The sequence below is a fragment of the Triticum aestivum genome, chromosome 4A, assembly GCF_018294505.1.
Source record: "Triticum aestivum cultivar Chinese Spring chromosome 4A, IWGSC CS RefSeq v2.1, whole genome shotgun sequence".
NCBI classification, from domain to species: domain Eukaryota; kingdom Viridiplantae; phylum Streptophyta; class Magnoliopsida; order Poales; family Poaceae; genus Triticum; species Triticum aestivum.
In genome coordinates, this window is record NC_057803.1 from 96,410,484 (window position 1) to 96,482,572 (window position 72,089).

The 72,089-nt window shown below is 43.3% G+C and overlaps 1 pseudogene across 1 annotated transcript; it reads right to left on the reverse strand.

The window, feature by feature from the left end:
• Positions 1 to 20,776: 20,776 nt before the first annotated feature.
• Positions 20,777 to 34,455, reverse strand: LOC123085375 (alpha-dioxygenase 1-like; annotated as a pseudogene). Its single transcript, XR_006439708.1, has 11 exons — positions 34,361 to 34,455; positions 26,388 to 26,479; positions 25,269 to 25,529; positions 24,481 to 24,630; positions 23,879 to 24,012; positions 23,495 to 23,708; positions 23,183 to 23,328; positions 22,787 to 23,013; positions 22,220 to 22,422; positions 21,486 to 21,729; positions 20,777 to 21,198 (listed from the first exon to the last, which is right to left on the reverse strand). The product of XR_006439708.1 is annotated as an alpha-dioxygenase 1-like (transcript).
• Between the last annotated feature and the right edge of the window lie 37,634 nt (positions 34,456 to 72,089).

Here is a 72,089-nt window from a genome sequence, read left to right on the forward strand (position 1 = left end):
ATCGAACTAAATAACTTGTTCGATGTTTCGTCAATATGCAACTCGTTGCATATTGATCTCCACTTAATTTGTAGAATTGATTGTGCACTTTGCCATGCCATGCCTCATTAAACCGGACATGCATCATACTTGTTTGCGCATCGTGCCATGGTTATGTGATGTTTGTTCACGTACGTTTGTCTTCTTCATGGACTCGTTCTTCTTCCTTGCGGGATCTCAGGCAAGATGACCATACCCTCGAAATCACTTCTATCTTTGCTTGCTAGATGCTTGCTCTTTTGCTATGCCTATGCTGCGATACCTACCACTTGCTTATCATGCCTCCCATATTGCCATGTCAAACATCTAACCCACCTTGTCCTAGCAAACCGTTGTTTGGCTATGTTACCGCTTTGCTCAGCCCCTCTTATAGCGTTGATAGTTGCAGGTGAAGATGAGGTTTGTTCCCTGTTGGAACATGGATATGTTGTTCCTTGTTGGAACATGATTATTGTTGGGATATCACAATATATATTATTTAATTAATGCATATATGTACTTGGTAAAGGGTGGAAGACTCGGCCTTATACCTGGTGTTTTGTTCCACTCTTGCCGCCCTAGTTTCCGTCATACCGGTGTTATGTTCCTTGATTTTGCGTTCCTTACGCGGTTGGGTTATAATGGGAACCCCTTGACAGTTTGCCTTGAATAAAACTCCTCCAGCAAGGCCCAACCTTGGTTTTACCATTTTCCACCTAGCCTTTTCTTTCCCTTGGGTCGGCCATCCCGAGGGTCATCATTATTTTAACGCCCCCCGGGGCCAGTGCTCCTCTAAGTGTTGGTCCGAACCGAGTAGACTGCGGGGCCACCTCGGGGCAACTTGAGGGTTGGTTTTACTCGTATGATGTCTCATCTGAGTGTGCCCTAAGAACGAGATATGTGCAGCTCCTATCGGGATTTTTCGGCACATTCGGGCGGCTTTGCTGGTTTAGTTTTACCATTGTCGAAAAGTCTTGTAACCAGGATTCCGAGTCTGATCGGGTCTTCCTGGGAGAAGGAATATCCTTCATTGACCATGAGAGCTTGTGATGGGCTAAGTTGGGACACCCCTGCAGGGTTTTGAACTTTCGAAAGCCATGCCCGCGGTTATGGGCAGATGGGAATTTGTTAATGTCCAGTTGTAGAAAACTTGACAGTTATCTTAATTAAAATGCATCAACCGCGTGTGTAGCCGTGATGGTCTCTTTCCGGTGGAGTCCGGGAAGTGAACACGGTTTTGGAGTTATGCTTGATGTAGGTTGTTCTAGGATCACTTCTTGATCATAGTTTCTCGAACGTGCTTTGCCTTCTCTTCTCACTCTCTTTTGCGTAAGTTAGCCACCATATATGCTAGTGCTTGCTGCAGCTCCACCTCGTACCTTTTACCTACCCATAAGCTCAAATAGTCTTGATCGCGAGGGTGTGAGATTGTTGAGTCCCCGTGACTCACAGATTACTTCAAAACCAGCTTGCAGGTGCCGATGATATCGTGCCGGTGACACAACCGAGCTCAAGGAGGAGCTCAATGAAGATCGTGTTCGTTATATTGTTCCGTTTCCAGTTGATCAGTAGTGGAGCCTAGTTGGGACGATCGGGGATCTGTAGCATTAGGGGTAGTCTTCTTTTATTTTGGTTTCGTAGTCAGACCTTGTTTGTATCTGGATGATGTAATGATTTATTCATGTATTGTGTGAAGTGGCGATTGTAAGCCAACTATGTATTCCTTTCCTTTTTCATTATATGGGTTGTGTGAAGATTACCTCTCTTGCGACAATGCTTACAATGCGGTTATGCCTCTAAGCCGTGCTTCGACACGTGGGAGATATAGCCGCATCGTGGGCGTTACACCTTGGCCGTACATATGCGCGAGTATGCGTTCGAGACCCTGCCCTATGTACGTACGTGACCGTATTTACTTTCTTGCACCCTGGCTGTACGTACGTGTACAGGGTACATGCGGGCCTCTACTATGACACATGTGCGCCTATACTACGACATGTGCCCTTCCTTACACGGCGATGGTTTATCGCTGCAGCCTGCAGACAGACCGATCGTATGTACGTACACGTTCGCAACCAGAATGACAACGCTACACACGCTTCGACCAGGTGGGTCCCGACTGTCAGACACTTCCTTGCGTGCGAAGATGTAGCTGGTGGGTCCTAGTAGTCAGGGGGAATATTTTTTTCATGAAATACGATGGCCCATCCGATGGGTCCCTGCTGTCAGGTGGAGGAATCATTATTTTGCATGTAATAAGGAGGCACTTCCTTGCTGTGGCCGTGGACCCAGCTGTCAGCCTCTCCACGTACAGTACTCTTCTGATGGAAGTCATTACTTGACCACATTGACCATGCCGCGCCGAGAGCACCAAGGCGATGGACGACGACGAGGCCTAGGAAGGGGACGACACGGAGCCGGGGAAGACACGGCAGTGGATGCCCACACGGAGAGGAGTACGAGGGTTCACTGGTTCGGCTGCGGTGTGAGGTTGTCGCCGCCACAGGGCTTGGCCAGCGGTGGGAATAGTAGGGGGCGGTGAGGCCTCCACGGCAGCACATCCGGCCACGGGAGGCAGGAGCACATGTCACGACCGACGCTGCATTGGGTGGCTGGAGCAAGAAGACCAGAGGTTGAAGAAGCACTACGGCTGTTGGATGGACATCGTACAGTCAGCGAAGCTAGAATCATTCATATTGACTAAGTTGACAAAGCCCTCTGTCCCCGTCAACTTAGTAGGCCCACAAGTCAACCTCCCACTATGGTGGGTCCCAGCTAGCAGGGGGAGTATTCATTTTTTGCACGTAATAAGGAGGCACTTCCTTGCATGCGAAGATATAGCTGGTGGGTCCGAGCTGTTAGCGGGAGTATTCATTCTTTTTGGCGTAATAAGGAGGTACTTGCTTGCGTGCGGCCATGGACCATGTGGGTCCCAACTGTCAGCCTCTCCATGTACATCCCTCTTCCGATGTTGTCGTTTATTGACAATGTTGACCACGCCGTGCCGAGAACACCAGCGCGATGGACGACGGTGAGACCCAGTAAGGGAATGACCCGGAGGCGGCGAATCCACACCAATGGAGGGATGTGGGTGAGTAGAGGGATGGCCTGGCCAGCGGTGGGAGTAGTAGGGGGCGGTGAGGCCTGCGCGGCGGCACAGCCGGCCACGGGAGACGGGAGCAGGCGGTCCCGCCGGCGTTGGATTTGGCGGCTGGAGCAAGAAGATCAGAGATTGAAGAAACACGATGGCCGTTGGACAACGGTTACGTCTGCTAGAATCGTTTGTTGAGGTATATAATAAGTAATAAAATCTTCCATATGCGTCAACTTAATAGGCCCACAAGTCAGACCATTCCCTATTTTTTTAAATAATTTATATATATAGCTCATTGCAACTTCTTGTGCAATTTATTGCAGTCCATTTTTTTGTTGGCCAGGGCCAGGGTTAAAACTTTAAATGAAATTTCGCATATTTCTATGGGTTCCAAACTATTTTTAATACAGAAATGTCGAGCCAGATTTAAATTACTTTGAAGATATATTTAAATTAGGTTAAAGCCCAGGGAAATTGGAATATGAAAATGTGAAAACATTCAGAAATTATAAAGTAATTGCCAATTTGTCATCTGTTTTTATATTTACAGCCCATTTCATATTACTTTCAAGATTTGCAGGCGTCTGTGATGCCCTCGATTCAATCGTACACTAATCATACACGCAAATGTGTACGATCAAGATCAAGGACTCACGGTAAGATATCATAACACAACTCTAGATACAAATTAAAATAACACAAGCTTTATATTACAAGCCAGGGGCCTCGAGGGCTCGAATACATAAGCTCGAATACACAAGAGTCAGCGGAAGCAACATTATCTGAGTACAGACATAAGTTAGACAAGTTTGCCTTAAGAAGGCTAGCACAAAAGCAGCATCCATTGAAAAGGCAAGGCCTCCTGCCTGGGAGCCTCCTAACTACTCTAGGTCGTCAGCGGCAGTCATGTAGTAGTAGGCACCCTCGGGGTAGTAGTAATCATCAGTGGTGTCGTCTGGCTCCTGGGATCCGTCATCTGGTCGCAACAATCGGGTATGGGGGAAAAGAGGTAGCAAAGCAACCGTGAGTACTCATCCAAAGTACTCGCAAGACTTACATCAAATCTAAACTAAGTATGCATCTGTATCAAACGAAAGGGTTGTATCTGTGACTAAACTGCAGAATGCCAGAAGAGAAGGGGAAAGGCTAGCCTATCGAAGATTAGCATCTTCAAGCATCTTGCAGCATATAGAAGAGTACAGATCAACATAATGTAAAGTAGTAGTAGTGTTATCAACCTCGGCCAGAGATCCTTTCTTGACTCCCTGCGAGAAAGCAATCCCAGAGCCATACTATCCAGTTATCACCTCAAGTATCCAGTTCTAGTTGTATCGATCGGGATACAACTCCAAGTGTCCGTTACCGTAGGACAGGCTACCGGTAGATGTTTTCTTCCCTGCAGGGGTGCACCAACTTACCCACCACGCTCGATTAACTCCGGCCGGACACACTTTCCCGGGTCATGCCCGACCTCGGCCAAACGATACGCCGCAACCCGACCTAGGCTTAATAGAGAGGTCAGCACGTCGGACTAAACCTATGCCCCCAGGGGTCTTGGGCCATTGCCCCGGGAACTCCTGCATGCTGCGTGGGCGGCTTGTGAGCAGACCTAGCTATCTCCTTCAAAAAGGCAGGTGCTTACCAGTCCAACCCGGCGCGCGCCGCTCAGTCGCAGAAAACCAAAAAGGTTCGACTGATGCATGCGACGCAGAATGCCCATACTATGCCCACGTGATGGTTAGTGCTATCAGGCCAGAGGCCCCTCGGATCAAATATCCAAACCGTTAGTGTTTGATAGTGTGGTCACGAGTAGAGACTCGCGAAAGATGTGACCCCGTTGCCCCGTCTCGAGTACGTGCGGCAAGGGCTAAGAATGCACGGCCACGCCTCGTGTTCAACTCTTGGGTACCCTCTAGGTCAACCCGTCTCCACATCACTCGCGGGTACCCCTTAGGGTCGACCCGCCTTTCCAAGTAACAGTTGTAAAGTCCAAGTATCCGTGTGTCCAAACACCAAGGGGAATCTCCGAGGAACCACCCTCGGTGGATTCCACTTGATGTAATCATCAAGGTGAACATAGGAGGAACCACCCTCGAGGTTCACACTTGAGGGGTTGCACGACAGAGTCGTATCGGAAGTGGTTAAGGAGGAAATCACCCTTGATGACCACGACCAAATAGCTACACTACAGGATTAACACCAGGAGTGCTGATGAGATGTCACCCTCAGCACTCGATAGTAACTTTGCAGAGTCGTACAACTAAGGGGGGTGATGTGCGGCATCGGGGCCTAGACGTCGATCACGTTGATTGAGTCATCGAACATAAAGCAGGGCAACTGGGACAAGGTGGGGGTCACTGATGGATATCTAACCAACCTACACTAAGCAGTTTAGAATAAGCAGGTAAGGTATGAAAGCTGGTAACAAAAATAGGCTAAGCATCAGAGTAGGATCATACAGAAAGCAGTAGCACTTGTAATGCAAGCATGAGAGGGAAAGAAATGGGCGATACCGGAATGCTCAATGGGGGGTTTGCTTGCCTGGAAGCTGATACGTCTCCAACGTATCTATAATTTTTGATTGCTCCATGCTATATTATCTACTGTTTTGGACATTATTGGGCTTTATTATCCACTTTTATATTATTTTTGGGACTAGCCTATTAACCGGAGGCCCAGCCCAGAATTGTTGTTTTTTGCCTGTTTTAGGGTTTCGAAGAAAAGGAATATCAAACGGAGTCCAAACGGAATGAAACCTTCGGGAACGTGATTTTCTCATCGAATACAACTCAGGAGACTTGGACCCTATGTCAAGCCACGTAACATGAGGCCACTAGGTAGGGGGGCGCCTACCCCCCCCCCCCCCCGGCACGCCCTCCACCCTTGTGGGCCCCCTGTTGCTCCACCGACGTACTTCTTCCTCCTATATATACCCACGTACCCCCAAACGATCAGATACGGAGCCAAAACCCTAATTCCACCGCCGTAACTTTCTGTATCCACGAGATCCCATCTTGGGGCCTGTTCCGGAGCTCCGCCGGAGGGGGCATCGATCACGGAGGCCTTCTACATCAACACCATAGCCCCTCCGATGAAGTGTGAGTAGTTTACTTCAGACCTACGGGTCCATAGTTAGTAGCTAGATGGCTTCTTCTCTCCTTTTGGATCTCAATACAATGTTCTCCCCCTCTCTTGTGGAGATCTATTCGATGTAATCTTCTTTTTGCGGTGTGTTTGTTGAGATCGATGAATTGTGGGTTTATGATCAAGTCTATCTATGAATAATATTTGAACCTTCTCTAAATTCTTTTATGTATGATTGGTTAGCTTTGCAAGTCTCTTCGAATTATCAGTTTGGTTTGGCCTACTAGATTGATCTTTCTTGCAATGGGAGAAGTGCTTAGCTTTGGGTTCAATCTTGCGGTGTCCTTTCCTAGTGACAGTAAGGGCAGCAAGGCACATATTGTATTGTTGCCATCGAGGATAATAAGATGGGGTTTTCTTCATATTGCATGAGTCTATCCCTCTACATCATGTCATCTTGCTTAAGGCGTTACTCTGTTTTTAACTTAATACTCTAGATGCATGCTGGATAGCGGTCGATGAGTGGATTAATAGTAGTAGATGCAGGCAGGAGTCGGTCTACTTGTCTCGGACGTAATGCCTATATACATGATCATACCTAGATATTCTCATAACTATGCTCAATTCTGTCAATTTCTCAACAGTAATTTGTTCACCCACCGTAGAATACTTATGCTCTCGAGAGAAGCCACTAATGAAACCTATGGCCCCCGGGTCTATCTTTATCATATCAATCTCCTACTACTTAGTTATTTACTTTGCCTTTATTTTACTTTGCATCTTTATCACAAAAATACCAAAAATATTATCTTATCATATCTATCAGATCTCACTCTCGTAAGTGGCCCTATAGGGATTGACAACCCCTATTTGCGTTGGTTGCGAGGATTTATTTGTTTTGTGCAGGTGCGAGGGACTCGCGCGTAGCCTCCTACTGGATTGATACCTTGGTTCTCAAAAACTGAGGGAAATACTTACGCTACTTTGCTGCATCATCACTTCCTCTTCGAGGAAAACCAACGCAGTGCTAAAAGAGGTAGCAGAAGCTCTGTTGAAAGGAAGAAGTGTCGTCGTCGACGTAGTCGATCACAAGGGCATCAACATCGGTCTCGGGGTCTACCTAAGAGAAGAGGGGGAAGAAACAATAAATATAAAGCAAACAAAGCATCACAAAGCATAACATGGCAATATGTTGTGCCAGGTGTGACCTAACATAAGGCTACACGAATTAGGTGAAGGGGGAATTCAACCGGGAATGTTTTCCCGATTCCGGACCTGTGTCAGACAGATGACCAGAGGGGGAATGTTCCATGTTCAGATAGTTAGAGGCATCTGACAGGAAAACGGACCGCGTATTTGGATTCGTTGGATTTTTCTGAGCAACTTTCATGTAGAAAACATTTTCATCCGAGTTACGGTTTATTATCTATGAATTTATAAAGATTTAAACATTTTCTCGAATTATTTTTATTAACAGAAATTCATTATGACATCAGCATGATGTCAGATTGAGGTCAGCAGTCAAACCCAGCTGGTTCAGGTCAAACCTGACCAATGGGACCCACATGTCATTCATAGTGGGTTAACACAAACTAAATTAATCTAAATTGGAGTTAATTGGGGAATGGGCCCCACATGTCAGTGACTATTTAGTCTAACTAATTAAGTTATTTTATAAAAACTTATTAAGACTAATTAACAAAAGGGGGGACCCACTTGTCAGGGTCAACTGTGCACAATCAGCACAGTTGACCCGGTCAACTGGTCAACAGGGCTCGCGGGACCCAGTTGCTAGTGACCCAGACGCAGCCACGTGGGCGCCGGCGCTGGAATAGCTCCACCGAGGCTTTTCACAACGGCCGAACACCGGCGAGCCTCGGTTTCGCGCTACAACGGGTCTCCGGACCCGTGGCTAGGCGCGTTCGACGCGGCTTGACGTCGCACGCACGATGGCGGTACCAGTTGGACTCGGGGATGGCCGGAACGTCACTGACGACGAGTACAGACGACGGCGGCTTTCGGGCGGTCGACGAGGTGGAGCTACGGGCGTCGGCTCCTGGCGTTGTTGGGCTCGACCAAACGAGCGGAGCGAGCTGCGCCCTCCTGTGGTGGCGGTGAGGCCGGAGGAGGCCCGTAGCGACGGTGACGAGCGGTGAGGGCGGAGGTCGGAATCGTACAAGGTTGGGGGCAACGCTACAGGGCAAGAAGGGGGTGCGTGCTTGCGAACCTTCGAGTCCTAGGAGCGCCAGGAGGTCGCCGCAGGGCTCGGGCATGCGTGACAAGGGCCATGGCCACGACCACGAGCTCGTCGGCGGCGAACAAAGCCCGGGTGCGGCAGCAGCTAGCTACGGCGCCTGAAGAGGCTAATAGGAGGGGAGTAGGAGACCGAGGAGCTCACCTAGCGGCACCCACGGTGGCCCTTGGAAGGTTAGGTGTAGCAAGAGCGTCAGAGAGGAGGAAGGTCGTCGGCGACCGAGGTGGAAGGGGGCGGCTCGATCCATGGCCTACGGTGCTCCTCGAGCTCGATGGCGAGGCGTAGTCGAGGTAGAGGTCGACGGCGCGTCTTGTGGATGTGCTGGCGAGGCGCGGGGTGGGCGGTGGCCGCGGCTACGACACAGCCATGGTGACGACGGCGCTCGGTTGAGGTGGGGAACAAGGGGGAGAGTAAGGAGGGATCTGGTGGGAGAGGGAGAGGCGGAGCGGGCGACAGTGGAGAGCGGGGGAGAGGACCGAGGCGTCCGGAGCCTTATCCCCTCGTCAGGCGTCGCCGTCGAGGCGGTTGACGGCGACGGGCGCGCGCTGTCCCGCCCGGTCGAAGTAATAGGAAGCGACCGGGGGAGGGGGAGTGGGCTGGCTGGGCCGGCCTGTTAGGCCAAGGCCCACTGGGGGAACATGGGAGGTTTTTTTACTTTTTCTTTTATGACTTTTTTGTTTTCTAATTTCTTTTTCAAAACAAAATAGTTTAATAAAATATACGACTTGTAATTAATTTAGGTTAATAAATTTAAGCCACTACCACATTAGGTTTTAGCTCTTGAATAAAATAGTTAGAATTTTTATAAAAAAGGATTTAATTAATTGTTTAAACCACTATTTTAAATAGTTTAGGCCACTTAAACACTTTGCAAAAATGTTGTTTCACCACCAATATTAGTTATGGATTATTTGGCACATGATGAACATTTTAGTTTTCATGTTTGAGCAATTTTGAATTTCACTCGGAATTTGAAATTGAAATCAACTGGAATTTTAAAGAGATAGGGGACAATGATGATCAAACACTTGTTTATCAAAGTGATTAACTTAACCCCAGGGGTTACTGTAGCATCATTACACCGGGGTGTTACAGCGTCTTAAAAGAGTTGCAGCCCATCAGGGCATAGAAAAATAAGTAGGCTTGGATTGGGTATTCTTTAGAAATAATAAACTGGGCTTATTTCACAAAGAAAAAAATAGCTGGGCTGGTCATGTGGTGAACATAAAATATAAGCCTGGGCTAGAAAGGCCACAACCTAGTTGAAACCCTACTCCGTCTCAACAATAACAAAAAAATACCGCTCGAGCAGCTACGTCCGAGGTGTCAGCCAATCTTGTGTTGTTCTCTTGTCTATTGACTATATACACTGACAATGTCGTGGGTCCCAGATGTCAGAAAATCACTAAGAGGAAGCATTTTCTTTTTCCATACGCTGACAATGGAGTATATATAACAAAAAATTGGAACTTCCTTATGTCTGGCCATGGACATGGTGGTCCCCTACTGTCATCCTCTCCATGTACGGTGCTCTGCCGATTCCTCTTGTTTGTTGACCATGTTGACAACGCGAGAGGGCGGCACCACGGCGAACGCACCAAAGTGCGCGGAGGACGACAGCGAGGCCTCAGATGTCGGCGTTAATGATTTAGGAGACGGTAGGGTGGCAATGCATGCGCTGAGGCGCAACCAGCCGTGGGAGGCAGAAGCAGGCGGCCCCACCGGCGCTGGTTTGGTTTTGGCGGCTAGAGGAAGACAGGACTGAAGAAACACGACATACTGTAAAAGCAGCAGGAGTACTCAACAACCTTAACTGAAACCAACAGGGGCACTTAAAAACCATAGCTGAAAGCAGTATGAGTACTTATACAGGTTCAACCATACAAAGCATGCCTCGAACAGTGCTACTTTGCCTACAGTTAACCAAGGGTGACACCGCCAAGCCCAAGGACAAGGCTGATACGTCTCCAACGTATCTATAATTTTTGATTGCTCCATGCTATATTATCTTCTGTTTTGGATGTTTATGGGCTTTATTATACACTTTTATATTATTTTTTGGACTAACCTATTAACCCAGAGCCGAGTGCCAGTTTCTGTTTTTTTTGCCTATTTTAGGGTTTCGAAGAAAAGGAAAATCAAACAGAGTCCAATTGACCTGAAACTTCACGGAACTCATTTTTGGAAGGAAAGAAGCCCAGAAGACTAGGAGTGCACGTCGGGGGACCTGCGAGGAGGCCACAAGGCAGGGGGGCGCGCCCTCCACCCTCGTGGGCCCCTCGTGGCCCCCCTGACGTACTTCTTCCGCCTATATATCTCCATATACCCTAAAAACATCGGGGATCACAATAGATCGGGAGTTCCGCCGCCAGAAGCCTCCATAGCCACCGAAAGCCAATCTAGACCCGTTCCAGCACCCTGCCAGAAGGGGCAATCCTTCTCCGGTGGCCATCTTCATCATCCCGGTGCTCTCCATGACGAGGAGGGAGTAGTTCTCCCTCGGGGCTGAGGGTATGTACCAGTAGCTATGTGTTTGATCTCTCTCTCTCTCTCGTGTTCTTGAGGTGATACGATCTTGATGTATCGTGAGCTTTGCTATTATAGTTGGATCTTATGATGTTTTCTCCCTCCTCTACTCTCTTGTAATGGATTGAGTTTCCCCTTTGAAGTAATCTTATCGGATTGAGTCTTTAAAAGATTTGAGAACACTTGATGTATGTCTTGCCGTGCGTATCTGTGGTGACAATGGGATACCACGTGATTCACTTGATGTATGTTTTGGTGACCAACTTGCGGGTTTCGCCCATGAACCTATGCATAGGGGTTGGCACATGTTTTCGTCTGATTCTCCGGTAGGAACTTTGGGGCACTCTTTGAGGTCCTTTGTGTTGGTTGAATAGATGAATCTGAGATTGTGTGATGCATATCGTATAATCATACCCACGGATACTTGAGGTGACATTGGAGTATCTAGGTGACATTAGGGTTTTGGTTGATTTGTGTCTTAAGGTGTTATTCTAGTACGAACTCTAGGGCTGTTTGTGACACTTATAGGAATAGCCCAACGGATTGATTGGAAAGAATAACTTTGAGGTGGTTTCGTACCCTACCATAATCTCTTCGTTTGCTCTCCGCTATTAGTGACTTTGGCGTGACTCTTTGTTGCATGTTGAGGGATAGTTATATGATCCAATTACGTTATTATTGTTGAGAGGACTTACACTAGTGAAAGTATGAACCCTAGGCCTTGTTTCCTAGCATTGCAATACTGTTTATGCTCACTTTTACCATTAGTTACCTTGCTGTTTTTATATTTTCAGATTACAAAAACCATTATCTACTATCCATATACCACTTGTATCACCATCTCTTCGCCGAACTAGTGCACCTATACAATTTACCTTTGTATTGGGTGTGTTGGGGACACAAGAGACTCTTTGTTATTTGGTTGCAGGGTTGCTTGAGAAAGACCATCTTCATCCTACGCCTCCTACGTATGTATAAACCTTAGGTCATCCACTTGAGGGAAATTTTCTACTGTCCTACAAACCTCTGCACTTGGAGGCCCAACGACGTCTACAAGAAGAAGGTTGTGTAGTAGACATAAAGCACTTTTCTGGCGCCGTTGCCGGGGAGGTTAGCGCTTGAAGGTATATCTTTAGATCTTGCAATCGAATCTTTTAGTTTCTTGTTTTATCACTAGTTTAGTTTATAAAAGAAAACTACAAAAATATGGAATTGAGTTTGTCTCATACGCTTCATCTTTTTAATATCTTTCGTGAGTGTGATGGAAAGGATAATTGTGCTCAAGTGCTAGAAGAAGAAATCTATAAAATGTTTGGCACTAAATATTTGAATAATGAGCATGATTGCAATGTTGTTAGTATGAATCCCTTGAATATCTATGATGCTAATGATATGCAAAGCCACAAGCTTGGGAAGCTATGTTTGATGAAGATGATATTTTTTGTCCCCCAAGTTTTGATGAACCAATTTATTATGATGAAAGCATGCCTCCTATCTATGATGATTATTGTGATGACATGTATGCTTTAAAGAATAATAATAACAATGAAACTTGTCATCTTGATTTCAATTTTCAATCCCATGATAGTTACTTTGTTGAGTTTGCTCCCACTACTATTATTGAGAAGAATTTTGCTTGTGTGGAGAGTAATAAAATTTCTATGCTTGTAGATCATGAAAAGAATGCTTTATGTGATAGTTATATTGTTGAATTCATTCATGATGCTACTGAAAATTATTATGAGGGAGGAATATATGCTTGTAGGAATCGCAATAATATCGAGTTTCCTCTTTATGTGCTTATAGTTTTGAAGTTATGCTTGTTTTACCTTCCTATGCTAGTTGATTATTGTTCCCATAAGTTGTTTGCTCACAAAATCCCCATTCATAGGAAGTGGTTTATACTTAAATTTGCTAGTCATCTTCTTCATGATGCTCTCTTTATGTTACAATTCTTATCTTTTATGTGAGCATCGTTGAAATCATCATGCCTGGCTAGGGGCGTTAAACGATAGCGCTTGTTGGGAGGCAACCCAATTTTATTTTTGTTCCTTGCTTTTTGTTCATTTTTAGTAATAAATAATTCATCTATACTCTGTTTAGATGTGGTTTTATGCTTTTAATTAGTGTTTGTGCCAATTAGAACCTTTGAGAAGACTTGGGGAAAGTCCTGTTGATCATGCTGTAAAAAACAGAAACTTTAGCGCTCACGAGAATTGCTGCCATTTTTATTTGGAAAGTGATATTTAGTTAATTCTTTTTGCAGATGATTAATAGATAAATTCCTCAGGTCCAGAAATTTATTTTAGAATTTTATGGGTTCCATAAGTATACGTTTGATTCAGATTACTACAGACTGTTCTGTTTTTGACAGATTCTGTTTTCATTGTGTTGTTTACTTATTTTGATGAATCTATGGCTAGTAAAAGAGTTTATAAACCATAGAGAAGTTGGAATACAGTAGGTTTAACACCAATATAAATAAAGAATGATTTCATTACAGTACCTTGAAGTGGTGATTTATTTTCTTATACTAACGGAGCTTACGAGTTTTCTGTTAAGTTTTGTGTTGTGAAGTTTTCAAGTTTTGGGTAAGGATTTGATGGACTATGGAATAAGGAGTGGCAAGAGCCTAAGCTTGGGGATGCCCAAGGCATCCCAAGGAAATATTCAAGGTCAGCCAAGAGCCTAAGCTTGGGGATGCCCCGGAAGGCATCCCCTCTTTCGTCTTCGTTCATCGGTAACTTTACTTGGAGCTATATTTTTATTCACCACATGATATGTGTTTTGCTTGGAGCGTCAATTTATTTTGTTAGGATTTGCTTGCTTTTATTTATAACAATGTTTTGCATCTTTTATTTCAATAAAAGTGGCATTGATAGCCTTTACTATGCCTATGTTACAAGTATACATGTTGCTGTTTGAAAACAGAAAGTTTACCGCTGTTGCAATAATTCCCTAAAAAAGTCAGAATGTGATAAAATGTTGAAACCTTTTGCATATTAAGCTCTGATAAATTTACTATAGTGGGAATTTTCTTTCATAATTTTTGTAGTTAGGAAAGTATGGATGTTGTAGCATTCTTTACAGACTATCCTGTTTAGGCCGATTGCTGTTATGTTTGCATTGTTTGCATATGTTTGCTTCTTTAATGATTCTATTTGAGGATATGACTATTAAATATGCAGTTGCATTTAGTATGCAATGTTGAATAATAATTTTAGTGATTTGCTACAGTAGAGTATGATAAGGTTTTGGCAATGGTTTATACTAACTTATCTCACGAGTCCTTGTTGAGTTTTGTGTGGATGAAGCTTTTGAGATTTAGGGAGATCATGATATGAGAGGAATTAAGGAGACACAAAATCTCAAGATTGGGGATGCCCAAGGCATCCCAAGATAATATTTCAAGAAGTCTCAAGCATCTAAGCTTGGGGATGCCCCGGTTGGCATCCCACCTTTCTTCTTCAACAACTATCGGTTAGTTTCGGTTGATCCTAAGTTTTTGTTTCTTCACATGATGTTTGCCATTCTTAGAATGTCATAAAATACCAAGATCTGAAATTATTAAATGTTAGAGAGTCTTCACATAGTTGCATAATTATTCGACTACTCATTGATCTCCACTTATATCTTTCGGAGTAGTTTGTTGCTTGCTCTGGTACTTCACTTATATCTTTTAGAGCATGGTGGTAGTTTTATTTTGAAGAAATAGATGAACTCTCATGCTTCACTTATATTATTTTGAGAGTCTTAAATAGCATGGTAATTTTCTTAAATAATCCTAATATGCTAGGTATTCAAGATTAGTAAAACTTTCTTATGAGTGTGTTGAATACTAAGAGAAGTTTGATGCTTGATGATTGTTTTGAGATATGGAGGTAATAATATCAAAGTCGTGCTAGTTGAGTAGTTGTGAATTTGAGAAATGCTTGTTTTGAAGTTTGCAAGTCCCGTAGCATGCACGTATGGTAAACGTTATGTAACAAATTTGAAACATGAGGTGTTATTTGATTGTCCTCCTTATGAGTGGCGGTCGGGGACGAGCGATGGTCTTTTCCTACCAATCTATCCCCCTAGGAGCATGCGCGTAGTGCCGAGGTTTTTGATGACTTGTAGATTTTTGCAATAAGTATGTGAGTTCTTTATGACTAATGTTGAGTCCATGGATTATACGCACTCTCACCCTTCCATCCTTGCTAGCCTCTTCGGTACCGTGCATTGCCCTTTCTCACATTGAGAGTTGGTGCAAACTTCGCCGGTGCATCCAAATCCCGTGATATGATACGATCTTTCACACATAAACCTCCTTATATCTTCCTTAAAACAGCCACCATACCTACCTATTATGGCATTTCCATAGCCATTCCGAGATATATTGCCATGCAACTTTCCATCATTCCGTTCATCATGACACATTCATCATTGTCATATCGCTTAGCATGGTCATGTAGTTGACATAGTATTTGTGGCAAATCCACCGTTCATAATTCTTTCATACATGTCACTCTTGGTTCATTGCATATCCCGGTACACCGCCAGAGGCATTCATATAGAGTCATACTTTGTTCTAGTATCGAGTTGTAATCATTGAGTTGTAAATAAATAGAAGTGTGACGATCATCATTTTCTAGAGCATTGTCCCAAGTGAGGAATAAAAAAAGAGAAAGGCCATAAAAAAAGAGAAGGCCCAAAAAAAGAAAAGAAAAAGGCCATAAAAAAGAGAAGGCCCCCCAAAAAAAGAGAAAAAGAGAGAAGGGACAATGTGACTATCCTTTTACCACACTTGTGCTTCAAAGTAGCACAATGATCTTCATAGTAGCGAGTCTCTTGTTTTGTCACTTTCATATACTAGTGGGAATTTTTCATTATAGAACTTGGCTTGTATATTCCAACAATGGGCCTCCTCAAGTGCCCTAGGTCTTCGTGAGCAAGCAAGTTGGATGCACACCCACTAGTTTCTTTTGTTGAGCTTTCATACATTTATAGCTCTAGTGCATTCGTTGCATGGCAATCGCTACTCCTTGCATTAACATCAATCGGTTGGCATCTCCATAGCCCATTGATTAGCCTCGTTGATGTGATACTTTCTCCTTTTTTTGTCTTCTCCACATAACCCCCCTCATTATATTTTATTCCACCCATAGTGCTATATCCATGGCTCACGCTCATGTATTGCGTGAAAGTTTATAGGTTTGAGATTACTAAAGTATGAAACAATTGCTTGGCTTGTCATCGGGGTTGTGCATGATGAGAGCATTCTTGTGTGACAAAAATGGAGCATGACTAAACTATATGATTTTGTAGGGATAAACTTTCTTTGGCAATGTTATTTTGAGAAGACATGATTGCTTAGTTAGTATGCTTGAAGTATTATTATTTTTATGTCAATATGAACTTTTGTCTTGAATCTTTTGGATCTGAATATTCATGCCACAATTAAGAAGAATTACATTGAAATTATACCAAGTAGCACTCCGCATCAAAAATTCTGTTTTTATCATTTACCTACTCGAGGACGAGCAGGAATTAAGCTTGGGGATGCTGATACGTCTCCAACGTATCTATAATTTTTGATTGCTCCATGCTATATTATCTTCTGTTTTGGATGTTTATGGGCTTTATTATACACTTTTATATTATTTTTGGGACTAACCTATTAACCCAGGGCCCAGTGCCATTTTCTGTTTTTTTTGCCTATTTTAGGGTTTCAAAGAAAAAGAAAATCAAACGGAGTCCAATTGACCTGAAACTTCACGGAACTCATTTTTGGAAGGAAAGAAGCCCAGAAGACTTGGAGTGCACGTCGGGGGACCTACGAGGAGGCCACGAGGCAGGGGCGCGCGCCCACCCCCTGGGCACGCCCTCCACCCTCGTGGGCCCCTCGTGGCCCCCCTGACATACTTCTTCCGCCTATATATCTCCATATACCCTAAAAACATCGGGGAGCACAATAGATCGGGAGTTCCGCCGCCAGAAGCCTCCGTAGCCACCGAAAGCCAATCTAGACCCGTTCCGGCACCCTGCCGGAGGTGGCAATCCTTCTCCGGTGGCCATCTTCATCATCCCGGTGCTCTCCATGATGAGGAGGGAGTAGTTCTCCCTCGAGGCTGAGGGTATGTACCAGTAGCTATGTGTTTGATCTCTCTCTCTCTCTCTCGTGTTCTTGAGGTGATACGATCTTGATGTATCACGAGCTTTGCTATTATAGTTGGATCTTATGATGTTTTCTCCCCCCTCTACTTTCTTGTAATGGATTGAGCTTCCCCTTTGAAGTAATCTTACTGGATTGAGTCTTTAAAAGATTTGAGAACACTTGATGTATGTCTTCCCGTGTGTATCTATGGTGACAATGGGATACCACGTGATTCACTTGATGTATGTTCTGGTGATAAACTTGCGGGTTCCGCCCATGAACCTATGCATAGGAGTTGGCACATGTTTTCGTCGTGATTCTCTGGTAGGAATTTTGGGGCACTCTTTGAGGTCCTTTGTGTTGGTTGAATAGATGAATCTGAGATTGTGTGATGCATATCGTATAATCATACCCACGGATACTTGAGGTGACATTGGAGTATCGAGGTGACATTAGGGTTTTGGTTGATTTGTGTCTTAAGGTGTTATTCTAGTACGAACTATAGGGCTGTTTGTGACACTTATAGGAATAGCCCAATGGATTGATTGGGAAGAATAACTTTGAGGTGGTTTCGTACCCTACCATAATATCTTCGTTTGCTCTCCGCTATTAGTGACTTTGGAGTGACTCTTTGTTGCATGTTGAGGGATAGTTATATGATCCAATTATGTTATTATTGTTGAGAGGACTTACACTAGTGAAAGTATGAACCCCGGGCCTTGTTTCCTAGCATTGCAATACCGTTTACGCTCACTTTTACCATTAGTTACCTTGCTGTTTTTATATTTTCAGATTACAAAAACCATTATCTACTATCCATATACCACTTGTATCACCATCTCTTCGCTGAACTAGTGCACCTATACAATTTACCATTGTATTTGGTGTGTTGGGGACACAAGAGACTCTTTGTTATTTGGTTGCAGGGTTGCTTGAGAGAGACCATCTTCGTCCTACGCCTCCTATGGATTGATAAACCTTAGGTCATCCACTTGAGGGAAATTTGCTACTGTCCTACAAACCTCTGCACTTGGAGGCCCAACAACGTCTACAAGAAGAAGGTTGTGTAGTAGACATCATAGTAGAGAGAAGGCCCAGTCGCCACCCCGCGCATCCACAACCTTCTGAAAGTGGCTTCATCTCGCAATGTGCTCAATAAACATGATATTCTCTTTAGAGCCATGGAAAAGCAGGAACATAATCTTCTGTCCTATTCTCCAAGATGGACGGGCCTTCATTATTTGAGACCACCCATGAATAAGTACTTTTTCACCTCCAAGGGGAATGCAGTAGGTCGACATAAACATCATGTTGTGACCAAGCGCAAGTCTGACCCGACCATGGTCAGGCATCTATATAGGAACAATAGAACTGGGCAGTTTTTGTTTCAAGAAGATCACGACTGTAAAACTGTGTATAAGCAAGAGTTTATGAACAACATATATAACAGAAAACAGCCCGTACCATAAATTTCTCGACACAGTTGGACCTATTCAACGAGTGCAGCAGTGGCACACATATCCCACGTGCCCTTTCACCATTGAAACGCCCCACAAGGACCTCAAGACGATCAATAAAGTGTAGGAGCTTGTGGATGTTGTCCCAGTCAACTTCAGTGCCATCAGTAACAACCAAGTTCTTATAGAATAACAAACGAGTAGCCTGCTTAACTCTGAAAAAACCTACACGTGCCACCAATTATAAGAAAATATTAGTTAGAAGTAGCATCTTCGTAAGAGATTCGTTGCTACTTCTAAAGTTAAATTGTGATAAGTTAGACAGAATAGGTGGATTAAGAAGTAATCGAGGCAACAAGCAAGAACCAGATACAAGACTAACATGGATGAACAATTGGAACGACATCGGGGTGGAAAATCACAGTGAAGATGAGACCAGGTTCTGCTTTCCATCAACATTCGTGCGCCAACTTTCAGTCCGTAACACTTGAGAAAGTTTATCCAAGTTTAGCCATAAAAAAGCAGCGATCTTCTTGGTTCATGAACCCAACTCGGAACTTATATCCATGGCTTGTCTTCACTGTGACCATTAAAATGGCGTATTCAGTTATGGCAAGGCCGAACATCTTGAGTACATGTGTTCTAGCAGAGTAAGGAATGCACTGCAGGAAAAATAATATGAGAACACAATGTATTCCCTATCCAAATCTAGAAATAATTTCCTCGTTCATGTCACTGTTGACCATGGTACTAGTACCTTTTATCCAAATATAGCAATCCAAATTTCCAAATTAGTCGACAGCATGTTCAAAAAAACCCACCCGGATAGAAAAGAGGATTCTACGAATGTACTGTGTGTGTTTTAAAATCCTGTGTTAGGATGAGAAGGAACAAGTGTGGCATCTCGCCGAGGGCGCAGAAACCTGTAGGGTCCTCGCACTTCGGGCACTGCAAATGAAACACACTAGATTCAGTAGGAAGAAAAATGCATCAACTGCGACGGCTGCCATCCTAGGATTACCCGCGACCAAGGGACTTGGATTTATTGGGGATGGATGAATAATTCGTACCTGGTTCTCCATGAGAAAACCCTATGCAATCGCCAAGAGGGGGTTTTCTCTGAACAAGCAGATGAGGGAGAAGAAGATTCATACCCAGTGAAATATTGCCGCTTCGTCCATCCAACTTACAGCTAAAGCTGGAAAGGTGGTTTTTTTGTGATTTGACGGCTCATTGGGCATTACTGCGGCACTACGACTGGGGTGTGTTTACCGTGCAGTTGTGCACTCTAATTTGGTGCATATGGCACGTGCACCCCTTTGCCGGATGCCCCACATATCAGCGAAAGGAAGTAGAAAGACAAGAGTAACTAGTTACACATAAATATATTTTTGACGGAGAGATACTCCCTCTGTAAAGAAATATAAAAATCTTTTATATCACAACTTTTTATATAAGAAAAATCAAAGGGAATATATATAACATATATAATTATAAAAAACAGAGTTTTTTTAACATAGTATAGACGAGTTGGTGATGATGGTGTGCTTGCCATCCTCCAATATAGGTCGTCCAATTTATATCTGAAGGATAGGAAGGAAACTATGTCAATTTTGCAAACGGTACCCACACACCTCTCCACATTTGCAAATAAGGCCTTCCCTCGTTCATCCTTTTCTCTCACAAGATAAAATACTCATACAAATGCATCTTAATGTTACGTGCAACGCACATACATTATGGGGGTTTAGCTAATAATATAATACTCAGACAGGCTTACAGTTCTGGACTTTGGGCCACATGCCGGTGGGCCGACATGTTTGGGGGCCCATGTGTTCTACCTCAGCGCTTTTCATATTGCAAGCAATCGACACGACGCTGGTTTTAGATGCTGTCGCAAAGCGAATACACAAAATTGAGTAAAGCACGACAGCTGTTAGAATGAAATCGAACGACAATTCCTAATCAGCAATCAGAATTGCAATTCTATCAATGATATAGTCCATGAAACGGGGCAAAATTGGCCAAAATTGCGACTGGAGATTTATTTTATTATTTTACAGAAAAAGATGGTGATCAAGCCCAATATTTCTTTAATTGGTATACGTAGATGTACACGTATACACTGTAACCAAAACCAAAAGAAAGAAAAGAAAGATGTAATCAAAGAGAAGATTGAAGGAATATGTTTTATGGTCTCCTCCTACTTATTTCCCAGCCATACTTAATTACAATGAACAAATAATTATGTACAATAATGAAATGTAAACAAATAAGCATACCACTTGTGTCATGCAATAATGAATCCTATTACATATATTACACTGACATATTTAAGTATATTTATTTCACTGAACAAACACCATAATTTTGTAAACAACTAATACTTCATAGAACTTGACGAATTGCATGCAGTACATATGACATGGCCCTTTTATTTTTGCACTAGTAGTCTGCATCCCACACAGAGAAAGCACTAGAGGACTTCATCCACTTGGCAGTAATTTCAGGGTAGTGCCGGTTGATCACATCTCGTAGGCCTTCAGTTGTTTTGACCCATTGCATCCCCTTCTTGGTGTATGTTTTCTCATTGAAATTGCTTGTAATAAATCGATCTGCTTCGAGCCTCCTGTTTATAGAGATGTGTTAAATTAATATTCATATCTTAACTGAGTAGTTATCATATCAAATTAGTACTTCCTCATTTGACTACTTCTTTTCTCTCACCAGTAAAGCACCCATAATGGTCACATCGTTATGTTTTCTTGCCTTTTTGAACTTCGGTTTGGGTAAATTTTGAATCAGTGAAAATTAGCTTAAGCCACATTCTTAGTTGTTTCCTAATACATTTAACAAGGCTTAAATCAAATTTGGTACTTTGTCTAGCATTCAATATCAGTTAAAACTAAATATCACCTTGATGCCATTAAAATGAAAATGTTGAATGCTGTTTCGCTTATGGCAAATCCCTTGATTTTTTTCTCTGCCATAAGACCAACAAGAAGATCCAATTTCTCTACATCATCTCCATATATTGCTCTTATGTCTTCAATTGCATCCTTGTCACTTGTCAGATCCTCCCAACTTTTTATTGGAATCAGAAATAGTCTCCTCCTGAACTCATTGTACCTCGGTACACTTCTCTCCCTGTCTCGGTATACTTTAATTTGGAGGAAAATAAAATGATATTAATCTCAGTGCAATCATTATAAAAGGCATCAGACACGGTAATCCTCTTTATTTAACTTGAAGAGTACAGTTTTTGCTTAACATTGTTGTTTATACTAGTATGCAACAGTGTCCTTGTTTTTTAAATAAATGGTAGTTGTGATAGATTAGAGAGTGGTGCTAAGGTTACAAGATACAAACATGATATATGTCTTGGTAAGAGAATCTTGTATTTTCAATTTGGTTAGTACAATAACAGTTTCGGAATTCTTGAAAACTAAAAAGTATGTTGTGATAAATTTCAACATAGTAGTTTAAGGTTACAAAATACTTGTTCTAGTACTTAATTTGTTGCCAGTATGAGTTATTTTAAATATTTTTATGCATTGGATTATTCTTGGTGGATCCTTGTACCAATTTGACATGGTGCAAAATCATGATCCTCTACTGATAGTGGTATAAATTGGGTCCAAATTTCATACCTTCTAGGGCAGCAAGGTCGATTCTGTCAGATCGATTGGTACCATCCAAATTTTGTGGTATAAGGTCCCTGAAGAAACTTGGGTAGTTCCATAGTTCAAGTGCACCACAAGCTTGATATCCCATTGATAATGTTTGTTTTTCAAACCCTATTTTTGATAGCTGGTCTTCCCCCTTGAGACCAACCAACTCTCCAATATCGATGCTACATTTTGACACAAGAAAGAAATGGTGTCAGTGTTTATGTCAGTTATACTAAAAATGTGCTAACCGAGCAGAAAACTTATTGTGACCAAGATTATACATTCTACTTTTTATTGTATAGTAAAGAAGCTAAAAAACATAATAATTCTAGCTGTTTGTGTCGAGTTCAGTGTCTAATGTCAGGTTCAATAATCCATGATGTAAGAGTCGATATCTAATAGAAGAATGTCTTAATTTTTTTCCTCATTTCTTTATAACCTGTATCACTCTTTTTTGTCTGATCTAATGAAAGTTGTTAGTTTTCATTCCATCTTCTACATAAAAAAAGTAGAGGAATGGATGCCAAACATAAATCGTGTACTCACTCTTCCAGGTACGGTGGGGAATTATTTGCAGCGGGTTGCCCGGTCGGATCCTGAGCTTGAGAGTGCTTGGTATTAAGGAATGCATTCTGTAAACACTGGTAAACTCTTCAGTCAATGAATAAGGTACGCCATGGTTGATCGGCTCCTTCAATCCCACAAGCCCACCTAATGCCGTTCCTCCTATGTGACCAAATGTATCTTTTATTTTCTTACCCAATAATCCATACCTTCACAAAACAATCAGAATATCAGGTAAACTGTACACATTCTCACTAATTTAATTAATTTGAATTTGCAGATGTAAATAAAATTTCCACTTGGAAAAGTAATACCATCATCAGCGGATAATTTTTTTCTTTCGGTAAATATGATAAAATGAGATAAATATATCCTCACCAATTTGCACGCATTGCAGCTCTCATGGTTTTAGTCTTGAGAAGCTCGACAGTCCAATCAATAGTGTGAATCTTTGCAATGACAGCAGAAGTGACCAATTTGGCATACCGATATAATTCTTCATCTGATAGGATGGGCTGTTCTTCCTGAGATTAAAACAAAATTTGTAATGTTTTCTTCATATTTTCAGCATAAAGAAAACAAATTAATGTGTTGGTAAATAACAGCTTTATCGGTACGGTGGCAAGAAGTCAAGAGTAGCAAATTCTTCCTAAAAACTAAACAAATAGATAATAGTGATGCTTCTCTTACCTTTATTGCATCACAAACTGCATTGTGTTCCTTAACAAAAAGAGCTTGTAAGATCGAAACCCCAACCCAACCGTTGCGAACGTCGCCCGATAATGGCACACCATTCTCCTCATGCAAAAGAAGACCGTCATCTCCTATGACTAGTTTTCCATCAACATAAGTCCTGATCTTTTTTGCCTCTTTCTCATTATTACCATATACTGCACTCCCATCCCTTGGTACATACAAACATAGAAATTGCAAAAAATTACGACATTTTCTGTACAAATGTGCATTGATTTATATATATTCATCGATCGTCTCTATTTTTTAAGTTCATTCTTTGTGCTTAAGAGAAATTTCTGATAAAGATCTTAACTTAAGAAAATCTTAAGCATTACTCACCACCAAGCTGTGCGGACATTGTAGTAACCACTCTTTATTCCATCAGAATTCGTAGGTTGTTCTTTTGTGGCATAGAACTTGAACGATTTGAGGGGGCACTCATTGGCCACATATTTTGGAGCTGTGATTTCAATCTGGAAGAAACCAAGAAAATTGAATTATATATCAACTAACAATTAGAGGTGGCAGAACCTGAGCCAACCCGAGAAATCTGCTCGACTCGACTTAAATCCGACCCGACATTTTCCAAAAAGTCAAATCGACCTGACCTGAACCAACCAGACCAGATCCAAAACTGACCCAATCCAAGATCAAATAGCATCCAATCCAACTCAAATCAATATACGATCAAAAAAAGTTGATATTGAAATTGGTCTGACATGACCCGTCCATCCCCCAACCCGACCCAACTCGACCCGACATATTCTAGAAGGCCAAACTAACCCAACAAGTCTAACCCAAACCCGAACCCGACCCGCCCGCGTAATTTACCACATGTAACTACAATATATATTTCAAATTCTCAATGGAAGATGATTTTCTATTTTTAAGACTTCAACAAATTAAGGCTATCAAATTAAGGAATTAAATCAAGCATGCACCTGTTTGGTATCCTCCATATGATCCATCCAGTCATGAACCATGAACTGTATCCATGCAGCTGCTAGTATATTGAACTGTTTCCCTGTGTCCTTGTATTCTCTCCTGGCTAACAGCTTTGTTGCCACAACAAATGGATCTGGGCTCATCAACTGCATCGATAAATAACATTTAATTACTTTATTGATAATTTGATGATTCAAAAGCATACCTCGGATTTCCATCTGTTAACAGTATGATATAATTAAAAGAAAATTGTTTTGTTTTTAAATCAACAAGCACACATTAGCTCTTATTTTTAATATTGACAAAACTCGTGTATTTTTTTTGAGTTTCAACGTTAATTCATTCATTTACTTATTTGAAGCTTGCAGAACGAACTACAAACAAAAAGTTTCATCAAAAGGAGTTTTATTAGTCTTGAAGTCAAAGTGTCAAACTAAATATTAAATAAGAAATAAAAATAAAACACTTTTTGGTGATCTTTACTCCTTTAATTGGCTTCTTAGACTTTAATTTCAGGTTTATTCTTCATTAACTAAATTCAGTATGTATAGTATCTAATTTTCTACTGAACAAAATAATAGGGATGCAAATTGAAATCAGCAGATAAGAAGAGCACATCTAAAGCATGCATATATATACAACAAGAATTACCAAAATAAAAGGGAAATAAGTGCTTAACTAATTTACATTAAGTTATTAACTTGTATTGTTAGAGCTTAATTAGAAATTTGGAATTTTGTAAGAAAATTACTAGATTTTTTGTAAAGAGTGTATAATTAAGTACCTCATCCTGTTGATCAACTGGCTTCATGTTTCTCCCAAAAAAGGTGTATTGGCTACCAGCCTTAGCATTATGGGGGTCGTTGTACTTGCCATCTCCGGTGCGGTACGGGAACTCCTTGGGGTCAAACAGAGCACCATGAGAACTCCCAACAGCTAACATGTTGTATTTTTCGAGGAGGGTCCGGCGGGTGTTCAGGTAGAGTAAACCGATCGGAACAGGCATCTTGTGCCACAAGTTTCTCTTGTCAAATGCATGAATGAACTACATGAAATTAAGAAAAAATAATACATTGGAAATTTAATTAGGTATGCATATGTAAATTAAATACTTCAACTAATGAGGAATATCAATTGAATAGTTAATAAGGTGGTACACAAGCATGATAAAGCTTAAGTATATATGCGTGCTTCTAATGGCCATATTTATGAACATGATTTGTTAGTTACCACCATATGCATGAAAAAATAATACATATTGGCATGCATACTCATTTGAAAATATACTTCATTATAACAGATTTCCCTAATTAAATGGTGCATCAAACTTAATTTAGCACAATTTTTGAGATATTAAAATGAATATATATATATATATATATATATATTCAAATACTAATTTAAAACAGATCAAACAATTAAAATGCGGCATCAATAGCTCCAAATATAATTCAACTTTTAGTTGCGTTAGAATTGACACACACACACACACACACACACTTTTAGTTGCGTTGTATATATAAGATCAAATAAAGAAATGTTTACAAATTTTATTTATGATAAATTATTCTAGTATAAAAAATACTTCATAAATGCCAAGATGTAATTAATTATGTGCTCATCTATATATGTATGCATCCTCTCTAATTAACACCCTTATCTTGCTATAAAATAAAACGCTGACCACATCAATAACATGCATACTGATTAATTTTCATACATAGCATAATATTTACGATCATACATTAATATATAACCACTACCTGATATCTTGAAGGAATATGTATGTATGTATGTAACTGTATGCAGTATGTACATCAAATAAATAATTGATATATATATATATATATATATATATATAAATATATATATAACTCTTAAACATTAATTAATTAAAACGTACTAGAAAGCCAATCTTGTCACCGAAAGACATCTTAGAGAAAACATCACGGAGGTCCGGATGAACACGAGGCTTGAAGAGACCTGAACCCATGGCTACATGCAAACAAATTAAATGAATGTATGATCTTGAATATGAGGACTTACGAAGAAGTAACAATAATATATTCTTTGGAAGTTACAACAATCAATAAGGTGTAGTACTATATTTATAATAGAAAAGGCATGCATATCAACCCATTCTCAGTATGTTCTGATATTCAGGCCTGTTTAGTTCGCAAAGTTTTTTCATCGCTACAGTGACTTCGAATGTTTGGACACTAATTAGGAGTATTAAATGTGGATTATTGACAAAACCCATTCCATAACCCCCGGGTGCTTTTGCGAGACCTTTCTAGTGAGCCTAATTAAGCCTAGATTAGACAATGTGGTGCTACAGTAAACTGTCTCTAATGACGAATTAATTAGGCTTCATAGAAAGGTCTCGTGATTTGCAGTCCATCCGTGTAATTTGTTTTATAATTAGATCATGTTTAGTCCTCCTAAATAGCATCCGAAAAGTGATACAGTGAACTTTGCAAACAAAGTTTGCAATCTAAACACAGCCTCAATGACACGTGCATGATTGATTTGCTGCGTACTATATATGCGTTTAAATAAAAAAAGGATATGATGTGTAGGTGTAGCTGCTCAGAACTGATAATTTTATGGTAGGTGTAGCTGCTCAGAACCGATAATTTTACGGGAGCTGATACAGTGATACCATTGTCCTCCCTCCGTCCCTAAATGATGATCATCGTTGGTTTCCATGCCACAAGTTTGACCGACATTTGTATCTCTGAATAAATTTATTAAAAAACTAGATCCAAATATCTATCTAATGATGTTAATTTTGTACTATAACTAGTAATATATTTTTATATATATTTAGTCAAAGTTGTTTATCGGGAAGCAAAAACAATAGTTATTTAGGGACGGAGGGAGTAGTTCCCATTGTTGATACAGATGATTTGACCAGGCAAGTTCGTTCTACATTCCTTGAGTTGTACATGTAAATTTGTTTATTATGCGACGAAAATTGTTTATTATGCATGTAAAACCAATTTGTCGAGCTTAATAAAGAACATTAAACAACTTGCATACTAAGCATTTTGCCGGCATAAAAAGACATCTAGTAACATGCATTTTACAACACCGTGCATACTAAATAAATTTGGGTGCATAATAAATATTTTGACCAAGTAAATAGAAGGTCGGCGGGTACAGCTTTCCTGATTATTTTGACAAGTAAATATTTTGGGCCCAAAACCAATGGCGAAAGTGAAACCACGTGAGAGCAACGTTGCAATCTGCTGTTTAATCTCTCCCTAATAATAATAATAATAATAATAATCTTTATATTTATATTTACCTACTAATAAACCGCCTATTGTTTCTGGTCGTACGTCATAAAAATTGCCCTTAAATTTGACAAAAATTACTCACCAATGCCACCAGTAAGTGGCAAAAACGATTCGTTTTTCTTAGAGTCTCCAGCCGTCGCGCATGATTCATATAAAAAATCCCACCACAAGTAACTCTTGCACAAGCAGCCTACTGGCTAGAGTCGTACTCTTCCACTCGGGAGACCTGGGTTCGATCCTGATTTCTTCCTTTTTCTGCCTTTTCTTCTTTTATTAATTCCGTTCGTCATCCCCTCGCTTCGCTCTTCGCATCTATTTTTTTCTGCGCGGCCAACATCAGGTTTTCCCGTCCCGATCTGCTCGTGCTGGTCTTCTCTCTCTCTCTCTCTCTCTCTCTCTCTCTCTCTATATATATATATATATATATATATATATATATATATATATATATATATATATATATATATATATATATATATCGAGCAAGGTTCCTACCTGGCGCAGCACGGATTCTTTCTCTCAGCTGCCACTGCGGCACTCCCCCTTCAATATGGTCGGATCGACGCCAATGATCCCATCTAACCACATCAAGTAGCAGTCATGCGCCCCCAGGCGGCCCCTTCACCGGAAGCACCCCCAGCCCCCCTCCAACTCCGTCCTCCTGCTGGCGCCCAAGTACCGTCCGAAATTGCTCCGCCCAAAGCCCGTGACGCACGCCGAAATTTGCGGCCGTCTGCCCGTGCTATGATTTCTGGATATGATGCATTGATGCTAGATGGTGCCATAGTTTGTTTTCTTTACTCTTCATTGTTTTTGGATCATGGTGTGCTCATGTTGATTTGCAACCCAGTTGATAGTCCGTACGACAGAGGTTAGTTGGTCTAACTATATTTACTAGCTATTTTAATTAATAACGTTATAGAATCTTTGCTGAACTCCCTTTGTGTTGGTTCTTCTTGAAGTGAAGATTGACGTCTAGACTTGCATAATTCAGTTCCTGGATGAAAAATTTACATGTCCTTTTAGTCTGAAAATCATAGTGGGCCTTGGAGCATGATGCAGAAAATTGTAGGTATGCCCTGCACTTCCCATACATGAAGGCAAATGATTTCTTTTTGGATGCCACTGTCGTCCGACACATGGTTTTTATCAGTGAGTAAATGGTACAAAGTTCGAATTATCAGTTTACGTTCGTCCGGATGGATCGATAGCTTCCTCGCGGTCATCATCAGGAGAAATATCACCAATCTAGCGGACGGCCAAACCGAGCGGTCGATACAGGAAACCAGCCCCTGCCATTCCTCATCTCTGTATTTGTGTTAGGCCCAGCTCAATGTAGAGGAAGAGGAGGAGGCCAGAAAGAATGAAGCTACAAGACAGAAGGCTTTTAATCTGAAGGCATGGTTCAGTAAGTTGGACGAGCTGCTGACAAACTATTCTGGTTCAGCATTGGTGGTGTTCTCTTCTGGTTCAGCAGAAAGTTGTTGAAGTGAAAGATGAAGAGGAACTTGTGGAAGAGCTAAAGACAGGATCGGACGTGGTAGAAAGAAGAAAGCAAAGCCTAAATGGTATAATGATGTGAATTCAGATTTCATATGTTATCTTCCCTGCTTCATGAATATGATAGCATGGTTGTCATCCAGATAATGCACGCGCCTTTATTTGTCATATACTACCAATGCACTGTAGTTTGATGTGTAATTTGTATTAACTGCTCAATGGGCATTCCTTAAATAATTAGAGGGAGACTGCTTGATATCTTATTGTTTCAAACAATTCTGATGAAGCGCTCAACCCGCGACTGAGTACTGCCACGCTCAGCCACGTGTCCAGGATGCGGAAGCTGTGACGCTTGCTGGAAAGCTGGTCAAGTAGGCCCCGACTGTAAGTGTTAGCTGATTGATACTGCACATCACACTATTTCCAAGAAACAAGTCGATTTGCAACAATTTCCAATCATTAGTTGGACATTTGTCGACGAAAATAAATGATGTTTTCTATATTGAGTTTGTATATACGACCTCACCACTGTTTAGCTGCCTTATGAGATCCAATTTATATTTTTCAGTTTCTACACCAAAGTGCTTCATTTATATGTATTACTGTAGAGACACGGGAAATTGTTGTTGCTCATGCAACCCTAAACTTCAGTTAAATGTTTGTAATTTCACTATCGTTTTTTTTCTGGATTGTACTACTTTTCAGGTTTCAGTGTCTAAATCTTCAGTACAAAACAGTGTCTGAGAGTATATGCCATTAAGAGGATTATTGCCGCCAATATAAACTTTTTGCTTTGTCCCTCCAAATTTCCAGTTTTCTTCTAGAGTTGAACGTGTTGTTGGTAGTTTGCCTTCATAGAGTTTTCGTAGCAACTGTGACAGAATATATTGTTATCAAATCTGTAACTATTTATAACCACAATAGTAAATTCCACCAAGAGCTCGAGCGAGCAGACTGTCACTGGGCCATATATCCTCATTTTGCTCCATCAAGTTTCATTGGATATTTCTCTCAATTTAACTGAGAAGAAAACAAACATCTACTGAGTATTTCAATTTTCTAAAAGTAATAAAATTAGTGGGAAGCTTAGAAAATTTGCTTTTGCTGTCTTTGTACATCCATGTCATAATGTCACTTTCATCATGGATAATCTCTGTCCATCTTTCCAGTGAAATAATGTGTTTTGAAGTACAAGTGACTAAACCATGGTGATTGTTTTTTGCTTGAGCAATGAGAAGTCACCAAGATCCACATTAGATGTAACAATTTATATTATATGTAGCTTTCTTGCTTATCGATTATATACGAAAATGTAGTTTTCCATGCCAGTCATTTAATTTCTTTACCCGTGCTTTGGCCTGTCGTTGCTGGGTTCCCAAGTTGATTTGTTTTATTTTATTCTTGCAGATGTAGAGTATGATTTCCCTGATGTTTTGTAAACTGGTTTCAAGCACGTTGTGCAGGATTTAGCTATACATTTTGGTGTAAGGTGGGATCACTAACTTGTGTTCTTCGCTGAGCATTGAAAACTTGGGAATTTCTGACTGTGCTAACTTAAACTATGGTATTCATGGAGAACATCCCTGGTAATCTCAGAATCGTTTCCTGCACAGTAGAACATCAATTATTTGACGATAAAAGTTAGTTCAATTCAGTTATTCCAGTCAGCTAGCTAATGTGGTTCTTGCAAATAGCAGTGACAGCACCATACCACATTTCTTTCATAGTGGGGTTACATCTGAGGGCTGAGGCAACAGATATTTATTCTCTCTCTAGATGTTGTATCAGGAAGAAGCTTACTAACAAGGATCAAAAGAAAACATCAGTCACGCCTAATTGTGAAGAAGAGTACGCCAATAGAGTTATTTGGGTTGTATAAGAAGAATACCGGCCAGTTCAGGTCGAGGCTAGACAACTGTTGCTTAACTGGGTTCAAGTTAGCTCAGTTTTTCCGACAAGATTTAGTTTTTTCGTCTGGTGTTTATTCTCGAGACATTTTATATAATTATAAATACCAAGCAAGCAGTCCCTTTGATCACAGCAAGACAGTTCACTTAGTAAGCAATGCAATCTAAGGACATATATTTGAGGTTCTAGATAATTTTTGTGGGCCATAGATTGTATGTTGTCAGTGAGATGTGACGAGGTGAGAAATATATGCTTTGCATGGAAATGACATTACTTTGCACATGCCACTTATTTTAACGCGTGAACAATCATTTTGTGTAAATAACTAAATATACAGTTTGCCAGTGTTCAAAATTGCAATTAAGATTTCATTCACTGCACAGGGAATCTTTTTTTTGTAAAAAATATAAATTTCGTCAGGCCGATTTATCGCAATAGGGGGTCAGAACTAAAATTATGTCATATCAGTTGTGTTAATCGGTGGGGCAGATTTATCAGTCTGTCAAGTGATTTATCAGGCATGTATTATAAATTGGTCTGGTCCCTCTAGGCAAAAACATCAAAATTTATGGCAAAATTCCTCCACCTCGGTCGCTAAGTATGCTGATACAACACTTGAGCGAGCATCATAGTCATGACTCTCGCCAACTACAGCAAACAAACACCTCCCGGAATTTGACTTTACCGATCAGTGGTGGCAAGCACGGAGGAGCCGTTTGGGAAGCGAGCCGAAGAAGTTGATGTAGAGCTCGCAAGGCAAATACGTTGACAGGGTGGATCGGCGCACGGCGCGGCTGCTCACGCGATGCCAAGCTGGAGGTTGTTTCAAATCCGTCCAGGCTTTGCCCTCATCCACGCCAGCACCGTCTAGATTAATATGGAATGTGGTGTCTTTATTGGATTAAAGAAATGTGATATTTTTCTTTTCCCATTCCAACGCACGGGCATGTTTACTAGTAATAATAAAGCACGGATTGATTTTGTCGGGTTCACCATCATCCTCTTTTTTTACTTCTTCCATACATGGTCTCTTTGGCCGGTTCCTACGAGGTGATACTATTCCCGAGAAGAGACCGCCTGCCTAGCCGTATGGCTCGCAAGCCAGCATGGGCTTGAGCCCATTTAATTTATCGCCTGACGCCAGCATGGGCCATAGCCCATTTAATTTATCGCCTGAGAACCGTTCCTCGCTAAAATATGCTCGTGTGTGTAGCTTGCATCGATCAATTCGTCCATTAAATAATACCACCTCGGTCTCTTAGCTCTGTCTAGACCAATTCATATATGTTTCTGAAACTTTCACTGACGTGGGAGCTGGCTGCTGACTGAATTTGAATACAAGATGTGATGATGGCCGATGGCTGCATGGGCCAAAGAAAGGATGGATAGACGAGATGTGATGTTCTCACGGGACCAATGAGGACGGATTTCTAGACACGATGGGAAATCAAATATCTCTTCATCTCAAATTTGTGGCTAATATGTGGATCGGGTGTGTGTGTCTTCTTCTCGGGACCAGCTTGGCGTGTGCTGCGAGTCCTCCATTCAATATTAAATAGATATATTACCCAAGAGGGTCAAGTTTATGTTTATTCAGATATCATGTTATAAAAATATCATTTTCTACTTTTTAGTGCACCATATTTTTTATGCATGAATTGTGATATAGAGGTTATCTGTTTTGACAGTACATGAAAATCATAGCATGTACGTTTCACTTTTGCTTCAGACTGTAGTACTTTTTCAAATATTTGCATATGCTAAGAAAAAAGTGAATAACTACAGGAAGCAAAATGTGAGTTCTGCTTATTACTCAACACCGCTTTGGGGAATTTAAGAATGTCAGACAAGCCGCGTTGGCACTCTGTCAGAGTTGAGGAAGACGTGGCCCATATACAGTATACACAAATAATCATATTTAGCGTTGTTCATCCGACCATGTCCTGAACTATGCGCCGCAACGAACCCTATTTTTAATTGAATCATATTTCCTATGTACATGTCTGCTATGGTTATTAAGGTGCTAGATCTCCTTTTTTCCCATTGCAACGCACGTCCTTTTTGCTAATTACTCCTATATTTTGAAACCACGTGAGAGTAACGTTGCAATTTGGAGTATGTCTGTCGCTCTCTGGGTTTGCTCTTTCTCCTGGTCCAACGCAAAGAAAAGATGCTATCCCAAAAGGAATCTAAGGCAGAAACGACAACAAAGAGCCACTTTTCTTTTTTTGAGCATAACAAAGAGCCACTTGGTTTGGCGGGCCGGACGAACCCACCCGTGTGCTTCTTATATCTTAGCTTATCCCATCTCATCACTCGTTTCTCTCTCAAAAAAAAGAAAATCTCATCACTCGTCCGTCCTTCATCCTATCCTTATCCTCAACTCTCTCTCTCTCTCTCAAACTATTTGTCTCTCCTCTCCGTCTCTCTCTCCATGAGCCAGGCCTGGCGCGGCGGCGGGCCGTGCTCGACCCCAGCCGGCCTGGCGGTAGGGGGGAGACGGGCCGACCTCGAGCTCGGCGAGCACCTCCAGTCCCTGGCCATGAAGGTATCCGACCCCTAGGCCCTGCCTCGTTTGGGTCGCAGCCACACAGCGGGATAGCTAGATAGCCCCATCAGGAGTACAGTCCGGCGTCATCGATGCGGTTGCCATGCATGCCAAGAGGCAATCCACACTGGCCTTTGGGAGCCCAAGGAAGAACTACGGGTGGGTTTGGTTTGCTGTCGCTGCCCTGCCAAAGACATAGGCCGGCCAAATCTTGGCGATCGATTTGGCTGCCCAGGAATCGGCCGGCGCAGACCTAAAAAATGAAGGAAATTGACGGGTATGCAAACACGAACCTTGTGTCTGGTTAACGGCCAAATTTTGGTATGGCTGTCGCAGACACTCATCCAAACACGCACTACATAACAGTTCGTCGATCAAAAAGACGAGAAAGTCACTGGAGAATGAAATAGCACATAATGGAATCGATTGCAAAAATCACAAGAAGAATTGCTTGGCGCATCAGTCCCACTGCAGCACTTTCTATGGTGGTCCGGCTGCCTGTTGTTGTCCATGCATCTCCTCGTTCGCTCTACGGGCACGTTTGGTTCTATGCCACGATTGCCCAAGCAAGGAAACAAGAATTCAAGAAACGATGTGAACAGCAAGGCTACTACTTACCTCTAGAAGGAAAACCTGGAGATGTGCTGAGCTCTCAGAATCCCCGCACGGCTGAAGAAAAGAGGCTCAACCCATGCTGGGTGCACGCCGCTATATATCAATCGATTGAAGGTTGGCTGGACCTACGACTCCAATATTAATATTGATGAAAAAGGAAAACAATTGATGTGACATGTGACTGACCGATTGGCATGTCTTTATGTTTAATGAAAACCTGCAGTGATTTTCTAGGGTCTGCAACATCCTATCCAAAACTATAATGAAAACCTAAACAGTATATTCATTCATAAAATTTGTAGGATCCAATTTTGTAAGATCTAATCATAATTTTTTTTAAAAAATTATACCATATCCGTCCGAATTTATCTATCTCTTTGATGAGTTGTGAATGAAATCCTTTTAGATGCTGAGTTGACCTAGAAAAACTGATCCATCGGTTTCCAGGCCAGGCTGGCATCATAAAAAATGGAGTAGGAAGGAGGCATGAAGAGCGTATATAGTCTTTGCACATGTACAACTACCTTGGCGACATACGACATAGGAGACGCAGAGGCTCATTCGTTCAGCACCATAATAAAATCTATACGAGCACAAGAATTGGAGGGCCCAAGAAACACATCTCCGACCAATTAATCAGAGGATGCTAGCTGGCACACGGCTTCAAGGGTCCACAGACAAACAGGAAGAAACCGCAAACCACCCTCTACCCACTTGGGGACCCTATATTGTATGCATCCACATTTATCTATCTCTTTGATGAGTTGTGTATGAAATCCTTTTAGGGCATGGCCAACGCTCCATGCTGGAGTGCTGCCCTACAGTCCACGTTGGATGAAAAGGGGACAGAGAGAAAAGAGTGCTGCCTGCAGAGCCAAACGGACTCTTGCAGAGGAGGCTGGTGCTTCAACCAAAAAGAAGAAGAAAAGAAGAGGAAAGTGGAAAAATCATATGCAAAGGGTAGCAGAGGACCACAACAAACATGTGCAGCCATGGATTTAGAGGGAAAAGAAGATGACGAGAGAGAGAATATAGGAGGGACCATACGGTGAATGAAGGGGATGCTTAATCTACTTGCTCCTACGTGGATCTTGGGGCATCACCATACCACTGCCCCCATTGTACATGCCCTTAGAGGCTTAGTTGACCTAGGAAAAAATGACACAATAAAAGAATAGATTAGGAAGGAGGCAGCACATGCAACCTTTAGTCTCTGCACATGTATAGGCCCCTTTGGCAGGGCTCCGGCTCCCGCTCCACCTGAAGCTCTATCAAACAGTTTGCTTAAAAATGACTCCATCTTGAAGCACTAGAGGAGCGAGAGTTGTTTTACATGGAAAAGCCGGAGCATAAAAAAGTGGCTCCTCTGACTCCTCCCATTTTAGAAGGAGCCAGAGCTCTATCAAATGGGGCCTATGACTACCTCATGAAAACCTCAACGTATAGCTATAAATTAATAGGAGAAAGGATGCAGGAAGCACACATATAATGCAACATGCACATGTATGACTACCTCCTCGAGACTTCGACGTATACCTATAAATTATTAGGAGGAAGGAGGCAGGAAGCACACATATAATGTAACACACACATGTATGACTACCTCCTCGAGACTTCGACATATACCTATAAATTAATAGGAGCATGCAAAACACACGGAGGCTGATTCATTCAGCACCGATCATTGATTAGACTAGAACATTCAGCAACCGCGCCCTCTCACAAATTTAATAATATAAACAAATATGCATTTCAAAAGAGATAGGGCCAAACAGTTATGTCACTGTACAATCTAAAATTAACGGTAGTGCTGGCTGCAGCAGCAAGCCGGCAACCAGCACGATATCAATTGTCCAATAGCTGTCTCAACATGCACCGAGTGATGCCGAACCTCATGATGAGGACGACACCAGGATACACAAGATTTATACACATTTGATGAATTTCTAGCTGAGCAAGAATTATTAGAAGAACTACAACATGGAATGGTTGCATAATTGAAGGCTGCCTTTGAAGTGCTTGAACAAGGGAGGAGACACAACAGTGGACCAAGGAGATATTTGTCCAAGCCTCGTGAAGAAGCCAATCAGCTTCTTATGGATGATTATTTCACGCATAATCCTGTCCTACAATCTTTTGTAGAAGGTTTAGGATGAGGAGGTCTCTGTTTCTGCGCATTGTTGATGCCCTCGGTGAGTGGTCTCCATTTTTTACATTAAGATTGGATGCTACTAATCGCCCTGGGTTATCGCCATTCCAAAAGTGCACTACTGTCGTAAGGCAGTTAGCAAATGGGAGCCCTGCAGACTAGATAGATTAGTATATTAAGATTGGTGAAAGTACTGCAGTAGAGTGTTTGAAGTTATACGTGGAGGGAGTGGTTGCAGTATTTCGGGCGAAGTATTTGAGGCGACCTATAATACAAGATGTTGAACGCTTAATGGAGATCGGTGAGCTTCATGGGTATGGTTCCCTGGCATGCTAGGGAGTATTGACTGTATGCATTGGCACTAAGAAAAATATCCTTATGCATGGAAGGGGATGTATACCCATGACGATCACCGTGTACCTACAATCATTCTAGGGCAGTTGCTTCCCACGATCGTTGGATATGGCACACCTTTTTTGGTGTTGCTGGATCCAACAACGATATCAACGTGCTCAATCAATCACATTTGTTTGTTGAGCAACTGAGAGGAGAAGCTCCTAAGGTCGACTAATTTATCAATGCAAGACAATATATAGGGTACACGATATCAAAGTGCCTTGTGCCTGCCTGGCAGTACTAGTCCACCTAACAAAAATGAGTGGCATGCACTACCGGAAACCGGCTCTTTGTCGTGTGCCTGGGGCTTTGCCGTGTGCTTTCTATCGGGCACACGACAAAGAGCCACTTTGCCGTGTGCCACGACGAAAACACATGGCAAAAATTTGGCACACGGTAAAGTAATAAAAAATATTCTATTCTCACCTTGAAACTTTTTCTACTCTCCACATACAACATGTGGTACTCCATGTTAAAATTTGGTACATTTTTGTTTTTTATTCCCATATTTACCTAATTAATTGCATTTCAAGTAGTCAACTTTGAACTACAAGTGATTCAAATAATAGAATTAAATGAGTGGAAAAATGATATCCATGTTAAAATTTGGTACATTTTTGTTTTTGTTTCCCATATTTACCTAGTTTGAGGCCTTACCCGTGAAATGAAAAGAAATTTCCAACATCTTGTCTGAATGAATTTAATTTTTTTAAAGCAAATGATGTCTAAAAATCATGAGATGTGCCAACATCTCATGATATCATATGTAGAGGCCGTGGTAAAAAAATTAGTGGGTTTCGAACATTTTGTCACATACGATGCTTACAAACGGTTAGGTTTGGAGTGAAAGTGATGGCCGAAATTGGGTTTGACTTCGAAATTTTTTATATCCAATACACCATTAAATTTAGTAATTTTTGGGAACCATGTGATTATTCTAATGAAGAGAAGAAGAAAATGAAGAAATTTTAAAAAAAACTTTGTTGTGGGTTGTTTCTTCGGCACACGGCAAACCCAAGCCGGCCGACCCATTCAGCCTGTCGCCCCCTCCAAAGCCTATCTATATAAGCCCCCACCCCCTCCCCATCCCTTCCTGCCGGCGCCCCTCCCCCATGGCTGTCGGAAGCCCGCCCGTAGTCATGTGGGGGTGCCAGATCTGGAGTTCGATGGCGTGTCCGGGGTGTTGCCCCGGTTTGATTCGTTCAACGATAATGGTTTCGTCTTTGGCGAGCCACTTTGGAGGTCCGCAAAGCTGCATATCAGTGATGGAGCCGCGTCGAGCTCAGGTGTGATGGTGATCAGTCATTTCTTTTCTTTTTTTGGTGGCTGCTGTGGTGGTGCTCAGAGGTTTCCTCAGTCTTGTTTATAATTTTACTTCTTGGCTGGTGTTCCTTTGTGTAAAGGCTAGCGTTTTACTATGTATTTAGTTTTGCCAGGTCGCTGTGTACGTGATTTGTGCTATGATCTTTATAATATAAAAGAGACATGTATTATCATGAAAAATAAGTAGTTAAGGTGGGACCTGGCGCGGGATTCCTGAACGAGATGTTTTGGCCTGCCTCAACTGGAAGTAACGTGCATGCGGGCAGGGCAATGTCGACAGCGCCACCCGATCTGATGGGAGCCAATCCAAACGAACGCGCCTGGTAGCAGTCAACGCCGAATAATTGGCAGGGCGTCCCGCGGCTGCATTCGTACGGGGCTGTTTGGTTTGTGACTAACTTTGCCAAAGATTGCCACACCTAAGGTTAGGTAAGTTTGACCAACTTAGGTGAGTGTTTGGTTCAAGTCACATCTTAGGCAAGCCACACTTGAGCCCTACATGGCATACACACAAAAAGTGTGGCAAGATTCTCTTAGGCTTGCCAACTTGTGGCTCTCATTTTGATAAACTAACCTTAGGCAAGTTTGGCCAAAATATATGGCAAAATATGGCAATGCTAGTCCTAAAACCAAACAGCCCTGAAGTTTTCGATCGTCGGTGGACCTACTTGGTGCTGGCCGCTATAAAGCATCACCATCTTCACATTTTTTTTTCGACATCAATCATCATCTTCACATGTTTCAGCGAATAGTCCTGCGAAGGCGAAGGGCCGGCGGTATCTGGATCATAAGTTCTCGACTTTTCGACGATGAAAGTGATATTGGCGCTCCTCTTTTTGTTCAGTTTCAACACGAGGATCTCGTTTCCTTCGCATCAGTTTTTCTATCACGTTCCCACGTCAGAAGAAATCCATCTAGAGTTTTTCTTTCTGGCGAGGCTATCCGGAAGTTCTTAACGCTGAAGCAGCCGGGTCGCTCTCACCCGGCCACCCCCACAAAAAATTTAATAGCTTGCCAAGGCCGTCTGTCAGATGACATTGCATTTGCATCGACATTTTTGTTTCTTTAATGATGAGACTGGCCTGTCGTGCTCGGGTGGTAATCAAACCCACGTGGCGGTAGATAGATATATGAAAAATGACCATGTGAGAATCCCTGATCCATGCGCCCCCACAAAATATAGAAATTGTAAAGCAATTTGATTGCATATATCAATAGTATCGGGATTTGTGATGGCTAAATGGGCCTGCCTTTCGGTTTTAAAGCAATTTAAAATTGTGTAAAGTATATTTTCAGCCTCGCAACACTCAACACTCCTATTACCGGCGCCTAAGAGCAACTATAGCAGACCCCGCATCCCGCCCCGGCACGCAAAATAACCGTCAAAGTGCGGGTCGGGGCGGGAAAACCTGTCCGATCAGACCCCGCATCCCGCCCCGGCCCGCTAGTATTTTTTGCGAGGCGCGGCAAAACATCTCCCCCAACCTGTAGATTCACGGGCTAGGAGGACGACCCGAGCTCAACCCCTATCCGAGCGAGATTTGGCGGGAGGGACATTTTCACGCGATCGTTCCCGCTCCCCCACCCTTGCCCCGCCACCGCACGCTTTGGTGGATCTTCCCCGGCCGTCCTTCGCCGCCATGGATGACTCCCGGCTGTCCCCGTCACCGTCGAGGTCGCGCACGCTCCTTCCCCTCGGGCAGATCTCGTCGCCGGCCATGTTGGCCCCACCGTCGCCCAAGTTAACGCCGCGCCTGCCCGCAAGCGGCAGGGCAACGTGGTCATGCAGGGCGGGAATCCGACAGCCCCCGCCGCGAAGGCCCGCACTCCGGGCGCCAACGCTGTTGCGCGATCTCGGCCGGCGGCGGAGAAGGTCACCAAGGCCGCCGGCGGCAAGAGGAAGAGGATTCCAGCTACAAAGAAGCCGCCTGCTTCATCCGCTCACTCCGCCTCGAAAAGAGGTGCCCCGGCGATGCCGCTCAACGATGCTACTCCCCCCGCAAGCGAGGTGTTTGACGAAATGGCCAGAAGGTATGCGTCTTCGGTCATGTCATTTTTTGTTTGCTTTACGCCATTTTGCGATACCTCGTGACTTGTTGTCGTTCACTATAGCGGTGGTTCGAACAATGCAACTGTCGAGTTCGTGAACTTGTTGGACACCAAGGCCGTTGACATTGATCAGGCTCCGTTCGCCGCATTCGACTACAATGAAACAGAGGGCGGCGTGGACGATCATGGTTGTGAGGAAGAATTGGAGGAGATCGAAGCGGAAGCGTATGAGCAATCGCAAACAAATACAGGGAAAAGCCAAAGATCAAAGAACTACACGATCTTGGAAGATCAAGTTCTGATTAGTGCATGGAGTGCGGTGTCACTTGATGCATGCACGGTTACTTCTCAAACCGCCAAGAGGTATTGGCAAAGGATCGAAGATCAATACTTCCGCATGATGGCAAAGTACCCTAATAGGACTCCACGCATAATTCAGTCGCTTCAAGGGCGTTGGGAGGTGATCAATCCTATGTGCAACCGTTGGGCAGCTTGCTTGGAGCAAGTACGCAATGCACCTCCAAGTGGAACCGTGGAATCCGACTATGTGAGTTTGTTTTGCCTTTGTTCAAGTTGTGCATCATCATATTTGCATCATGGGAAATGATTGCATCATTTCACTTTGTTCATATTGTGTAGGACAAGATTGCCCAATATAGATACAAAGACATGGAAGCTTCGGAAGGCAAATTCTTCAAACTAGAGCATTGTTGGGACTTGTTTCAAAAGTGTGAGAAGTGGAAGTTGATCGACAAAGAATCCCCACCAAAGAGAGGCTCGCTTACAAACATAGATGAAGATGAGGATGATGATGGCCCAAGAAATTTAAACAAGCCCGACGACGACAAGAAGACTAAGGAGAAGATGAAGAGAGAGAGTAAGAAGCATCGAGCTTGAGGGAGAAGATTGATGCCATGGTGCAATCAAACGAGTTGATGTTGTTGAAGTCGTTGGAGATCAAGAAAGAGTTGGCCGAGAAGAAGGCAAAGGAGAAGCAAGAAAAGTGGCAATTGCTCAAGGAAGAGGGGCCGCACAAAGCCGCCATTGAGGAGAGAAGAGCGCGCCGCTGAAAACAAAGCCATGTCCAAGTTGCTCGCCAAGAGAACAAGATCATGTCAATGAACCGCAATGACATGGACGATCTCACCAAAACATGGCATGATATGGCAAGAAGAGAGATCTTGAAGAGGAGAATGGTTGCGTCGGTCGGTGCGTGTTACAGTTCTGGAGATGTTTTCTCTGCTCTATATGGTGGCAATGTTGATGATTTCGGTGCGGGAGATGGAACAAGCGCCGGAGGTGGATTCGGTGGTGGCGATGAACTTCAAGATGGACTCGATGGCACGGAGTGAAGATCGACCAAGATGATGCCGGACATGGGCGTAACTTTTGCAAGGCCCTCTTTTGCGTTTGTCCTATTGAACTTGGCTTTTATTTGCGCGTAAAACTGTGTTATGTTCTTTGATTTTGAACTTATTTGTGGGGACCTATGTCAAGTGCGAGAATTGGGCGTTTTTTGTTTGCGGGTCAATGTGGCGGTTTCCGAGCAGACCCCGCGAGAGTCGACTCATAAAAAAGTATATTCTGCGAATATCCTTTTATACGGGTCCGTTTAGGGGTCTGCATATGCGGCCGTCCGAGCTAACTAACAAAAACGGTTTTCCACGAACTACAAACGCGTTTTGCAGGCCGGCTGGATGCGGTGTATGCTAAAATTGCTCTAAGTTGGTCTCTAAACTCCGGCGCAGGCCATTCTTAGGGCCAGTTCTTTTAGGCGATTCTCCCAGAATCGCCCCCTCCCCAGCTTCTCCCAGAATCACCACTCTATATATTTTTTACAATCCTAGATAATTAGACCTTAACTAGATAGGATTGTAAAAAATATATAAAGTGGCAATTCTGAAAGAAGCTAGGGAGGGGGGCGATTCTAGAAGAATCGCCCAAAAGAACTGGCCCTTAATCCGGCGCAGGACATTCTTAGTCCTCAAATGTCAAAACTGTCCATATTTCCATGCAAAGGAAAATTATCTATACCCGATTCATTGCCGCATCGAAGATGTTTTAATGATGGTTTCACACACACACATGATAGAGCAAATTAAACTCAAACCAAATGTGTAAAATTAAAAGAAAAATCAAAAGGAAAAAAACTGAGATTTTCTTTTCCAACTTAACTACTCTGACGAAAAAGACAAAAAAATTAAAATAGGAAACTAGAAAAGAAGCATGAGTAACAAAATTTTAAAACATAAAATGTATCAAAACATTTATTAAGTTATTATGATTTACACATAGGAATTTAAGGCAAATAAAAATTATAAGAATTCAAGAAATTAATGAGAACTATGGTGATTTTAAAATATAAAATTAGCAAGAAACCTTTATTAAATTAATTGAATTTCTTTTTTTCAAACTTACTAATTGTTAGGCATTTCAAAGTTCTTAAAATATTTAGTTTCTCTACTGAAACATATGGTAACAACATTTCCACGCTTGAGCGTGGGATATTGTGATAGTCTCTAGCAAGACTTACAATTTTTTTTTGTAAAATGTTGTACAGATATAATAAATTCGAAACAATGTAATAAATTAGTGATTTGGTTATTGCCTATGTCAAAACCGGTGGATCTCGGGTAGGGGGTCCCGAACTGTGCGTCTAAGGTCGATGCTAACAGGAGACAGGGGACACAATGTTTTACCCAGGTTCGGGCCCTCTCTATGGAGGTAATACCTTATGTCCTGCTTGATTGATCTTGATGAATATGAGTATTACACGAGTTGGTCTACCACGAGATCGTAATGGCTAAACCCTAGAGGTCTAGCTTGTATGGCTATGATAATGATGTTGGGGAACGTAGCAGAATTTTAAAATTTTCTACGCATCACCAAGATCAATCTATGGAATCATCTAGCAACGAGGGAGAGAGGAGTGCATCTACATACCCTTGTAGATCACGCGCAGAAGCGTTCAAGAGAACGGGGTTGATGGAGTCGTACTCGTCGTGATCCAAATCACCGATGACCAAGTGCCGAACGGACAGCACCTCCGCGTTCAACACATTTACGGTTGGGAAGACGTCTCCTCCTTCTTGATCCAGCAAGGGGGAAGGAGAGGTTGATGAAGATCCAGCAGCACGACGGCATGGTGGTGCATGCAGCAGGATCCCGCCAGGGCTTCGCCAAGCGCAAGCGGGGAGGAGAGGTGTAACGGAGGGAGAGGGAGGCGCCAAGAGCAAGGGTGCGGCTGCCCTCCCTCCCCCCTCTTTATATAGGGGCCTTGGGGGGGGCGCCGGCCCTAGGAGATGCAATCTCAAGGGGGCGGCGGCCAAGGGGTGGCTTCCCCCCCCCCCCCAAGCCAAGTGGGGGGCGCCCCCACCCCTAGGGTTTCCCAACCCTAGGCGCAGGGGAGGCCCAAGGGGGGGCGCACCAGCCCACCAGGGGCTGGTTCCCCTCCCACTTCAGCCCATGGGGCCCTCCGGGATAGGTGGCCCCACCCGGTGGACCCCCGGGACCCTTCCGGTGGTCCCGGTACAATACCGGCGACCCCCGAAACCTTCCCGATGGCCGAAACTGGACTTCCTATATATAAATCTTTACCTCCGGACCATTACGGAACTCCTTGTGACGTCTGGGATCTCATCCGGGACCCCGAACAACTTTCGGGTTACTGCATACTAATATCTCTACAACCCTAGCATCACCGAACCTTAAGTGTGTAGACCCTACGGGTTCGGGAGACATGCAGACATGACCGAGACGCCTCTCCGGTCAATAACCAACAGCGGGATCTGGATACCCATGTTGGCTCCCACATGCTCCACGATGATCTCATCGGATGAACCACGATGTCGAGGATTCAATCAATCCGTATACAATTCCCTTTGTCAATCGGTACGTTACTTGCTCGAGACTCGATCGTCGGTATCCCAATACCTCGTTCAATCTCGTTACCGGCAAGTCACTTTACTCACGCCGTAATGCATGATCCCGTGATCAACCACTTGGTCACATTGAGCTCATTATGATGATGCATTACCATGTGGGCCCAGAGATACCTCTCCGTCACACGAAGTGACAAATCCCAGTCTCGATTCGTGCCAACCCAACATACACTTTCGGAGATACCTGTAGTGTACCTTTATAGTCACCCAGTTACGTTGTGATGTTCGGCACACCCAAGGCACTCCTACAGTATCCGGGAGTTGCACAATCTCATGGTCTAAGGAAATGATACTTGACATTCGGAAAAGCTACAGCAAACGAACTACACGATCTTTGAGCTATGCTTAGGATTGGGTCTTGTCCATCACATCATTCTCCTAATGATGTGATCCTGTTATCAATGACATCCAATGTCCATAGTCAGGCAACCATGACTACCTTTTGATCAACTAGAGGCTCACTAGGGACGTGTTGTGGTCTATGTATTCACACATGTATTACGATTTCCGGATAACACAATTATAGCATGAACAATAGACAATTATCATGAACAAAGAAATATAATAATAACCATTTTATTATTGCCTCTAGGGCATATTTCCAACAGTCTCCCACTTGCACTAGAGTCAATATTCTAGTTACATTGTGATGAATCGAACACCCATGCAGTTCTGGTGTTGATCATGTTTTGCTCTAGGGAGAGGTTTAGTCAACGGATCTGCCATGTCTCCATTTTGAACACTTTACAAATCTCCATGTCTCCATTTTGAACACTTTCATGAATGGAGTTGAAGCGACGCTTGATATGCCTGGTCTTCCTGTGAAACCTGGGCTCCTTGGTAAGGGCAATAGCTCCAGTGTTGTCACAGAATAGAGTCATCGGGCCCGACGCATTGGGTATGACTCCTAGGTCGGTAATGAACTCCTTCACCCAGACTGCTTCTTGTGCTGCCTTCGAGGCTGCCATGTACTCCGCTTCACATGTAGATCCCGCCACAATGCTTTGCTTGCAACTGCACCAGCTTACTGCCCCACCATTCAAAATATACACGTATCCGGTTTGTGACTTAGAGTCATCCAGATCTGTGTCAAAGCTAGCATCGACGTAACCCTTTACGACGAGCTCTTCGTCACCTCCATAAACGAGAAACATATCCTTAGTCCTCTTCATGTACTTCAGGATATTCTTGACCGCTGTCCAGTGTTCCATGCCGGGATTACTTTGGTACCTTCCTACCAAACTTACGGCAAGGTTTACATCAGGTCTGGTACACAGCATAGCATACATGATAGACCCTATGGCCGAGGCATAGGGGACGACACTCATCTTTTCTCTATCTTCTGCCGTGGTCGGGCATTGAGCCGTGCTCAATCTCGTACCTTGCAATACAGGCAAGAACCCCTTCTTTGACTGATCCATTTTGAACTTCTTCAATATCTTGTCAAGGTACGTACTCTGTGAAAGACCAATGAGGCGTCTCGATCTATCTCTATAGATCTTGATGCCTAATATATAAGCAGCTTCTCCAAGATCCTTCATTGAAAAACACTTGTTCAAGTAGGCCTTTATGCTTTCCAAGAATTCTATATCATTTCCCATCAACAGTATGTCATCCACATACAATATGAGAAATGCTACAGAGCTCCCACTCACTTTCTTGTAAATGCAGGCTTCTCCATAAGTCTACGTAAACCCAAATGCTTTGATCATCTCATCAAAACAAATGTTCCAACTCCGAGATGCTTGCACCAGCCCATAAATCGAGCGTTGGAGCTTGCACACCTTGTCAGCATTCTTAGGATCAACAAAATCTTCCGGCTGCATCATATACAATTCTTCCTTAAGGAAACCATTAAGGAATGCCGTTTTGACGTCCATTTGCCATATCTCGTAATCATAGAATGCGGCAATTGCTAACATGATTTGGACGGACTTCAGCTTCGCTACGGGGGAGAAAGTCTCATCGTAGTCAACCCCTTGAACTTGTTGATAACCCTTAGCGACAAGCCGAGCTTTATAGATGGTCACATTATCATCCGCGTCTATCTTCTTCTTAAAGATCCATTTATTTTCTATGGCTCGCCGATCATCGGGCAAGTCAGTCAAAGTCCATACTTCGTTTTCATACATGGATCCTATCTCGGATTTCATGGCTTCCAGCCATTTGTCGGAATCCAGGCCCGCCATCGCTTCTTCATAGTTCGAAGGTTCACCATTGTCTAACAACATGATTTCCAAGATAGGGTTGCCGTACCACTCTGGTGCGGAACGTGTCCTCGTGGACCTACGAAGTTCACTAGCAACTTGATCTAAAGTTTCATGATCATCATCATCAACTTCCTCTCTAGTCGGTGCAGGCACCTCAGGAACATTTTCTTGAGCTGCGCCACTTACCGGTTCAAGAGGTAATACTTCATCAAGTTCTACTTTCCTCCCACTTATTTCTTTCGAGAGAAACTCTTTCTCTAGAAAGGACCCATTCTTGGCAACAAAGATCTTGCCTTTGGATCTGAGGTAGAAGGTATACCCAATAGTTTCTTTAGGGTATCCTATGAAGACGCATTTTTCCGATTTGGGTTCGAGCTTTTCAGGTTGAAGTTTCTTGACATAAGCATCTCATCCCCAAACTTTTAGAAACGACAGCTTAGGTTTCTTCCCAAACCATAATTCATACGGTGTCGTCTCAATGGATTTCGACAGAGCCTTATTTAAAGTGAATGCGGTAGTCACTAAAGCATAGCCCCAAAATGACAGCGGTAAATCGGTAAGAGACATCATAGATCGCACCATATCTAATAGAGTGCGATTACGACGTTTGGACACACCATTACGCTGAGGTGTTCCAGGTGGCGTGAGTTGTGAAACTATTCCACATTTTCTTAAGTGTGTGCCAAATTCGTCACTCAAGTATTCTCCCCCATGATCTGATCGCAAGAACTTGATTTTCCTGTCACGTTGATTCTCAACCTCACTCTGAAATTCCTTGAACTTTTCAAAGGTCTCAGACTTGTGTTTCATTAAGTAGACATACCCATATCTACTCAAGTCATCAATGACGGTGAGAACATAACAATAGCCACCGCGAGCCTCAACACTCATTGGACCGCACACATCAGTATGTATGATTTCCAATAAGTTGGTTGCTCGCTCCATTGTTCCTGAGAACGGAGTCTTGGTAATTTTACCCATGAGGCATGATTCGCACGTGTCAAATGATTCGTAATTAAGAGACTCTAAAAGTCCATCTGCATGGAGCTTCTTCCTGCGTTTGACACCTATGTGACCAAGGCGGCAGTGCCACAAGTATGTGGGACTATCATTGTCAACCTTACATATTTTGGTATTCACACTATGAATATGTGTAACATTACGCTCGAGATTCATTAAGAATAAACCATTCACCAACGGAGCATGACCATAAAACATATCTCTCATATAAATAGAACAACCATTATTCTCGGATTTAAATGAGTAGCCATCTCGAGTTAAACGAGATCCTGATACAATGTTCATGCTCAAAGCTGGCACTAAATAACAATTATTGAGGTTTAAAACTAATCCCGTAGGTAAATGTAGAGGCAGCGTGCCGACGGCAATCACATCGACCTTGGAACCATTCCCGACGCGCATCGTCACCTCGTCCTTCGCCAGTCTCCGTTTATTCTGTAGCTCCTGCTTTGAGTTACAAATGTGAGCAACCGCACCGGTATCAAATACCCAGGAGCTACTACGAGTACTGGTAAGGTACACATCAATTACATGTATATCACATATACCTTTAGTGTTGCCGGCCTTCTTATCCGCTAAGTATTTGGGGCAGTTCCGCTTCCAGTGACCACTTCCCTTGAAATAAAAGCACCCAGTCTCGGGCTTGGGTCCATTCTTTGGCTTCTTCCCGGCAGCTTGCTTACCGGGCGCGACAACTCCCTTGCCGTCCTTCTTGAAGTTCTTCTTACCCTTGCCTTTCTTGAACTTAGTGGTTTTATTCACCATCAACACTTGATGCTCCTTTTTGATTTCCACCTTTGCTGATTTCAGCATTGAATATACCTCAGGAATGGTCTTTTCCATCCCCTGCATATTGAAGTTCATCACAAAGCTCTTGTAGCTTGGTGGAAGCGACTGAAGGATTCTGTCAATGACCGCGTCATCCGGGAGATTAACCCCCAGCTTAGTCAAGCGGTTATGCAACCCAGACATTTTGAGTATGTGCTCACTGACAGAACTATTTTCCTCCATCTTACAGCTGAAGAAATTGTCGGAGACTTCATATCTCTCGACCCGGGCATGAGCTTGAAAAACCATTTTTAGCTCTTCGAACATCTCATATGCTCAGTGTCTCTTAAAACGCTTTTGGAGCCCCGGTTCTAAGCTGTAAAGCATGCCGCACTAAACGAGGGAGTAATCATCAACACGTGACTGCCAAGCGTTCATAACGTCTTGGTTCTCTGGGACAGGTGCGTCACCTAGCGGTGCTTCTAGGACATAATATTTCTTCGCAGCTATGAGGATGATCCTCAGGTTCCGGACCCAGTCCGTATAGTTGCTGCCATCGTCTTTCAGCTTGGTTTTCTCTAGGAACGCGTTGAAGTTGAGGACAACGTGGGCCATTTGATCTACAAGACATATTGTAAATATTTTAGACTAAGTTCATGATAATTAAGTTCATCTAATCAAATTATTCAATGAACTCCCACTCAGATAGACATCCCTCCAGTCATCTAAGTGAAACATGATCCGAGTTAACTAGGCCGTGTCCGATCATCACGTGAGACGAACTAGTCAACATCGGTGAACATATTCATGTTGGTCGTATCTTCTATACGACTCATGCTCGACCTTTCGGTCTTTTGTGTTCTGAGGCCATGTCTATACATGCTAGGCTCGTCAAGTCAACCTAAGTGTATTGCGTGTGTAAATCTGGCTTACACCCGTTGTATTCGAACGTTAGAATCTATCACACCCGATCATCACGTGGTGCTTCGAAACAACGAACCTTCGCAACGGTGCACAGTTAGGGGGAACACTTTCTTGAAATTATTACGAGGGATCATCTTATTTAAGCTACCGTCGTTCTAAGCAAATAAGATGTAAAACATGATAAACATCACATGCAATCAAATAGTGACATGATATGGCCAATATCATTTGCTCCTTTTGATCTCCATCTTTGGGGCTCCATGATCATCGTTGTCACCGGCATGACACCATGATCTCCATCATCATGATCTCCATCATCATGTCTTCTTGAAGTTGTCTCGTCATCTATTACTTCTACTACTATGGCTAACGCTTTAGCAATAAAGTAAAGTAATTACATGACGTTTATGTTGACACGCATGTCATAAATAAATAAAGACAACTCCTATGGCCCCTGCCGGTTGTCATACTCATCGACATGCAAGTTGTGATTCCTATTACAAGAACATGATCAATCTCATACATAACATATATCATTCATCACATCCTTTTGGCCATATCACATTACACGGCACATGCTGCAAAAACAAGTTAGACGTCCTCTAATTGTTGTTGCAAGTTTTTACGTGGCTGCTATAGGTTTCTAGCAAGAACGTTTCTTACCTACGCCAAAACCACAATGTGATATGCCAATTTCTATTTACCCTTCATAAGGACCCTTTTCACCGAATCCGATCCGACTAAAGTGGGAGAGACAGACACCCGCCAGCCACCTTATGCAACTAGTGCATGTCAATAGGTGGAACCAGTCTCACGTAAGCATACGTGTAAGGTCGGTCCGGGCCGCTTCATCCCATGATGCCGTCGAATCAAGATAAGACTAGTAACGGCAAGCAAATTGACAATATCCACGCCCACAACTGCTTTGTGTTCTACTTGTGCATAGAAACTACGCATAGACCTAGCTCATGATGCCACTGTTGGGGAACGTAGCAGAATTTTAAAATTTTCTACGCATCACCAAGATCAATCTATGGAGTCATCTAGCAACGAGGGAGAGAGGAGTGCATCTACATACCCTTGTAGATCATGCGCGGAAGCGTTCAAGAGAACGGGGTTGATGGAGTCGTACTCATCGTGATCCAAATCACCGATGACCAAGTGCCGAATGGACAGCACCTCCACGTTCAACACACGTACGGTTGGGAAGACGTCTCCTCCTTCTTGATCCAGCAAGGGAGAAGGAGAGGTTGATGAAGATCCAGCAGCACGACAGCGTGGTGGTGGATGCAGCAGGATCCCGCCAGGGCTTCGCCAAGCGCAAGCGGGGAGGAGAGGTGTAACGGAGGGAGAGGGAGGCGCCAAGAGCAAGGGTGTGGCTGCCCTCCCTCCCCCTCTTTTTGTAGGGACCTTGGGGGGGCGCCGGCCCTAGGATATGCAATCTCAAGGGGGCGGTGGCCAAGGGGTGGCTTCCCCCCAAGCCAAGTGGGGGGCGCCCCCACCCCTAGGGTTTCCCAACCCTAGGCGCAGGGGAGGCCCAAGGGGGCGCACTAGCCCACCAGGGGCTGGTTCCCCTCCCACTTCAGCCCATGGGGCCCTCCGGGATAGGTGGCCCCACCCGGTGGACCCCCGGGACCCTTCCGGTGGTCCCGGTACAATACCGGCGACCCCCGAAACCTTCCCGATGGCCGAAACTGGACTTCCTATATATAAATCTTTACCTCCGGACCATTACGGAACTCCTTGTGACGTCTGGGATCTCATCCGGGACCCCGAACAACTTTCGGGTTACTGCATACTAATATCTCTACAACCCTAGCATCACCGAACCTTAAGTGTGTAGACCCTACGGGTTCGGGAGACATGCAGACATGACCGAGACGCCTCTCCGGTCAATAACCAACAGCGGGATCTGGATACCCATGTTGGCTCCCACATGCTCCACGATGATCTCATTGGATGAACCATGATGTCGAGGATTCAATCAATCCGTATACAATTCCCTTTGTCAATCGGTACGTTACTTGCCCGAGACTCGATCGTTGGTATCCCAATACCTCGTTCAATCTCGTTACCGGCAAGTCACTTTACTCGCGCCGTAATGCATGATCCCGTGATCAACCACTTGGTCACATTGAGCTCATTATGATGATGCATTACCGAGTGGGCCCAGAGATACCTATCCGTCACACGGAGTGACAAATCCCAGTCTCGATTCGTGCCAACCCAACAGACACTTTCGGAGATACCTGTAGTGTACCTTTATAGTCACCCAGTTACGTTGTGACGTTTGGCACACCCAAGGCACTCCTACGGTATCTGGGAGTTGCACAATCTCATGGTCTAAGGAAATGATACTTGACATTCGGAAAAGCTACAGCAAACGAACTACACGATCTTTGAGCTATGCTTAGGATTGGGTCTTGTCCATCACATCATTCTCCTAATGATGTGATCCCGTTATCGATGACATCCAATGTCCATAGTCAAGAAACCATGACTATCTTTTGATCAACGAGCTAGTCAACTAGAGTCTCACTAGGGACGTGTTGTGGTCTATGTATTCACACATGTATTACGATTTCCGGATAACACAATTATAGCATGAACAATAGACAATTATCATGAACAAAGAAATATAACAATAACCATTTTATTATTGCCTCTAGGGCATATTTCCAACAAATGAGTATCCCTCTCCGGACTAAGTCCTCCATTTTATATAGACACCGGGAGGAGCTAGGGTTACACAAGGTCGGTTACAAAAAAAGGAATCTACATATTTAGTTGCCAAGCTTGCCTTCCACGTCAAGGAGAGTCCTATCCAGACACGGGTGTAGCCTTTGGTCTTCGTATCTTCACAGCCCATCAGTCCGACACATGGCTAATAGGACGGACTCCCGAGGACCCCTTAGTACAGGACCCCCTCAGTAGCCCCTGAACCTGGCTTCAATGACAAGGTATCTGGCGTGTAGGCCTATCTTCGGCATTGCAAGGCGGGTTCCTTCTTCCAAACTCCAAAATAGTCTTCGGATGTATCGACGTGTCCGGACCTGTAACACATACACCACACACAACTGTAGAGAGAATATAATATTTCAGGAGTCCAATCTGCTGATAACTTTTTACAACGCGACATCACGCTCGCCTGGTTTTTCGAACCATTTCCTGTCCTGCCGTTACACGTTTCGAGGCGCAGTTGCTATTGGCACGTTTTGTCGAAGCAGAGATCATGTCCCCTCATTACGGGATTCTCCTTAATACGAGTGTGGGTAACCCAACCGTTCCGTTGGAAAGATTCCTTAGGAATAGGCAGGCTTTCAAGCTCAGGAGGAGGCGTTTATCCCCGCTGCCTTTATATAAAGGAGCCAAGGGCCATCCTTTTTGACGCCAAACTTCTCCTCAGCCTCTCCAACCTCGAGTTCTAGCACCCAAGGTTTCGACTTCGTTGCTCCGAGCTTCCCCATTATGTCCGGACCCAACCCTCAAGGCCGATGGGTGGCTTCCTCCGTTACAGAGGAGGATCTTGCGAAGCTTCGAGCGTCCACATACCTGATCGCGGAAATCCACCACAGGCTTCCTGCTCAAGGGCAGGTTATCCCGACCCCCAGATCCGGCGAGAGGGTCGTGTTCATCTCACACTTCCTTCGAGGGCTAGGGCTCGCTCTTCACCCCTTTGTCCGGGGGCTAATGTTCTATTATGGACTAGATTTTCACGATCTAGCCCCGGAGTCTTTCCTTCATGTCTCGACGTTCATCATTACACGCGAGGCCTTCCATCGAATCCCCCCACACTTCGGCTTATGGCTCAAGACCTTCGGTGTGAAACCAAAGGTAGTCGACGGGGAACACGCGGAGTGCGGTGGAGCTGTAGTCAGCCTGCTCACCAACATTCCTTGGCCAAAAGGCTCTTTTGCTGAAACTTCCAATCAATGGCAGTGAGAGTGGTTTTACGTTACGGAACCCCGCAGCACCAAGTGGGTAGTTGCACCCACGTTTCGCCCTGGCCCACCATCATAGCTTGCATTGTGGGCCAACAAGGGGCTGGATTGGGGATCAGTTGATGAACTGCGAACTCTACAAAGCCGCATCCGAACCCTCCTCGAGAGGGACATCAATCTGGTCAGCGTGATCCAAGTAATGCTGATTCGCCGAACCCTTCCATGCCAGTGTAGACCTCTCCATATGTGGGAGTTCAATCCAGCAGGACCACAAACCCTCCAACACTTCTTCGGCATTACGCACAAAGGGATGTGGCAGTTGTTTTTCGGAAAACGGAAATGTTGGCCGGACACTACTGAGGACACATGCCTCGACTATAACCGTCCGGATACCCCGGTAAGCACTTGACTTCCGAACACCTCCCCCTTTTTTTAAGTATGACGTAATACTTTACTGAGCAAACTATCTCCTTCCAGGGCTGGATAAAGAAAGCATAGCTGATTAGGTGTCCGGCCCCTCTTCCCGAGGGTTCGGCGGATCCTGTATTAACAAGGATGCTAGCCCCGACACCATACCAGATGCCTGTGAAGGAGGGCAAGGCAGAGAGGACCAAAGATGTCCCGCATCCCAAAGGTGCGCCAGACATCACGTCCGGAGGAATCAAGATTCCATCATCCGAAGACAAAAATGAAGGGGAAGTCAACGTCTCTTCCCTCCATGGGAAGAAAAGGGCCGCCTCCGAAGATTGGGAGGAAAAGGCTCCTAAGTCAGGCAAGATGCCTTCGTCGAGTGGCTCGGGCTCGGAGGACAACGTCATCGCGTAGTCCCAATACAAGGACTAGCCTAAGGCCAAATCGTAAGTGAACAAGGGTGTTTTAAACACGTCCCATCCCTTTCTTATAACGTCTAGAATATATGTTTTTTTGCAGTTCGGCACACAGTCTTTTTCAACAATCCTCTTCCTCGGGAGATCTTCTTTCAGAGATGATGGAAAGCAAGATGTCTCCACCAGTATCCTCGCCCAACAGGGTGGACGACTTCGAGGTGTCACCGCGGAGGGTCTCTCCCGATCAAGCGGTGCAAGGGATGATGAAGACACAACCCGAAGGTGATAATTCGGTGGCCCAGGGTCCGGGGACCAACAATAAAGGCCCCGAAAATTCCGGTCTACAGCCGGATACGAATAAACGGATTCCTTCAACGGGAGGCCGTACTCCTACGGCAGCCTCCGGAGACCCAGAGGCGCCGGATATATTGACGAACATGCTGCGACAGGCGTCCGTCTCAGAGGAACATCGTACCTTGATGGGCACGGTGGTCGAAAAGGTCCTGGCCGCAAAAGGCGGATTGAATGAGGCCTTTGTGGGCCTGCTAAGAGGCTTCAAGGTTTGTATCGTAATATGTTCGATTGTGTTTTATTCAGGAATACACCTGTGTATAGATAGTAGCCCCTGAGACTCTGATTGGCTTCCCGAGGGAGGCAATCAGAGGATCAAAAGATATGCCCAGGAAGTAATGTGATTAATTGGAACACAGGCTGTAACCTCCCTGGAAACTGTCTGGACTGTAGAGATTGTGAATTTGCAACACAAGATTGATGAGGCAGATGCTGATATCGCGCTTATCAACAAGCGTCTTGACGAGTCGCAAGGTATGTATTCGGAGCAATCCTTACATATACGTATTCGTAATATTAACGTGACGCTGAAAGTTGCATACTGGAATGTGTATGGCTGCAGATGGTGCCGCCACCATTGAGAATCTTCGGGCGGAGCTGGCCCAGGCCAAGGAGCAGGCCCGGTTTAGTAACACGGCCACCGAAAAGGCATCGGCCGAGTTAAAGGCTGAACAAGCTGCTCGACATCAAGATGAGGAGAAAATATCCTCAATGGCGCTTGAACTGAAAAATGCTACGAGCCGTTGTGAATTCATGGAGAAGGAGAATAAAGCCAAAGTGGCTGATCTTGACAAGGCCTTGTGAGAGGCAAAAGAAGAGCGGTCCGAATCTAGAGCGGCCCGTGAGGAGATCCGGCAAGCTGGGGAGATTGCGGCTGGTAAGCCATTTTTTCTTACAGACGAAGTTCGGCGATCCGAATTATGCTCAGCTTAACCAAGTGTGGAGTTCTCCAGATGTGTTTTTGGACCTGCCGAAGAGTTCATCTGATGCAGCACAGTTTTACCAAGAGCAAGAGGGATATGCAACGGAGAAGCTTTTCTGGTCACAGTTCGGTGCATCAAAACACCCTCTGCTGCTGAATGAACAGATGCCCAATGGGCCGAGCTTCACAGGACGTCCGACGCTGCCATGAAGAACGTCATACTTCAGCTGTGGCCGACTGAGGCGATGCCGAATAGCTATTTCGGCTTGGTGCGGCGGCTTGCTGATGCGGTGCCACGTATCGATGTCATGAAGCGGTCGGCGTGCATTGAAGGTGCACGGATGGCCTTTGCCCGAGTCAAGACATACTGGGGGAAGATGAAGGCCGCCGATGTTGCAGCGCAGGGTCCATCTAAGGGCAAGGACCATCACACACCAGAGCATTACTTTGAAGACGTCTTAGAGGCTGCCCGCTTGATAGAGGGTCAATGTTCGAAAGGCATAATATTCGAGTGAAGTCTTTACGAATTGTAAAAGACAATTGTTATGATCAGTCTATATTTTTATTTTGCCTAAAGGCTTTTGTTCCTCCTGTGCGGCCGTTTGTATATGATCTGAAAGTTTTCCAATCGTCGGCTTCAGCCCCCTCGTAGGAAGTACAGGGGTGTTTGAAAAAGCATCTGATCACTCTTGACCCAACGTCTTGGTCCGTGAAGGACGTGTCAATGCGGCGAACCAGGCAACCAGGCTATAGGGCGTTAATACTTTCACTTAGCCATATGAGTTTCATGGTGGGTCTACGACATAGCCCCTGGTATGTATGCGACTTATTCATGTGATGCGTTTACATATTTGACCGGAAAGAGGTCCTTCGTGTGACATGGAGGGAATCACGAAAGATTCCGATAAGTCATCGAGTGGTTGACCAGCTCTCACCACATCATGACAGTTAGTTTTCGGCTTTCTCTACTGAGGTGCTTAACCGGGTAAACCGGAACCACAATCGCAGTAGTTCTACCTTTACTACCCTAGCCGATAGAGAGGAACGTAGGATAGAAAGCACAGGAGCCGGGCAACCCAACTATTGACCCAAGACATGATTCAGAGCTGATGCATATAAGGCCAAACTCGTGACGCCGAACTATGCTATAGAGTTGTTCGGACTTCTTGGCAACTCCTTTGTTCCCATACCGAGCCCCTGGCAAGTTATGCTGAGGTGTACGTTTGAGACAACCGTAGGGGCAAAACTCGGTCCTTTTAGAAAAGAGTGGATTATTTTTACTGGGATCTGAGTGATGTGCCAATCGTGTATATAGATAACAAAGCCGCAACCCTGGCTATTTGATATGCCAGGGGTCGGAGGCGGAGGAAAAAGGCACTTTACAGGCTCGAACTAGAGAGTACGGTCTACAAAAAGTTATTTTGGACCTCCTGTCGCACGTCTGCGCCGCCTGTCCTCGGTGAAGGGACTCCTTGACGAAAATAGCCCTTAGGTGAGTGTACGAACCCGGACTTCGATAGAGTCTGAGGCCAGCCATTGAGCCACCTGTGGAGGGAAACAAGAAAAAAAGAAGAAAAAATAATTTTAAAAAGGAAAGTTATGGGAGTACTTTCAGGTCCGTCCGTGTTGCGCTTCCACCATTGCCCAGGGTATTTTTTAAGTGCGTAGTTATGTATGCGCGGTACAGATTTTCCAGGTATATGAGGCGGACTGTGGGAGCCGAACTGCTAGTCCTGTATGGGATTTGAACAATCATGTTGAATGGAGATCGGTGGCTTGATGGCCGACGTGGTATGTGGTGTAATGCCCCCACTGTGTAGTTCGGCTGAGATAGCCGTAGTGTGACCCTCTGCGCGGAGAGAACGCTCCATGCGTTCCCCTGTTGGAGACGGTGCCATGTGTACCATGTTCACTGTTTTTTGCTTCGGGGGGAAACTGCTTCTGCTCTCCGGTGTTTGGTTGGCGAGTTTCGTCGTCATCGCCGTCGTCGGGCGGCTTCTTCCCCTTGTATTCGGCGCTTAACTTGCCGGCCTGTTTGAAGACCCAACAGTTTTTGTTGGTGTGGTTAGCTGGTTTATTGGGTTGGCCGTGAATCTGGCAGGGCCTATCCAATATCTTATCCAAATTGGATAGTCCGTCTCTATTTGCCTTGAATGGATTCTTCCGTTGACCGGGTTTGGGGCCGCTGAATCTGGCATTGACCTCTGTGTCGTGCGCTCCCTCATTACTATTTCCATGTTTGTGCTTATTGCTTGTTGATTTCCCGTTGCCGTCTCGAATGCTAGAAGTGCCCGGGTCGCTGGCACTGTTGCTTCTACGAGCGAGCCAGCTGTCTTCCCCCGCGCAAAAGCGGGTCATTAGAGTGGTGAGGGATGACATGGATTTTGGTTTTTCCTGATCGAGGTGGCGGGTGAGCCACTCGTCCCGGACACTGTGTTTAAAGGCCGCTAGTGCTTCTGTGTCCGGACAGTCTACGATTTGGTTCTTTTTAACTAAGAACCTAGTCCAGAGTTTTCTGGCTAACTCTCCGGGCTGTTGGATGATGTGACTTAAGTCATCGGCGTCTGGTGGCCGGACATATGTACCTTGGAAGTTGTCGCGGAAAGCGTCTTCCAGATCCTCCCAGCTGCCGATAGAGTTTTCATGCAGACTGTTTAACCAGTACCTTGCTGGCCCTCTGAATTTAGTGGGAGGTATTTGATGGCATGAAGGTCGTCTCCGCGAGCCATGTGGATATGGAGAAGAAAATCCTCGATCCATACCACGGGATCGGTTGTTCCATCATATGATTCAATATTCACGGGTCTAAACCCCTCTGGGAATTCATGCGTCATTACTTCGTCAGTGAAGCAGAGTGGGTGTGCAGCGCCTCTATATTGGGCCACGTCACGACGTAGCTCAAATGGAGTCCGTATGCAGTTTTCGGCCTGGGCGTAACTATACTTGTACCGTCCAAATAGGTAGCCGACGTCGCGTGTCGAGGCACGTCCTCGCGATCCGTAGATCGACCTGTTGTGTCGTGTTCTACAGTCTAGGTTCTGCTGAGGGTCGTATGTATGACCCCGAGCTGTTTTGACTCTGTTTTTTCTTTGGGGTGAGACAGGCTGCTGTTCGGCTTGAGCTACCGCTTTATCCCGACTGCATAGTGGTTGGTTAGCCGCGTTGTCCCGACCGCGTGGTACAAGTGCCGTCGCCTCCTGATCAAATTGAGGTAGCAATCTGTGCTTAGGGTAACCCTTAGTTGTGTGCTTCGGGTCGTATTCTTCGGCCACTAGGATGTCTATCCATCTATCCGTGAGCAGGTCTTGGTCAGCTTGAAGCTGCTGCTGTTTCTTTTTCAGGCTCCTTGCCGTTGCTAATAGCCGGTGTTTAAAGCGCTCCTGCTCAAGAGGTTCCTTGATGACCCACAAGTATAGGGGATCTATCATAGTCCTTTCGATAAGTAAGAGTGTCGAACCCAATGACGAGCAGAAGGAAATGATAAGCGGTTTTTAGCAAGGTATTCTCTGCAAGTACTGAAATAAGTGGTAACAGATAGTTTTTGTGATAAGATAGATTGTAACGAGCAACAAGTAACAAAAGTGAATAAAGTGCAGCAAGATGGCCCAATCCTTTTGTAGCAAAGGACAAGCTGGGACAAACTCTTATAATAGGAAAAGTGCTCCCGAGGACACACGGGAATATCGTCAAGCTAGTTTTCATCACGTTCATATGATTCGCGTTCGATACTTTGATAATTTGACATGTGGGTGGACCGGTGCTTGGGTGCTGTTCTTACTTGAACAAGAATCCCACTTATGATTAACCTCTATTGCAAGCATCCGCAACTACAAAAAAGTATTAAGGTAAACCTAACCATAGCATGAAACATGTGGATCCAAATCAGCCCCTTATGAAGCAACGCATAAACTAGGGTTTAAGCTTCTGTCACTCTAGCAACCCATCATCTACTTATTACTTCCCAATGCCTTCCTCTAGGCCCAAATAATGGTGAAGTGTTATGTAGTCGACGTTCACATAACACCACTAGAGGCTAGACAACATACATCTTATCAAAATATCAAACAAATACCAAATTCACATGACTACTCATAGCAAGACTTCTCCCTTGTCCTCAGGAACGAACGTAATTACTCACAAAGCATATCAAGTTCATAATCAGAGGGGTAATAATATGCATATAGGATCTGAACATATGATCTTCCACCAAATAAACCAACTAGCATCAACTACAAGGAGTAATCAACACTACTAGCAACCTACTAGCACCAATCCCGGACTTTGAGACAAGAATTGGATGCAAGAGATGAACTAGGGTTTGGAGATGAGATGGTGCTGGTGAAGATGTTGATGGAGATTGCCCTCTCCCAATGAGAGGAGCGTTGGTGATGACGATGGTGATGATTTCCCCCTCCGGGAGGGAAGTTTCCCCAGCAGAACAGCTCTGTCGGAGCTCTAGATTGGATCCGCCAAGGTTCTGCCTCGTGGCGGCGGAGTCTCGTCCCGAAAAGTTCCTCCTTATTTTTCTCTCATAGAAAGACCTCATATAGGAGAAGATGGGCGTCGGAGAGCCACCAGGGGGCCCACGAGGTAGGGGGGCGCGCCATAGGGGGGGGGGGGCGCCCCCCACCCTCATTAGCAGGGTGTGGCCCCCCTGGCCTTCATCTTTGGCGTGGATTTTTCTTTATTTCTTTTAAGACGTTCTGCGGAGTTTCAGGACTTTTGGAGTTGCGCAGAATAGGTCTCTAATATTTGCTCCTTTTCCAGACCAGTATTCCAGCTGCCGGCATTCTCCCTCCTTATGTAAACCTTGTAAAATAAGAGAGAATAGCCATAAGTATTGTGATATAAAGTGAAATAACAGTCCATAATGCAATAAATATTGATATAAAAGCATGATGCAAAATGGAGGTATCAACTCCCCCAAGCTTAGACCTCGCTTGTCCTCAAGCGAAAAGCCGATAACAATAAATATGTCCTCATGTTTAGAGGTAGAGGCATCGGTAAAAATAAAATGCGGACATGAAGGCATCATGATTATTCTCATAACATCAACATATATAGATTTTGTCATATGATTACTTATGTTCAAGTGATGATCTATTCACAATGCAAAAGTATAAATCATAAACCTTATTGGGCTCCAACAAACTATAATCTCAGTCATTGAAACAATTGCAATTTATCATAACATCGGAAAGAGTCCATGTCAGAGCTTAAAAGCAAGTCCACATACTCAACTATCATTTAGTCCTCCATAATTGCTAACACTCACGAGATACTTGTGGTTATGGAGTTTTAATCGGACACAGAGAAAGATAGGGGCTTATAGTTTTGCCCCACAACCTTTTACCTCAAGGGTAATGTCAACAATAATGGTTCATGCTCCCCTACATCCAATTAGATATATATATATCATGTTCTTTCCAACATGCTGAGCTTGCCAAAGTATAAAATGAAAAAGAAAAGGTGAAGATCACCATGACTCTTGCATAAGGTAGAAGATAATAGTAAAGGATAGGCCCTTCGCAGAGGGAAGCAGAGGTTGCCATGCACTTTTATGGTTGGATATATAAAATCTCAAATGTGAAAGAACGTCACTTTATATTGCCCCTTGTGATATGAACCTTTATTATGCAGTCCGTCGCTTTTATTACTTCCACATCACAAGATCATATAAAGCTTATTTCTCCCACACCAATCAATCATACATATTTAGAGCAATTTTTATCGCTTTGCACCGATGACAACTTACTTGAAGGATCTTACTCAATCCATAGGTAGATATGGTGGACTCTCATGGCAAAACTGGTTTTAGGGATATTTGGAAGCACAAGTAGTATTTCTATTTGGTGCTGAGAATTTGGTTAGCATGAGGGGGAAAGGCAAGCTCAACAAGTTAGAGGATCCATGACAACATACTTTATCTCAGATATAAGAAATACATAACTCATTACGTTGTCTTCATTGTCCAACATCAACTCTCTGGCATGTCATATTTTAATGAGTGCTCCCAATCATAAAAGATGTCAATGATGATATATCTATATGTGAAAACCTCTCTTTCCTTATTACTTCCTATTAATTGCAACAATGACCAAAGCTATGTCTGCCAACTCCTAACAACTTTTAATCATCATACTCTTTCTATGTGAAGCCATTACTCTTAATAAGATCAATATGCACTTTTTGTTTTCTTTTTATTCTTTTCTCTTTTCTTTTATTCACCCAAGATCATGGCAAAATAATCAAGCCCTTGACTCAACACTAATCTTTATTATATATAGCTCACGAACTCGATTACATAGAGAGATCATAAAGCAAAACTCAAAACTAGATCATGCCATAAACTTTATTCTACTAGATCAAGATACTACTAATAGGATCGAACTAAGAAAAAACGGTAAAGATAGGAGTTGTGATTGTGATATGATACCGGGGAACCTCCCCCAAGCTTGGCAGTTGCCAAGGGGAGTGCCCATACCCATGTGATTATATCTCCTTTGTCGGTGAAGAAGGTGGAGGTGTTGTTGATGATGCGGGCTTGTCATCCATCTTCCAAGGCATAGGTTCACCATCATAGAAGGATGATCGAGTCTCCGGAATCCTCGAATCTGCAGCCAAACTCTTCTTTTGAATCTATACTCGTACTCACAGTTTTGGTTTTGCAGGTCATAGATTTGGGCTTGGAGGTGCTCGATCTTCTCATATAGCTTGAAGATGGCCTCCTCGGTGTTCTTGGCATCAGGCTTGTAGTTGTTAGTGAACTCCGCGAGCATCGTGTGGCTAGCGTTGATTCCACGCTCCACCATCCCCTGGCACTTGAAAATTTGTTGCTCCATTGCTTCGAGCCTCGTCTCCATGCTTTCGGTTCCCTTTGGTCCATCAACATCGCGGATGTGCAACAACCCATCATGCATCTCAATGGTTTGAGGGTTTCGTAGAACCTCCGCGAGGTAAGGGTTGATGACCTTGTCGAAGAACTTGTCCTTGGAAGCACTTGGGGACGTCATGATAATCTAGATCTGTCAGAAAAACAGATCGAAACAAAGATACGAGATTTTTTCGTGATACGGGAGTCAAAACCCCCGAGAGATTATATAATGAATTTTTACCGACCAAAATACGTAACATGCAAGAAAACAGAGTCCGGAAGGCACACGAGGTGCTCACGAGGTAGGGGGCGCGCCCACCACCCTCATGGGGCCCTCGTGTCCTTCCTGGACTGCTACTTATTTTTCTATTTTTCTAAATATTACAAAACGGAGAAATATTGCCTTAAAAGTTGTTTTGGAGTCGGTTTACTTACCGTACCACATACCTATTCCTTTTCGGAGTCTGAAACGTTCCGGAAAGTGTCCCTTATGTATTCCTCTGGGGTTATGGTTTCAATAATATTGGTTTCAACATTTATGGGATTACCTGAGATATAATGTTTAATTCTTTGACCGTTTACCACCTTCGGATTTGTGCCCTCGAAGTTGTTGATGTTTATGGCACCGGAACGATAGACCTCTTCGATAACATAGGGGCCTTCCCATTTAGAGAGAAGTTTTCCTGCAAAAAATCTTAAACGAGAGTTGTATAGCAATACATAATCACCTACATTAAACTCACGCTTTTGTATCCTTTTGTCATGCCATCTTTTAACTTTTTCTTTAAACAACTTGGCATTTTCATATGCTTGGGTTCTCCATTCATCAAGTGAGCTAATATCAAATATCCTCTTTTCACCGGCAAGTTTAAAATCATAGTTGAGCTCTTTAATAGCCTAATATGCCTTATGTTCTAGTTCGAGAGGTAAGTGACATGCTTTTCCATAAACCATTTTATATGGAGACATACCCATAGGATTTTTGTATGCAGTTCAATAAGCCCATAATGCATCATCAAGTTTCTTAAACCAATTCTTTCTAGACCTATTAACAGTCTTTTGCAAAATTAATTTGAGCTCTCTATTGCTCAACTCTACTTGACCACTAGACTGTGGGTGATAAGGAGATGCAATTCTATGATTAATATCATATTTAGCAAGCATTTTATGGAAAGCACCATGAATAAAGTGTGAACCACCATCAGTCATTAAATATCTAGGGACTCCAAACCTCAGGAAAATAACTTCTTTAAGCATTCTAATGGAAGTGTTATGATCAGCACTACTAGTTGGAATAGCTTCTACCCACTTAGTAACGTAATCAACATCAACTAGAATATGTGTGTATCCATTAGAGGCAGGAAAAGGTCCCATATAATCAAAGCCCCAAACATCAAATGGTTCAATAACAAGTGAATAATTCATAGGCATTTCTTGACGTCTACTAATATTACCAATTCTTTGACATTCATCACAAGACAAGACAAACTTACGGGCATCCTTGAAGAGAGTAGGCCAATAAAAACCAGATTGCAATACCTTATGTGTAGTTCTATCTCCAGCGTGGTGTCCTCCATAAGACTCGGAATGACACTTGCGTAGGATCTGTTCCTGTTCATGCTCAGGTACACAATGTCTAATAACACCATCTACTCCTTCTTTATAAAGATGTGGGTCATCCCAAAAGTAATGTCTCAAATCATAAAAGAACTTTTTCTTTTGTTGGTATGTGAAGCTAGGTGGTATAAATTTAGCAACAATATAATTAGCATAATCAGCATACCATGGAGTACTACGAGAAGTACTTATAACATTTAATTGTTCATTAGGAAAGTTATCATTAATAGGTAGTGGGTCATCAAGAATATTTTCTAACCTAGACAAGTTGTCTGCAACGGGATTCTCAGCTCCCTTTCTATCAACAATATGCAAATCAAATTCTTGTAGCAAGAGAACCCATCTAATAAGTCTAGGTTTAGCATATTTCTTTTCCATAAGATATTTAATAGCAGCATGATCTGTTTGAATAGTTACTTTAGAATCAACAATATAAGATCTGAACTTATCACAAGCAAATACAACTGCTAAAAGCTCTTTTCAGTAGTAGCATAATTTCTTTGAGCATTGTCTAGAGTCTTACTAGCATAATGAATAACATTTAATTTCTTATCAACTCTTTGCCCAAGAACAGCGCCTACAACATAATCACTAGCATCACACATAATTTCAAAGGGTAAATTCCAATCAGGTGGCTGAACAACAGGTGCAGTGACTAATGCTTTCTTAAGTATTTCAAATGCTTCTACACAATCATCATCAAAAACAAATGGTATATCTTTTTGCAATAAATTAGTCAGAGGCCAAGAAATTTTTGAGAAGTCCTTAATGAACCTCCTATAAAATCCAGCGTGACCAAGAAAACTTCTTATACCTTTGATGTCCTTGGGACATGGCATCTTTTCAATAGCATCAACCTTGGCTTTATCAACTTCAATACCTCTTTCAGAAACTTTGTGCCCCAAAACAATACCTTCATTAACCATAAAGTGGCACTTTTCCCAATTCAAGACAAGATTAGTTTCTTCACATCTCTGCAAAACTCGATCGAGATTGCTCCAAAAGAGGAACCATAGACGGAAAAATCGTCCATGAAAACCTCACAAATCTTTTCAAAAAAGTCAGAGAATATAGCCATCATGCATCTTTGAAAGGTAGCAGGTGCATTACATAAACCAAAAGGCATACGTCTATAAGCAAAAGAACCAAAAGGGCATGTAAAAGTAGTCTTTGATTGATCTCTAGCCGACACAGGTATTTGAGAGAAACCAGAATAACCATCTAGAAAGCAATAGTGTGTATGTTTGCATAATCTTTCTAGCATTTGATCAATAAAAGGTAAGGGGTAATGATCTTTCTTAGTAGCTTTATTTAATTTGTGGAAATCAATTACCATTCTATAACCTGTGATAATTCTTTGTGGAATCAATTCATCTTTATCATTAGGAATAACAGTAATACCTCCCTTCTTAGGGACACAATGGACATGACTTACCCACTCACTATCAGCAACGAGATAGATTATACCTGCTTCCAGAAGCTTTAGTATTTCTTTTCTTACCACTTCTTTCATTTTAGGATTCAGACGTCGTTGAGGATCACGAACTGGTATGGCATCTGCTTCCAAATTTATTTTATGTTGACATAGAGTGGGACTAATGCCCTTAAGATCATCAAGAGTATATCCAATAGCAGCACGATGCTTCTTCAGAGTTTTCAATAATCTTTCTTCTTCATGCTCTGAAAGGTTAGCACTAATAATAACATGATATATCTTCTTTTCATCAAGATAAGTATATTTAAGATTATCAGGCAAAGGTTTAAGCTCAAATACGGGATCACCCTTGGGTGGAGGGGGATCCCCTAAAATTTCAATAGGCTAATTGTGATGCAGAATAGGTTCCTGTTTAAAGAATACTTCATCTATTTCCCTTCTTTCATTCATGAACATATCATTTTCATGGTCTAGCAAATAGTGTTCTGAAGGATCACTTGGAGGTACGGCAATAGAAGCAAGACCAATAATTTCATCCTTACTCCCTCTGTTTTTATTTAGTCTGCATATTAGGTTTGACCGAAGTCAAACTTTGCAAAGTTTGACCAAGTTTATAGAAAAATATATAAACATTTGCCATAACACATCTATATGATGTGAAAGTACATTCAATAATAAATCTAGTGGTATTGATTTTTTATTGTATATATTAATATTTTTGTTTATAAACTTAGTCAAAACTTACAAAGCTTGACTTTGACCAAAGCTAATATGCGGACTAAATAAAAATGGAGGGAGCACTAGGTAATTCTTCCTCACGATGTTGTTTACTGAATTTAGAGAAATTAAACTCATGAACCATATCATCCAAGCCAACAGTAACAACATTCTTTGTGCAATCTATGGTAGCATTGACAGTATTTAAGAAGGGTCTACCAAATATAATGGGACAAAAGCTATCTCGCGGAGAAGTAAGAACAAGAAAATCAGCAGGATATTTAGTTTTCCCACACAAGACTTCAACATCTCTAACAATTCCAATTGGTGCAATAGTATCTCTATTGGCAAGTTTAATAGTAACATCAATATCTTCTAACTCAACAGGTGCAATTTCATTCTTAATTTCTTTGTATAAGTCATGAGGTATAACACTAGCACTAGCACCCATATCACATAAGCCATGATAACAATGATCTCCTATTTTAACAGAAATAACAGGCACGCCTACCACAGGTCTATGTTTATTTTTAGCACAAGGTTTAGCAATTCTAGCAGTTTCACCTTCAAACTGAATAACATGCCCATCAATATTATCAGACAAGAGATGTTTAACAATAGCAATATTAGGTTCTACTTTAACTTGCTCAGGAGGTGTATAAGTTCTAATATTGCTTTTACGAACAACAGTTGAAGCTTTAGCATGATCCTTTATTCTAACAGGAAAAGGTGGTTTCTCAATATAAGAAGTAGGAATAATAGGATCATTATAAGTGACAGTCTTTTCTTCAACTTTAATAGGTGCAGCTACTTTTACTTCTATGGGAGGATGATATTTAAACCACTTCTCCTTAGGGAGATCAACATAAGTAGCAAAAGATTCACAGAAAGAAGCTACTATCTCAGATTCAAGTCCATATTTAGTGCTAAACTTACGGAAAATGTCGGTGTCCATAAAAGATTTAACACAATCAAACTTAGGTGTCATACCTGACTCCTTACCTTCGTCGAGGTCCCAATCTTCAGAGTTGCGTTTAATTCTATCCAATAAATTCCATCTGAATTCAATAGTCTTCATCATAAAAGAGCCAGCACAAGAAGTATCGAGCATGGTGCAATTGTTTTCAGAAAGCCGAGCATAAAAACTTTGCATAATTATTTCTCTTGAGAGCTCATGATTGGGGCATGAATATAACATTGATTTAAGCCTCCCCCAAGCTTGAGCGATGCTTTCTCCTTCGCGAGGCCAGAAATTATATATATAATTGAGATCACGATGAACAAGATGCATAGGGTAATACTTTTGATGAAATTCCAACTTCAATCTTTTATAGTCCCATGATCTCATATCATAACATAGCCTATACCATATCAATGCGTCTCCCTTCAAAGATAAAGGGAAGACCTTCTTCTTAGCAACATCATTGGGTATACCTGCAAGCTTAAATAATCCACAAACTTCATCCACATATATTAAGTGCTCATCAGGATGCTTTGTTCCATCTCCTGTAAAAGGGTTATCTAGCAGTTTTTCTATCATACCCGAAGGATACTCATAAGGAATTTCATTTTCAATAGGTTCAGCAGGTTGAGGAGCAACTCTTTGCTCCACTGGACGGGGTGAAGATACCCCAAACAAGCCCCTCAGAGAATTACTTTCCATAGTATCAAGTGACAGTAAATTTCAGCACACTATATAAATTTTTCCTTACCAAATTCCACCTACCAAAGGCGCTACACTCCCCGGCAACGGCGCCAGAAAAGAATCTTGATGACCCACAAGTATAGGGGATATATCGTAGTCCTTTCGATAAGTAAGAGTGTCGAACCCAACGAGGAGCAGAAGGAAATGATAAGCGGTTTTCAGCAAGGTATTCTCTGCAAGTACTGAAATAAGTGGTAACAGATAGTTTTTGTGATAAGATAGATTGTAACGAGAAACAAGTAACAAAAGTGAATAAAGTGCAGCAAGATGGCCCAATCCTTTTGTAGCAAAGGACAAGCCGGAACAAACTCTTATAATAGGAAAAGCGCTCCCAAGCACACATGGGAATATCGTCAAGCTAGTTTTCATCACGTTCATATGATTCGCGTTTGATACTTTGATAATTTGATATGTGGGTGGACCGGTGCTTTGGTGCTGTTCTTACTTGAACAAGCATCCCACTTATGATTAACCTCTACTGCAAGCATCCGCAACTACAACAAAAGTATTAAGGTAAACCTAACCATAGCATGAAACATGTGGATCCAAATCAGCCCCTTACGAAGCAACGCATAAACTAGGGTTTAAGCTTCTGTCACTCTAGCAACCCATCATCTACTTATTACTTCCCAATGCCTTCCTCTAGGCCCAAATAATGGTGAAGTGTTATGTAGTCGACGTTCACATAACACCACTAGAGGCTAGACAACATACATCTTATCAAAATATCAAACGAATACCAAATTCACATGACTACTCATAGCAAGACTTCTCCCTTGTCCTCAGGAACGAACATAATTACTCACAAAGCATATTCATGTTCATAATCAGAGGGGTAATAATATGCATATAGGATCTGAACATATGATCTTCCACCAAATAAACCAACTAGCATCAACTACAAGGAGTAATCAACACTACTAGCAACCTACTCGCACCAATCCAGACTTTGAGACAAGAATTGGATGCAAGAGATGAACTAGGGTTTGGAGATGAGATGGTGCTGGTGAAGATGTTGATGGAGATTGCCCTCTCCCGATGAGAGGAGCGTTGGTGATGACGATGGTGATGATTTCCCCCTCCGGGAGGGAAGTTTCCCTGGCAGAACAGCTCTGCTGGAGCTCTAGATTGGATCCGCCAAGGTTCCACCTCGTGGCGGTGGAGTCTCATCCCGAAAAGTTCCTCCTTATTTTTTTCTCATCGAAAGACCTCATATAGGAGAAGATGGGCGTCAGAGAGCCACCAGGGGGCCCACAAGGTAGGTGGGCGCGCCCTAGGCCTTCATCTTTGGCGTGGATTTTTCTTTATTTCTTTTAAGACATTCCGTGGAGTTTCAGGACTTTTAGAGTTGCGTAGATTAGGTCTCTAATATTTGCTCCTTTTCCAGACCAGAATTCCATCTGCCGGCATTCTCCCTCCTTATGTAAACCTTGTAAAATAAGAGAGAATAGCCATAAGTATTGTGATATAAAGTGAAATAACAGTCCATAATGCAATAAATATTGATATAAAAGCATGATGCAAAATGAACATATCATTCCTCAGGCACGATGAAATCCTCGTCGCCGAGGCTGTCCTCGTCCTCGGAGAGTGGAAGATAATTACTGTCCTCTGAGTCTTCGTGTATGGCATGTTCATGTGGGCTATCGTGCCCATCCTCCAGTTCATCCTGTTTGGATGTTCTCCCAACAGGGGCTTCATTGTCTTCGACTTCGTCCGGGGTGTTGTTTTCTCCGGTGCCGGTATTACTATCTTTTGCACGACGTGACTTAGAGCGGCGCCGCTGATGCCGGCGTCTGGGCTGTGTCTCAGGAGGTTTATCCTCATGGATCTTCTTTGTCATCGTCGTTAGTTTCTTTAGGTATATCCACCATGTATACGTCGTATGAAGAAGTGACTGTCCCGCGTCCGGTGAGTGGCGGGTTTCGGCCTTGCTCATCTTCGGCATCGTCGTCTATACCGTCGAAGTCTTTGGAGCCGTAATCAAGCATGTCAGTTGAGTCCGACAGTGGCTATGGAGTGGGTGGTGCGTGGGAAGCAAGATTCTTCAACATCAGCCCCTAGTTCCAACCGAACATAGTTCAGCTGTGAGTCCTCCGCCAAGGACAGGTTTTTCAATGAGTTTAGCATGTCGCTCAAAGACGAGTGCTGGAAGATGTCAGCGGCGCTGAATTCGAAGATCGATAAACGATCAAGTTCGGCATCCGCGGGCTCACATGGTTCGGAACTTACGGCTGGAGACAAGTCCGGAGTTCCGGTAGTACAGGTATCGTGGGAGATCAAGTCTATGTGCGGCTCCAACGCCGCGGAATCTGTGGACTCCGTGGAGGAGTTGAGCTTCTCGTCCTTGGATGGCGTAGTCTGCTCCGGATCTAAGGCCAGAGTGGTTATGGGAGCTGTCTCCTAGATGCAGTCTGATGACAGATTTAGGTCATGTCCCTCGGGGTGGCCAGGAGTGGTAGCCGTGGTCTCGAATGCGGTGAAGCTCAAGTCCCCACGGATGTCCGTGACGTAGTTCAAGCTCCCAAATCTGACCTGCTGGCCAGGGGCGTAGCTTTCGATATGCTCCAGATGGCCAAGCGAGTTTGCCCGCAGAGCGAAACCGTCGAACACGAAGATCTGTCCGGGAAGGAAAACTCCCCCTTGGGCAGCATCGTTGTAGATGGTTGAAGGAGCCATCGAACCTCTTGATGACGACACATTGGAACTCTCAATCAAAGCACCAATGTCGGTGTCAAAACCGGCGGATCTCGGGTGAGGGGTCCCGAACTGTGCGTCTAAGGTCGATGGTAACAGGAGACATGGGACACAATGTTTTACCCACGTTCGGGCCCTCTCTATGGAGGTAATACCCTACGTCCTGCTTGATTGATCTTGATGAATATAAGTATTACAAGAGTTGATCTACCACGAGATCATAATGGCTAAACCCTATAGGTCTAGCTTGTATGGCTATGATAATGAGTATCCCTCTCCGGACTAAGTCCTCCGGTTTATATAGACACCGGGAGGAGCTAGGGTTACACAAGGTCGGTTACAAAGAAAGGAATCTACATATTTAGTCGCCAAGCTTGCCTTCCACGTCAAGGATAGTCCTAACCGGACATGGGTGTAGCCTTCGGTCTTCGTATCTTCACAGCCCATCAGTCCGGCCCATGGCTAACAGGCCGGACGCCCGAAGACACCTTAGTCCAGGACTCCCTCAGTTATCAAAACATTATAAAAAATAATCCCTTCCATAATTTTTTTGCACAATTTTATTAAGGGTGTAGAGTAAATTTGTACTCTTTAGATTTGAACAACGTAGTAGTTTTACTTTGTACACTAATATATTATATTTTATACACTTTGCAGTGGGACCATAGGAAAAAGAATCTAGTCACACTGTAGCTTTGAAATTACATTGCCCTGTGTGCCTTCCCCACTTCACTCAAATTCTATATACCTAAGAGAGTCATCCCCCACTAACTTATCTATTTCAACATGCAAACATGCCACCTCACCATGCAATTATAACGGGATAAGTCTCACGTCAACATGCAATCATGCATGGGAAAAAGCCCACCACATCATTCAACCATGCATGAGAAAACTTTGTCCATTCAATTGTTCCACTTATATTCAATATTGTTTTGACAACTATACATAATCAAATATAATAAGTCATATGCATTTTAAATTTTGGTTCTCGTGTTATCAACCCAAATTTTCATCAACCAATTCCCGCAACAATGCGCGAATATTCTCTAGTTTCTTCACCGGGTTGCCACATGTGTGAAACTGCCATCACATATTCATCCACGACCTCCTATCAGTCAGGTGTTTAAGCCCCTCCACTGATAGATTTTTTGCGAATAAGTACCCAAGTCTATTAAAAAGGTTCATAAGAAGTGCAAAGCATCCTAAGGGCCTGTTCTGAGACTCTCCAACTCTGAGCTTCATGAACTTCCGAATAGAAACACAGCCGAACACATTTGCCCCAGGAAGCTGAATTCACGAAGCTGTGTTGGGCCGTACAGCGCGTTTGGTTCGGGGGAATTAGAGATGGGGAATGGGAGTTGAGGGGTGAGGAGATTAAAAGTTCACTGTTTGATTAGAGGGAATGGGAGTTTATGTGGGAAGCGGAATGGGAGTTAAGGAAGCTAATTCCCACCTATTTCTTTCCAGGGGGTACCCTGTTAATTCGTGAGCAGAGTTTTATCCCGTGCTAATTCCCATCATATACCAAACAAGGGAATGGGAGTAAAAATCAACTTCCCATGACTAATCCCTTCATAAACACCCTGATGCAAACTCCCATTCTCATGCCCAAGTGTTTACCAAAAAGGCTGGTAGTGTATTTTTGAGAAGCAAGGAAAACCCAGCTTCACCATTTAACAAAATCTGAAGTTCCACGTAATTACAATGTTTTGCCACCGCCAAGGTACCCCTCGCGCATAGAACCCCTCCAGATCGAATCGTTTTCCTCTCCTCCCTCGCTCGTACGTGTAGAGCTCTCCATCTCGGACCCTCACCGCCGCCGCCAGTCGCGCCTCCATGCCGCTCGTCCCCCTCGCCGGCCGA